This window comes from Oncorhynchus keta, chromosome 17 (genome assembly GCF_023373465.1).
Source record: "Oncorhynchus keta strain PuntledgeMale-10-30-2019 chromosome 17, Oket_V2, whole genome shotgun sequence".
NCBI classification, from domain to species: Eukaryota; Metazoa; Chordata; class Actinopteri; order Salmoniformes; family Salmonidae; genus Oncorhynchus; species Oncorhynchus keta.
Genome location: NC_068437.1, coordinates 54,979,637 through 55,049,609, shown reverse-complemented (window position 1 = coordinate 55,049,609; position 69,973 = coordinate 54,979,637). Strand labels below are relative to the sequence as shown.

Genomic DNA, 69,973 nt, shown 5'->3' with positions numbered 1-69,973 from the left:
GTGGTGCCACCTCTGAAACCATCACACAGTGTTACAAATACATATCCTATTGGTTTGATCTACATTCGACATGTGTTTTTTGGCGGGGATGGGCTTCCGTAGTTTTATGTGGCTCAGTGCAGGCCTGCAGCTACAGATACAATTTCAGAATGTAACAGGCTGTTACTGCAAATTCAGGTTAATAATTTTTTTTTTTTAAACAAGTCTCAAATATGAGGAAAGTGTCTATACATTTTCGGATGTTTAAAATAAACATTGCTCTGCTATAGCCAGAAATAGTAATGGCGTCTTTTTGTAGACGCTAGTTCCTCTATGGTTCGTTGGACAAATCCTATGGGGAAATTAAAGGGCATTTTCGTAGTGTTTTTCTGGAGAAAACGCCCGAAAATAAGGTCTGTGGTCAACACAGGCTTAGGAGATCTCATACGTTTTGTTCTATGAGATAATCTTTATCAGCTAACGTCACTTTTTTTTTGTTTAATTTTGAAGCATTTATGTAATAAAAAAACACCTGCAAATGATCTAAACTTGTTAAAATCTCCGACCTTATTTTCGGTGGTCATCCCAAAACTCCCCCATTAATTTTCCCCCATAGGGATGGCTGAACCAACCACTAACGTAACTAATTTCCGAGGATTTAGGACTGGCGAGCTCTATTACCACATATACTGTAGGAGTGTTGGCTCGACGAGACCATTCCGTTTACACTGACCTGCTTCAAGCGGTCGAGACGTAGCAAGTTCACATTCATTCAGAATAATATGTGCCGGGACAAAAAATGTCTAGTATGTGTTAAGAGGTTGCTAGGGAACCCAGTCAGTGAAATGCTAGGACTCAGACAGCATTGGGACGAGGGGAGACCTTTCCTGGCTGACAATTTGACCGTGGAGGTTGAAGGCAGACATTAAAAAAACAAAACACAGAGCAGTCTCCAAAAGTCATCCGAAAAAAACTCTTAACTCCTGAACACATTGGCCAACTTACAAGCTCAGAGACAGATGTCTTAAGAGACAGCTAGTGGGTTAAGGGGGAGAGAGAGAGAGAGACTACAAACAGAGATAGAGACAGCTAGTGGGTTAAGGGGGAGAGAGAGAGAGACTACAAACAGAGATAGAGACAGGGAGGCACCAGAGCTGAAGCCCTCCCATAGAGAGGCCGCAGTACCAGATAGGAGACAGTGAGGGAGAGGGCATCTATCGTCCTCTCTCGCCCTTCTCTCTCTCTCTCTGGCCCCTCTCTCCCTCTCTCTGGCACCTCTCTCCCTCTCTCCCTCTTTCTGGCCCCTCTCTCCCTCTCTCTGGCACCCCTCTCTCTCTCTGGCACCTCTCTCCCTCTCTCTGGCACCCCTCTCTCTCTCTCTGGCACCTCTCTCCCTCTTTCTGGCCCCTCTCTCCCTCTCTCTGGCACCCCTCTCTCTCTCTCTGGCACCTCTCTCCCTCTTTCTGGCCCCTCTCTCCCTCTCTCTGGCCCCTCTCTCCCTCTCTCTGGCACCTCTCTCTGTCTCCTCCCTGGCCCCTCTCTCCCTCTCTCTGGCCTCTCTCTCTGTGTCTCCTCTCTCCCTCTCTCTGTCTCCTCCCTGGCCCCTCTCTCTGGCCTCTCTCTCTCTGTCTCCTCTCTCCCTCTCTCTGTCTCCTCTCTCCCTCACCCTGGCCCCTCTCTCCCTCTCTCTGGCCTCTCTCTCTCTCTGTCTCCTCTCTCCCTCTCTCTGGCCCCTCTCTCTGTCAGCTCCCTGGCCCCTCTCTCCCTCTCTCTGGCCTCTCTCTCTCTGTCTCCTCTCTCCCTCTCTCTGGCCCCTCTCTCTATCAGCTCCCTGGCCCCTCTCTCCCTCTCTCTGGCCTCTCTCTCTCTCTGTCTCCTCTCTCTGGCCCCTCTCTCTGTCTCCGCCCTGGCCCCTCTCTCTGTCTCCTCCCTGGCCCCTCTCTCCCTCTCTCTGTCTCCTCTCTCCCTCTCTCTGTCTCCTCCCTGGCCCCTCTCTCCCTCTCTCTGGCCTCTCTCTCTCTGTCTCCTCTCTCCCTCTCTCTGGCCCCTCTCTCTGTCCCCTCCCTGGCCCCTCTCTCCCTGTCTCCTCCCTGGCTCCTCTCTCTGTCTCCTCCCTGGCCCCTCTCTCTGTCTCCTCCCTGGCCCCTTTCTCCCTCTCTCTGGCCTCTCTCTCTCTGTCTCCTCTCTCCCTCTCTCTGGCCCCTCTCTCTGTCAGCTCCCTGGCCCCTCTCTCCCTCTCTCTGGCCTCTCTCTCTCTGTCTCCTCTCTCCCTCTCTCTCTCTCTCTGTCTCCTCTCTCCCTCTGTCTCCTCTCTCCCTCTCTCTCTCTCTGTCTCCTCTCTCCCTATCTCTGGCCCCTCTCTCTGTCTCCTCCCTGGCCCATCTCTCCCTCTCTCTGGCCTCTCTCTCTCTCCTCTCTCCCTCTCTCCGTCTCCTCCCTGGCCCCTCTCTCCCTCTCTCTGTCTCCTCTCTCCCTCTCTCTGGCCCCTCTCTCTCTGTCTCCTCTGTCTCCTCCTAATCACTGTGTGTTGATACGTTGATGGTTCATTTGGCCACAGTAAAGGGCATCTCCATTACAACATGGGCAGAGAGGAGATTACATAGCAGTTAGCAATAATGGCCTTTAAGCACCAAGGATCAGACCCTACTGGCACCCTATTCCCTATATAGTGCACTACTTTAGACCAGAGACCTATAGAACCCTATTCCCTATATAATGCATTATTTTAGACCAGAGCCCTATAGAACCCTATTCCCTATATAGTGCACTACTTTAGACCAGAGCCCTATAGAACTCGATTCCCTATATAGTGCACTACTTTAGACCAGAGCCCTATAGAACTCGATTCCCTATATAGTGCACTACTTTAGACCAGAGCCCATAGGGTACACGATATGGGGAACAGGTTACCATTAGGAACACATCCTAATAACAACACTAGGAGTAAAAATACACATTTACCACCAAGCTGTTGTAAATATGATGCACAGCGAGATGAACTTGTTTGATTTAGATCATGTATCTCAATATCCTTTCACACACACAGTGCAGATATATGCCTCATTCAGTGTAGATATATGCCTCGTTCACAGTGCAGATATATGCCTCGTTCAGTGTAGATATATGCCTCGTTCAGTGTAGATATATGCCTCGTTCAGTGTAGATATATGCCTCGTTCAGTGTAGATATATGCCTCGTTCAGTGTAGATATATGCCTCGTTCATTGTAGATATGTGCCTCGTTCACAGTGCAGATATATGCCTCGTTCACAGTGCAGATATATGCCTCGTTCAGTGTAGATATATGCCTCGTTCAGTGTAGATATATGCCTCGTTCATTGTAGATATGTGCCTCGTTCACAGTGCAGATATATGCCTCGTTCACAGTGCAGATATATGCCTCGTTCAGTGTAGATATGCCTCGTTCACAGTGTAGATATATGCCTCATTCAGTGTAGATATATGCCTTGTTCACAGTGCAGATATATGCCTCGTTCATTGTAGATATGTGCCTCGTTCACAGTGTAGATATATGCCTCGTTCACAGTGCAGATATATGCCTCGTTCATTGTAGATATGTGCCTCGTTCACAGTGTAGATATATGCCTCATTCACAGTGCAGATATATGCCTCGTTCAGTGTAGATATGCCTCGTTCACAGTGCAGATATATGCCCCGTTCAGTGTAGATATATGCCTCGTTCACAGTGTAGATATATGCCTCGTTCACAGTGTAGATATATGCCTCGTTCAGTGTAGATATATGCCTCGTTCACAGTGTAGATATATGCCTCGTTCAGTGTAGATATATGCCTCGTTCACAGTGTAGATACATGCCTCGTTCACAGTGTAGATATATGCCTCATTCACAGTGCAGATATATGCCTCGTTCAGTGTAGATATAGCCTCATTCAGTGTAGATATATGCCTCTTTCACAGTGCAGATATATGCCTCATTCAGTGCAGATATATGCCTCGTTCACAGTGCAGATATATGCCTCGTTCACAGTGTAGATATATGCCTCATTCACAGTGCAGATATATGCCTCGTTCAGTGTAGATATGCCTCGTTCACAGTGCAGATATATGCCTCGTTCACAGTGCAGATATATGCCTCATTCAGTGCAGATATATGCCTCGTTCACAGTGTAGATATATGCCTCGTTCACAGTGCAGATATATGCCTCGTTCACAGTGCAGATATATGCCTTGTTCACAGTGCAGATATATGCCTCGTTCACAGTGCAGATATATGCCTCGTTCACAGTGCAGATATATGCCTCGTTCACAGTGCAGATATATGCCTCGTTCACAGTGCAGATATATGCCTCGTTCACAGTGTAGATATATGCCTCGTTCACAGTGCAGATATATGCCTCGTTCACAGTGTAGATATATGCCTCGTTCAGTGTAGATATGCCTCGTTCAGTGCATATATATGCCTCGTTCAGTGGATATATATGCCTCGTTCAGTGCAGATATATGCCTTGTTCAGTGCAGATATATGCCTCGTTCACAGTGTAGATATATGCCTCGTTCACAGTGCAGATATATGCCTCGTTCAGTGTAGATATATGCCTCATTGAGTGCAGATATATGCCTCGTTCACAGTGTAGCTATATGCCTCGTTCACATTGTAGATGTATTGCCTCATTCAGTGTAGATATATGCCTCGTTCACAGTGTAGATATTGCCTCATTCAGTGCAGATATATGCCTCATTCACAGTGCAGATATATATGCCTCATTCAGTGCAGATATATATGCCTCATTCAGTGCAGATATATGCCTCATTCACAGTGCAGATATATGCCTCATTCACAGTGCAGATATATGCCTCATTCACAGTGCAGATATATGCCTCGTTCACAGTGCAGATATATGCCTCGTTCACAGTGCAGATATATGCCTCGTTCACAGTGCAGATATATGCCTCGTTCACAGTGCAGATATATGCCTCGTTCAGTGCAGATATATGCCTCGTTCAGTGTAGATATATGCCTCGTTCACAGTGCAGATATATGCCTCGTTCAGTGTAGATATATGCCTCATTCACAGTGTAGATATATGCCTCGTTCACAGTGCAGATATATGCCTCGTTCACAGTGCAGATATATGCCTCGTTCACAGTGCAGATATATGCCTCGTTCACAGTGTAGATATATGCCTCGTTCACAGTGCAGATATATGCCTCGTTCACAGTGCATATATATGCCTTGTTCAGTGCAGATATATGCATCGTTCACAGTGCAGATATATGCCTCGTTCACAGTGCAGATATATGCCTCGTTCACAGTGTAGATATATGCCTCGTTCAGTGTAGATATGCCTCGTTCAGTGCATATATATGTGTTCAGTGGATATATATGCCTCGTTCAGTGCAGATATATGCCTTGTTCAGTGCAGATATATGCCTCGTTCACAGTGTAGATATATGCCTCGTTCACAGTGCAGATATATGCCTCGTTCAGTGTCCTCATTGAGTGCAGATATATGCCTCGTTCACAGTGTAGCTATATGCCTCGTTCACATTGTAGATGTATTGCCTCATTCAGTGTAGATATATGCCTCGTTCACAGTGTAGATATATTGCCTCATTCAGTGCAGATATATGCCTCATTCACAGTGCAGATATATATGCCTCATTCAGTGCAGATATATGCCTCATTCAGTGCAGATATATGCCTTGTTCAGTGCAGATATATGCCTCGTTCACAGTGCAGATATATGCCTCATTCAGTGCAGATATATGCCTCATTCAGTGCAGATATATGCCTCGTTCACAGTGCAGATATATGCCTCGTTCACAGTGCAGATATATGCCTCGTTCAGTGCAGATATATGCCTCGTTCAGTGCAGATATATGCCTCGTTCACAGTGCAGATATATGCCTCGTTCAGTGTAGATATATGCCTCGTTCACAGTGCAGATGTATGCCTCGTTCAGTGTAGATATATGCCTCATTCACAGTGTAGATATATGCCTCGTTCACAGTGCAGATATATGCCTCGTTCACAGTGCAGATATATGCCTCGTTCACAGTGCAGATATATGCCTCGTTCACAGTGTAGATATATGCCTCGTTCACAGTGCAGATATATGCCTCGTTCACAGTGCAGATATATGCCTCATTCAGTGCAGATATATGCCTCGTTCACAGTGTAGCTATATGCCTCGTTCACATTGTAGATGTATTGCCTCATTCAGTGTAGATATATGCCTCGTTCACAGTGTAGATATATTGCCTCATTCACAGTGTAGATATATGCCTCGTTCACAGTGCAGATATATGTCTCGTTCACAGTGCAGATATATGCCTCGTTCACAGTGCAGATATATGCCTCATTCAGTGCAGATATATGCCTCGTTCACAGTGTAGATATGCCTCGTTCACAGTGCAGATATATGCCTCGTTCACAGTGCAGATATATGCCTCGTTCACAGTGCAGATATATGCCTCGTTCACAGTGCAGATATATGCCTCGTTCACAGTGTAGATATATGCCTCGTTCAGTGTAGATATATGCCTCGTTCACAGTGCAGATATATGCATCGTTCACAGTGCAGATATATGCCTCGTTCACAGTGCAGATATATGCCTCGTTCACAGTGCAGATATATGCCTCGTTCACAGTGCAGATATATGCCTCGTTCACAGTGCAGATATATGCCTCGTTCACAGTGCAGATATATGCCTCGTTCACAGTGTAGATATATGCCTCGTTCAGTGTAGATATGCCTCGTTCAGTGCATATATATGCCTCGTTCAGTGGATATATATGCCTCGTTCAGTGCAGATATATGCCTTGTTCAGTGCAGATATATGCCTCGTTCACAGTGTAGATATATGCCTCGTTCACAGTGCAGATATATGCCTCGTTCAGTGTAGATATATGCCTCATTCAGTGCAGATATATGCCTCGTTCACAGTGTAGCTATATGCCTCGTTCACATTGTAGATGTATTGCCTCATTCAGTGTAGATATATGCCTCGTTCACAGTGTAGATATATTGCCTCATTCAGTGCAGATATATGCCTCATTCACAGTGCAGATATATATGCCTCATTCAGTGCAGATATATATGCCTCATTCAGTGCAGATATATGCCTCATTCAGTGCAGATATGCCTCATTCACAGTGCAGATATATGCATCGTTCACAGTGCAGATATATGCCTCGTTCACAGTGCAGATATATGCCTCGTTCACAGTGCAGATATATGCCTCGTTCAGTGCAGATATATGCCTCGTTCACAGTGCAGATATATGCCTCGTTCACAGTGCAGATATATGCCTCGTTCACAGTGCAGATATATGCCTCGTTCAGTGTAGATATATGCCTCGTTCACAGTGTAGATATATGCCTCGTTCACAGTGCAGATATATGCCTCGTTCACAGTGCAGATATATGCCTCGTTCACAGTGCAGATATATGCCTCGTTCACAGTGCAGATATATGCCTCGTTCACAGTGCAGATATATGCCTCGTTCACAGTGTAGATATATGCCTCGTTCACAGTGTAGATATATGCCTCATTCAGTGCAGATATATGCCTCGTTCACAGTGCAGATATATGCCTCGTTCACAGTGCAGATATATGCCTCGTTCACAGTGCAGATATATGCCTCGTTCACAGTGCAGATATATGCCTCGTTCACAGTGCAGATATATGCCTCGTTCAGTGTAGATATGCCTCGTTCAGTGCATATATATGCCTCGTTCAGTGCATATATATGCCTCGTTCAGTGCAGATATATGCCTCGTTCACAGTGCAGATATATGCCTCGTTCAGTGCAGATATATGCCTCGTTCACAGTGCAGATATATGCCTCGTTCACAGTGCAGATATATGCCTCGTTCACAGTGCAGATATATGCCTCGTTCACAGTGCAGATATATGCCTCGTTCACAGTGCAGATATATGCCTCGTTCACAGTGCAGATATATGCCTCGTTCACAGTGCAGATATATGCCTCGTTCACAGTGCAGATATATGCCTCGTTCACAGTGCAGATATATGCCTCGTTCACAGTGCAGATATATGCCTCATTCACAGTGCAGATATATGCCTCATTCACAGTGCAGATATATGCCTCGTTCAGTGTAGATATGCCTCGTTCAGTGCATATATATGCCTCGTTCAGTGGATATATATGCCTCGTTCAGTGCAGATATATGCATTGTTCAGTGCAGATATATGCCTCGTTCACAGTGTAGATATATGCCTCGTTCACAGTGCAGATATATGCCTCGTTCAGTGTAGATATATGCCTCATTCAGTGCAGATATATGCCTCGTTCACAGTGTAGCTATATGCCTCGTTCACATTGTAGATGTATTGCCTCATTCAGTGTAGATATATGCCTCGTTCACAGTGTAGCTATATGCCTCGTTCACATTGTAGATGTATTGCCTCATTCAGTGCAGATATATGCCTCATTCACAGTGCAGATATATGCCTCATTCACAGTGCAGATATATGCCTCGTTCAGTGTAGATATGCCTCATTCAGTGCAGATATATGCCTTGTTCAGTGCAGATATATGCCTCGTTCACAGTGCAGATATATATGCCTCATTCAGTGCAGATATATGCCTCGTTCACAGTGCAGATATATGCCTCGTTCACAGTGCAGATATATGCCTCGTTCAGTGCAGATATATGCCTCGTTCACAGTGCAGATATATGCCTCGTTCACAGTGCAGATATATGCCTCGTTCACAGTGCAGATATATGCCTCGTTCAGTGCAGATATATGCCTCGTTCACAGTGCAGATATATGCCTCGTTCACAGTGCAGATATATGCCTCGTTCACAGTGCAGATATATGCCTCATTCACAGCAGATATATGCCTCGTTCAGTGTAGATATGCCTATAGATATGCCTCGTTCAGTGCATATATATGCCTCGTTCAGTGGATATATATGCCTCATTATATGCATTGTTCAGTAGATATATGCCTCGTTCACAGTGTAGATATATGCCTCGTTCACAGTGCAGATATATGCCTCGTTCAGTGTAGATATATGCCTCATTCAGTGCAGATATATGCCTCGTTCACAGTGTAGCTATATGCCTCGTTCACATTGTAGATGTATTGCCTCATTCAGTGTAGATATATGCCTCGTTCACAGTGTAGCTATATGCCTCGTTCACATTGTAGATGTATTGCCTCATTCAGTGCAGATATATGCCTCGTTCACAGTGCAGATATATGCCTCGTTCACAGTGCAGATATATGCCTCGTTCACAGTGCAGATATATGCCTCGTTCACAGTGCAGATATATGCCTCGTTCACAGTGCAGATATATGCCTCGTTCACAGTGCAGATATATGCCTCGTTCACAGTGCAGATATATGCCTCGTTCACAGTGCAGATATATGCCTCGTTCAGTGTAGATATATGCCTCGTTCACAGTGCAGATATATGCCTCGTTCACAGTGCAGATATATGCCTCGTTCAGTGTAGATATATGCCTCGTTCAGTGTAGATATATGCCTCGTTCACAGTGCATATATATGCCTCGTTCACAGTGCATATATATGCCTCGTTCACAGTGCATATATATGCCTCGTTCACAGTGCATATATATGCCTTGTTCAGTGCAGATATATGCCTCATTAAATGAATACAGGGCTTGTCAATATATAGTCTTAACGTCAGACGGCACAATGTTTTCAGACTATCGGCCCGGGAGCAACGGTGACGTCAGTAATGCTAACGTCACCTTTAAATAAATAAATAAGATAATCAGTAATGCTAGCGTCACCTTTAAATAAATAAATAAGATAATCAGTAATGCTAGCGTCACCTTTAAATAAATAAGATAAATAATGCTATACCTTTAAATAAATAAGATAATCAGTAATGCTACCTTTAAATAAATAAATAAGATAATCAGTAATGCTAACGTCACCTTTAAATAAATAAATAAGATAATCAGTAATGCTAAACCTTTAAATAAATAAATAAGATAATCAGTAATGCTAACGTCACCTTTAAATAAATAAATAAGATAATCAGTAATGCTAACGTCACCTTTAAATAAATAAATAAGATAATCAGTAATGCTAGCGTCACCTTTAAATAAATAAGATAATCAGTAATGCTAGCGTCACCTTTAAATAAATAAATAAGATAATCAGTAATGCTAGCGTCACCTTTAAATAAATAAGATAATCAGTAATGCTAGCGTCACCTTTAAATAAATAAATAAGATAATCAGTAATGCTAGCGTCACCTTTAAATAAATAAGATAATCAGTAATGCTAACGTCACCTTTAAATAAATAAATAAGATAATCAGTAATGCTAACGTCACCTTTAAATAAATAAATAAGATAATCAGTAATGCTAACGTCACCTTTAAATAAATAAATAAGATAATCAGTAATGCTAGCGTCACCTTTAAATAAATAAGATAATCAGTAATGCTAGCGTCACCTTTAAATAAATAAATAAGATAATCAGTAATGCTAGCGTCACCTTTAAATAAATAAGATAATCAGTAATGCTAGCGTCACCTTTAAATAAATAAATAAGATAATCAGTAATGCTAGCGTCACCTTTAAATAAATAAGATAATCAGTAATGCTAGCGTCACCTTTAAATAAATAAGATAATCAGTAATGCTAGCGTCACCTTTAAATAAATAAGATAATCAGTAATGCTAGCGTCACCTTTAAATAAATAAGATAATCAGTAATGCTAGCGTCACATTTAAATAAATAAGATAATGGAGTGTTTGTGTGAAATGCCCGTGATTCAAAAGTCCACGTAAGTTTCACCTCTATTCAACAAGGTATTTCTGTTACACAATATAAAGACCTTGCTCACAGACAGGCAGAAAAATAAACAGGGGAAAGATGAAAGATTCAGTCATGAAAGTCAATAGGGCCTGCTTTGTGTGAAGGTGCACACGGAGGATTGATTTGTCTGCACGGGGAATAGAAAAGGGTAATGAATGAATAGGCAGGGGTGAGGGAATAGAGGGGTGAGAGAATAGAGGGGGGAGGGATAGAAATTCATAGGCAGAAATGATGGTAGGATGAGGGGAGAAATGAATAGGAGGGAGGGAAGGTAGGATGAGGGGAGAAATGAATAGGAGGGAGGGAAGGTAGGATGAGGGGAGAAATGAATAGGAGAGGGGAAGGTAGGATGAGGGGAGAAATGAATAGGAGGGAGGGAAGGTAGGATGAGGGGAGAAATGAATAGGAGGGGGAGGGGAGGTAGGATGAGGGGAGAAATGAATAGGAGAGAGGGGAGGTAGGATGAGGGGAGAAATGAATAGGAGAGGGAGGGAAGGTAGGATGGAGAAATGAATAGGAGGGAGGGGAGGTAGGATGGAGAAATGAATAGGAGGGAGGGGAGGTAGGATGGAGAAATGAATAGGAGAGAGGGAAGGTAGGATGAGGGGAGAAATGAATAGGAGAGAGGGAAGGTAGGATGAGGGGAGAAATGAATAGGAGAGAGGGAAGGTAGGATGAGGGGAGAAATGAATAGGAGAGAGGGAAGGTAGGATGAGGGGAGAAATGAATAGGAGGGGGAAGGTAGGATGAGGGGAGAAATGAATAGGAGGGAGGGAAGGTAGGATGAGGGGAGAAATGAATAGGAGAGACGGGAGGTAGGATGAGGGGAGAAATGAATAGGAGAGAGGGGAGGTAGGATGAGGGGAGAAATGAATAGGAGAGAGGGGAGGTAGGATGAGGGGAGAAATGAATAGGAGAGAGGGGAGGTAGGATGAGGGGAGAAATGAATAGGAGAGAGGGGAGGTAGGATGAGGGGAGAAATGAATAGGCGAGGTAGGATGAGGGGAGAAATGAATAGGCGAGAGGGGAGGTAGGATGAGGGGAGAAATGAATAGGCGTGAGGGGAGGTAGGATGGAGAAATGAATAGGAGAGAGGGGAGGTAGGATGGAGAAATGAATAGGAGAGAGGGGAGGTAGGATGGAGAAATGAATAGGAGAGAGGGGAGGTAGGATGGAGAAATGAATAGGAGAGAGGGGAGGTAGGATGGAGAAATTAATAGACGAGAGGGGAGGTAGGATGGAGAAATGAATAGGAGAGAGGGGAGGTAGGATGGAGAAATGAATAGACGAGAGGGGAGGTAGGATGGAGAAATGAATAGGAGAGAGGGGAGGTAGGATGAGGGGAGAAATGAATAGGAGAGAGGCGAGGTAGGATGGAGAAATGAATAGGCGTGTCACCCCAATAACAGTCTCATCACATCCTCATCTGATTTCTGTTGACACTGTTCCACAGGTGGCCTCGGCGTCAGAGTCGTGTCTGTGTGTGAGAGATATATAGAGAGAGAGAGATAGAGACACTGTGGCACCGGTGACCGGGTTAGTCAGATGCCAGGGACCAGAAGCTCACACGTTGCCATGCCAACAGAGGGCAGTCAGGACACACACACGCGTCAGAGCTGTGAAGGAATATCCCTCTTTTCCTAACTACGGCTACGTCCAAAATAGCACCCTGTTCTCTACCTTTGTCCAAGGCCCATAGGACTCTTAGTTAAAAGTAGTGCACTATGTAGGGCAGAGATGGTTAACTCCAGTTGTCAAAGGGCTAAAGTCACACGTTGTCCTCTATCCCTGGCTAACACACCGTAATTAATACCAATTGCATTCTAAACCGATAGATCATAATCAGATGATTATTGGAGTCAGGTGTGTTAGCTGGGGCTTGGGGTCAGGTGTGTTAGCTGGGGCTTGGAGTCAGGTGTGTTAGCTGGGGCTTGGAGTCAGGTGTGTTAGCTGGGGCTTGGAGTCAGGTGTGTTAGCTGGGGCTTGGGGTCAGGTGTGTTAGCTGGGGCTTGGGGTCAGGTGTGTTAGCTGGGGCTTGGGGTCAGGTGTGTTAGCTGGGGCTTGGGGTCAGGTGTGTTAGCTGGGGCTTGGAGTCAGGTGTGTTAGCTGGGGCTTGGAGTCAGGTGTGTTAGCTGGGGCTTGGAGTCAGGTGTGTTAGCTGGGGCTTGGAGTCAGGTGTGTTAGCTGGGGCTTGGAGTCAGGTGTGTTAGCTGGGGCTTGGAGTCAGTTGTGTTAACTGGGGCTTGGAGTCAGGTGTGTTAACTGGGGCTTGGAGTCAGGTGTGTTAGCTGGGGCTTGGAGTCAGGTGTGTTAGCTGGGGCTTGGAGTCAGGTGTGTTAGCTGGGGCTTCCCGAAGACTGGAGCCGCCCATCCCTGATGTAGGTTTTAGGGTGGCATTTGGGACGCACTCTAAGTAATGTTGTCTCGCGACGAGGGGTGTGGTGGAGAGGGACAAAGAGAGCAGCAGCAACCTTTGTCCTACCAGACAGAATACTATAATGAAGGACTTTAGCAGAGGTAGAAGAGACAAACAGGACAGAAGAGACAAACAGGACAGAAGACAAAAGAGACAAGACAGAAGACAAAAGAGACAAACAGGACAGAAGGGACAAGACAGAAGACAGAAGAGACCAGACAGAAGACAGAAGAGACCAGACAGAAGAGACCAGACAGAAGACAGAAGAGACCAGACAGAAGACAGAAGAGACCAGACAGAAGACAGAAGAGACCAGACAGAAGAGACCAGACAGAAGACAGAAGAGACCAGACAGAAGAGACCAGACAGAAGACAGAAGAGACCAGACAGAAGAGACCAGACAGAAGACACCAGACAGAAGACAGAAGAGACCAGACAGAAGAGACCAGACAGAAGAGACCAGGAAGAAGAGACCAGACAGAAGACAGAAGAGACCAGACAGAAGAGACCAGACAGAAGACAGAAGAGACCAGACAGAAGACACCAGACAGAAGAGACCAGACAGAAGACAGAAGAGACCAGACAGAAGACATAAGAGACCAGACAGAAGACATAAGAGACCAGACAGAAGACAGAAGAGACCAGACAGAAGACATAAGAGACCAGACAGAAGACAGAAGAGACCAGACAGAAGACAGAAGACACCAGACAGAAGACACCAGACAGAAGAGACCAGACAGAAGACAGAAGAGACCAGACAGAAGACATAAGAGACCAGACATAGGAGAATAAAACCTGAGAGAAAAACAAAAAGGAAGGTGATACACAGAGCAGGAAGAGGAAACAGTGGCTTCAGAGAGAATACTACAATAATGACGCATTCTACCATAGTACACTACTTCTGACCAGAGTCCCATGGATGCCATCTGGGACGAGGCCTGGCTGCAGGATGGCAGCCGACAGACAGCAGCTGTCTCAGAGACAGAGCATGGCGCGCACTGACACACACACACACAGAGCTACGTGGCATCACAGCGGCCTACTAAGCGTCTCCTGGCAGCGCGGCACTGTGGTCTGTGACCACTCCTGAAGACACCACGCAGCTAACGGACACACTGACTTTAATGAGCCACACGCAGTACAGCGCATTAGTAACGATTACGGACTCACTGTGCATCAACACACAAACTATTTACTAACGGTAGGAGTAATCATTGGATTGGCTGACGCATTGTGGAACACAATGAAGGATGAGAAAACAATTAACATGGAACTCTACGAGGATAGGACAATTAACATGGAACTCTACGAGGATAGGACAATTAACATGGAACTCTACCAGGATAGGACAATTAACATGGAACTCTACCAGGATAGGACAATTAACATGGAACTCTACCAGGATAGGACAATTAACATGGAACTCTACCAGGATAGGACAATTAACATGGAACTCTACCAGGATAGGACAATTAACATGGAACTCTACCAGGATAGGACAATTAACATGGAACTCTACCAGGATAGGACAATTAACATGGAACTCTCAAATACCCAATACAAATAAAAAACATTTTAGTCCGTTTTATAAATAATACGCATAGTAGTTTAAAAACACGTCATGTATCGTTACATAGCAGATATGTGTAAACAAATGTAGAACAAGCAGGGTGTTTACGCACGCCTCTAGGGAGAGGGAACGCAACACAGGGGTCTAGAACACAGAACCCTCCCTTGAGGTTCTTTAGAGAGCAACCAGGTCCAGTAGAGTAGCAGGACGAAAAACTGAATGTCACTGAAGAGGTACACTGAGAAAAACTTACCTGTGTGAAAGAGAGTATTTTTAAAAAAACCTTTATTTAACAAGGCAAGTCAGTTAACTGCCTTGTTCAGGGGAAGAACGACAGATTTGTACCTTGTCAGCTCGGGGATTTGAACTTGCAACCTTTCAGTTCCTAGCCCAACGCTCAAACCACTAGACGACCTGCCGCCCCTCCACTCTAATCACTAGGCTACCTGCCGCCCCTCCACTCCAACCACTAGGCTACCTGCCGCCCCTCCACTCCAACCACTAGGCTACCTGCCGCCCCTCCACTCTAACCACTAGGCTACCTGCCGCCCCTCCACTCTAACCACTAGGCTACCTGCCGCCCCTCCACTCCAACCACTAGGCTACCTGCCGCCCCTCCACTCTAACCACTAGGCTACCTGCCGCCCCTCCACTCTAACCACTAGGCTACCTGCCACCCCTCCACTCTAACCACACCCTCTAACCAGGGAGCAGAGGAACAAAGTTGTATCTGATGACACAGAGTCTGAGCATGATAAACATATCAAGAATCTCGCAGACCAGTTTCATGGTGTTGGTAGCATCAAACCCAGAGAACTTGCCTCCAAATTGGCACATCGAAACAAAAGCCCAGACAACTGGTCAGGAAATGGAAGGGTAAGTCAAATGTATTTATAAAGCCATGTTTACATCAGCAGATATCACAAAGTGCTGTACAGAAACCCAACTTAAAACCCCAAACAATGCAGATTATACTGAACAGAGACCTCTACACTGAGTATACAAAACATTAAGAACACCTTCCTAATATTGAGTTGCCACCCCCCTCTTTCCCCCTCAGAACAGCCTCAACTCGTCAGGGCATGGACTCTACAAGGTGTTGAAAGCGTTCCACAGGGATGCTGGCCCATGTTGACTCCAATGCTTCCCACAGTTGTGTCAAGTTGGCTGGATGTCCTTTAGGTGGTGGACCATTGTTGATACACACGGGAAACTGGGTGGAAAAACCCAGCAGCGTTGCAGTTCTTGACACAAACCGGTGCGCTTGGCACCTACTACCATATCCCGATTTAACAGGTGACACCAATAAGGGATCACAGCTTTCACCTTCTCAGTCTATGTCATGGAAAGGACAGGTGTTCCTAATGTTTTGTCCACTCAGTGTATTGATGCTTCTCATTACATCACATTTGAAAACAATGAAAACAAGAATATTTAAGATTATCTCTGTGTTGAGATTTCTCTTTGCAATCCTCTATTTGATTAACATTTATAAAAAGTAAAAAAAAAATGTTTTATTGCTTACAAAAAAGGTATTTATGATCTATAGAAAACTTATCTTCCCCACTGTGCACTATTGTACTGAGCCTGCCTGGAAGAATTCCCTTCTCTAGCCCCACTCATCAGCGGTTTACAGAATAAAATAGTGGCGGATTGACCACCTGTTGTTGTTTGAATCACAGATTGCCTTTAAAAAAAAATTAAAAAAGGATTTATAGAGACCCTTCTTTCAACCTGTCTCCTCCCCTTCATCTACACTGATTGAAGTGTATTTACTGAATTACCCGTGTAACTACTCTGACTTAACAGATTCTGCCCGGAACAGATCAGTGATGTTGAGCTGGGTTTTAGACACGGCTAGTGCAGGATACAATGGTTCACGGAACCTCTGTTTAAAACAATGGAGCAAGCTCAGAGCGCCCCCTTGTGACACTTTATAGAACGACAGGCTACCCTCCTCGAAATCCAGCAACACCCCAACCCTTTCCAGTCCGTCGACCTCCACAGGGACAGCCACCTTCGGAATCAGAACACACACACAAGAGAGAAAGAGAGAAAGAGAGAAAGAGAGAGAGAGAGAGAGAAATGTATTGCAATGCAGCAACAACAACAACAACAACAAAAATGTCCCAAGGAATTTCTCTTGGTTTTGTACATAGACGCTTTCATAGAGATCTGATTCAATTCTATATGTGACTTTTACAGAAGCATCCACATCAGCGATCACATCCACATACCTTGTCGTGCAGGGCTTCTATCTTCCCCTTCTCACTCAGCAGGCACCAAGAATAGGGGTTGAAGCCGATACGGCAGGTGTCTTTCTGGCCCTTACGGCCGATCTGACCCTCACAGACTCCCACCTGTAGATAAGCGCAGGGGACTATGACAACGCTGTACTAGGTAGTGACATTTGATTTAGCTAAATAGTGCCAACGAAGGGTTTCCGTACATGTAAATCAATGATGTCCTCTTGACAGGGCTCAGTTAATGCAATAGGGAATGTGAAAGTGTTGTGTTCTGTTACTAACTATATGCTATGTGATGTTTTACCTTAATAAAATTATTTAAAATGACAAATTATAATCCCCTCTTGTAACATATTAGAATAATATGCCATTTAGCAGATGCTACGAAACGAACAGTAATCTGCCTGTCTATAACCTCCTCTGACCTCTGACCCCAAACGGTACACCCTCTGACCCCTAAACGGGTACACCCTCTGACCCCTAAACGGTACACCCTCTGACCCCTAAACGGTACACCCTCTGACCCCTAAACGGTACACCCTCTGACCCCTAAACGGTACACCCTCTGACCCCTAAACGGTACACCCTCTGACCCCTAAACGGTACACCCTCTGACCCCTAAACGGTACACCCTCTGACCTCTTACCTTCCATTTGCCCTCGTCTTCCTCCACCTCCACCTCCCAGTACGCACGGCTTCCCTCCAGGGGTTTAGAGGCCAGGACCTGGGGGAAGGAGCTAAAGCGAGCCCCCTGCTCCGGGTAGGCCTGCTGGACCTCGCTGTAAGACACCTTCCTGTTCTCCTCAGAGATGAGCAGCTTGGGGTGGGCTGTGTCCGGGTCCAGACGGGGGCTGGCGCCATCTGTACAGAACACACACACACACACACACACACACACACACACGGGGCATGAGCAGAAGAGGTTTGTCAGTCAAAAAACTACCCATAGTCATTGGCATTGTGTCTACCAGAACTTGTCTGGGGTGCTGTGATTGATATAGACAGGCAGATTTTGAACGTTTCAGATGGCTGATCACTAACCTCCATGCCTTCACCTAAACCCTAATGTTAATCCTAACCGTAACCTATTTTAATACCCTCGGTTGAATATCCACTTCCTTTTGAGTAGGGAGCTGGTATGGTGTAAGGTAGCGTTTCCCAAACTTAGGGAAAGGGCCTGATTTTTAAAACGGGATCGCGAGAGAAAACTATGAAATTAAAATGGTGCTCGTTTCATAGAACGTCAGTCACCTCAGACAGCCGAGGCTTTCTGTTTTCTTCCTCAATCTTTTTGAACGGTTTAAGAGCTACAACATATTATGACCCCCTGTCACTGACAGATAAGACTCGGCAGGGTAGCCTAGTGGTTAGAGTGTAGACTCGGCAGGGTAGCCCAGTGGTTAGAGTGTAGAGGCGGCAGGGTTAGAGTGTAGAGGCGGCAGGGTAGCCTAGTGGTTAGAGTGTAGAGGCGGCAGGGTAGCCCTGTGGTTAGAGTGTAGAGGCGGCAGGGTAGCCCTGTGGTTAGAGTGTAGACGCGGCAGGGTAGCCCTGTGGTTAGAGTGTAGAGGCGGCAGGGTAGCCTAGTGGTTAGAGTGTAGAGGCGGCAGGGCAGCCCTGTGGTTAGAGTGTAGAGGCGGCAGGGCAGCCTAGTGGTTAGAGTGTAGAGGCGGCAGGGCAGCCCTGTGGTTAGAGTGTAGAGGCGGCAGGGCAGCCCTGTGGTTAGAGTGTAGAGGCGGCAGGGTAGCCTAGTGGTTAGAGTGTAGAGGCGGCAGGGTAGCCTAGTGGTTAGAGTGTAGAGGCGGCAGGTAGCCTAGTGGTTAGAGTGTAGAGGCGGCAGGGCAGCCTAGTGGTTAGAGTGTAGAGGGGGCAGGGTAGCCCAGTGGTTAGAGTGTAGAGGGGGCAGGGTAGCCTAGTGGTTAGAGTGTAGAGGCGGCAGGGTAGCCTAGTGGTTAGAGTGGAGGGGCGGCAGGGTAGCCTAGTGGTTAGAGTGTAGAGGCGGCAGGGCAGCCTAGTGGTTAGAGTGTAGAGGGGGCAGGGTAGCCCAGTGGTTAGAGTGTAGAGGGGGCAGGGTAGCCTAGTGGTTAGAGTGTAGAGGCGGCAGGGTAGCCTAGTGGTTAGAGTGGAGGGGCGGCAGGGTAGCCCAGTGGTTAGAGTGTAGAGGTGGCAGGGTAGCCTAGTGGTTAGAGTGTAGACTCGGCAGGGTAGCCTAGTGGTTAGAGTGTAGAGGCGGCAGGGTAGCCCTGTGGTTAGAGTGTAGAGGCGGCAGGGTAGCCCTGTGGTTAGAGTGTAGAGGCGGCAGGGTAGCCCTGTGGTTAGAGTGTAGAGGCGTCAGGGTAGCCCAGTGGTTAGAGCGTTGGACTAGTAACCGGAAGGTTGCAAGTTCAAACCCCGAGCTGACAAGGTACAAATCTGTCGTTCTGCCCCTGAACAGGCAGTTAACCCACTGTTCCCAGGCCGTCATTGAAAATAAGAATGTGTTCTTAACTGACTTGCCTGGTTAAATAAAGGTAAATAAAAATAAAAAAATAAAATAAAAAAGTGGACAAGACCAGGCACTAAATCAGACTAGGGGTTTAAAGGTCATGAACAACGTTAATTTCTCCACAGAAAATCAGGCAACAATTATTTGCCTTGTCTTCTGAACTTGCCAATACCTTTTCTGATGCATTTCAGTCACTTCCTTCCAATTTAATACTGTCAAGTTCTGTCAGACTGATTTGTAACAGATGGTCAGAGCCCAATTAAAACATTTTTTTTTAAAGTAAACATTTGCCGTTGATTACGTCATTTTTTTCACAAGCTGGGGTCGCATATTTTATGAGCCGCAGGACAAAAAAGTTTGGGAACCCTTGGTGTATGTACTGTATGAGATGGAGGGAGGGGGGGGGTGTCCCTTACAGAGCAGTCTGAAGGGGTCCCGGTCAGGCAGGGAGATGACCACTGAGACCAGCCGCCTCTCAGTCCACTGCTGTAGGCATCTCAGCCTGGCCCTGTCCACCTCCTGTGGAACCTCCAGCTCCTCCACAGAACAGCTCTCAGACACACTGGAGGGAGAGGAGACAGGATATGAGGTTTACTCTCAATACCGTTTGTACTACTATTACTAAGAAACCGTTATGCAACTATTTTCATTCTGTAAATATACCGGAAACTAGCTACAGCATCCACACACGTCACAATGCTAGCTACAGCATCCGTCCACGGCACAATGCTAGCTACAGCATCCGTACACGCCACAATGCTAGCTACAGCATCACAATGCTAGCTACAGCATCCGTACACATCACAATGCTAACTACAGCATCCGTACACGCCACAATGCTAGCTACAGCATCACAATGCTAGCTACAGCATCCGTACACATCACAATGCTAACTACAGCATCCGCACACGCCACAATGCTAGCTACAGCATCCGTACACGCCACAATGCTAGCTACAGCATCCGTACACATCACAATGCTAGCTACAGCATCCGTACACGCCACAATGCTAGCTACAGCATCCGTACACGCCACAATGCTCGCTACAGCATCCGTACACGCCACAATGCTAGCTACAGCATCCGTACACGCCACAATGCTAGCTATAGCATCCGTACACATCACAATGCTAACTACAGCATCCTAACACGCCACAATGCTAGCTACAGCATCACAATGCTAGCTACAGCATCCGTACACATCACAATGCTAACTACAGCATCCGTACACGCCACAATGCTAGCTACAGCATCCGTACACACCACAATGCTAGCTACAGCATCCGTACACGCCACAATGCTAACTACAGCATCCGTACACGCCACAATGCTAACTACAGCATCCGTACACGCCACAATGCTAGCTACAGCATCCGCACACGCCACAATGCTAACTACAGCATCCTAACACGTCACAATGCTAGCTACAGCATCCGTACACGCCACAATGCTAGCTATAGCATCCGTACACGTCACAATGCTAGCTACAGCATCCGTACACGCCACAATGCTAGCTATAGCATCCGTACACATCACAATGCTAACTACAGCATCCGTACACGCCACAATGCAAGCTACAGCATCCGTACACGCCACAATGCTAGCTACAGCATCCGTACACGCCACAATGCTAGCTACAGCATCCGTACACGCCACAATGCTAGCTACAGCATCCGTACACGCCACAATGCTAGCTACAGCATCCGTACACGCCACAATGCTAGCTACAGCATCCGTACACGCCACAATGCTAGCTATAGCATCCGTACACATCACAATGCTAACTACAGCATCCGTACACGCCACAATGCTAGCTACAGCATCCGTACACGCCACAATGCTAGCTACAGCATCCGTACACGCCACAATGCTAGCTACAGCATCCGTACACGCCACAATGCTACGACAGGAAATGCGGGCTGATCTACAGAAACATTTTCACCAAGGTAATAAATCTGTTGGGGAATAGTGGTCTAAGTAATTTATAAAATTATTCTATACTTATATAAAAGAGCTTAGACAAGGTTTTCTACTTAACTCAGTTCTGACTTGTAGGACTTAACTTTTCTAGCCATTTCACTTTTCTAAACTTTCTGTTTCTTTCTTAGAAACTATATGAGAATTAGCCTATCGTCATGTATAATAGTTGCTTACCTTTTGGTTATCTTACTGTACTCCTGTGAAGAACAAAACAAAAAGATAAGAAAACATGGGTTTCCCGGTGACCATCGTCACGACAACAAGAGCCAAGCCACTGTTCCATGTGTATTTAGGTCAGGGCAAGGTGCGGTATGCACACAAACACTTTCCTTGCAGTAGTACCCTTTAGTACGTGCCCTATGTTCCTAAAGGAAGTAAGAGGATTGAGGAAGTACCGTGATGAAGGACTGTTCCTGTACGCGTGCGGCGCCCCGGGTGTCAGCCAGCTCTTCCAGAGTGTGAAGACCACGTTGGAGGGAGGAGAGGGTTTCCTGTAGCTGTGTCAGCTGTTCTTCCAGTCCCCCCACCGTCCTGCTCTCCTCCTGGGTACACACACGCACACACACATAATAAAATCACTCACTAATGCACCTTTTTTTTAAACTAATAATAATAATATAATAATATATGCCATTTAGCAGACGCTTTTATCCAAAGCGACTTACAGTCATGTGTGCATACATTCTACGTATGGGTGGTCCCGGGAATCGAACCCACTACCCTGGCGTTACAAGCGCCATGCTGAGCTACAGAAGGACCACGTTTTAAGTGAGAAGTAGGCATTGGTCTGAGGTTGAAAAATAAAAGGAAATTCACATGAGCACCACAATACAGTTTGAGAAGGTTTTGAATCCTAAGCAACCTGCATACACATTGTTTAAATTACAATAGAGCAACATAGCTACTGTAGCAGGTCAAAGCTGTGCTGGAAATCCTTAGTAGAGCATGGGTGGACTAGGCATCGTGGTGCTGTAAAACCTTGGTAGAGCATGGGTGGACTAGGCATCGTGGTGCTGTAAAACCTTGGTAGAGCATGGGTGGACTAGGCATCGTGGTGCTGTAAAACCTTGGTAGAGCATGGGTGGAGGAGGCATTGTGGTGCTGTAAAACCTTGGTAGAGCATGGGTGGACTAGGCATTGTGGTGCTGTAAAACCTTGGTAGAGCATGGGTGGACTAGGCATTGTGGTGCTGTAAAACCTTGGTAGAGCATGGGTGGACTAGGCATCGTGGTGCTGTAAAACCTTTCTAGAGCATGGGTGGACTAGGCATCTTGGTGCTGTAAAACCTTCTTAGAGCATGGGTGGACTAGGCATCGTGGTGCTGTAAAACCTTGGTAGAGCATGGGTGGACTAGGCATCGTGGTGCTGTAAAACCTTGGTAGAGCATGGGTGGACTAGGCATCGTGGTGCTGTAAAACCTTGGTAGAGCATGGGTGGACTAGGCATCGTGGTGCTGTAAAACCTTGGTAGAGCATGGGTGGACTAGGCATCGTGGTGCTGTAAAACCTTGGTAAAGCATGGGTGGACTAGGCATCGTGGTGCTGTAAAACCTTGGTAAAGCATGGGTGGAGGAGGCATTGTGGTGCTGTAAAACCTTGGTAGAGCATGGGTGGACTAGGCATCGTGGTGCTGTAAAACCTTGGTAGAGCATGGGTGGAGTAGGCATTGTGGTGCTGTAAAACCTTGGTAGAGCGTGGGTGGAGGAGGCATCGTGGTGCTGTAAAACCTTGGTAGAGCATGGGTGGACTAGGCATCGTGGTGCTGTAAAACCTTGGTAGAGCATGGGTGGACTAGGCATCGTGGTGCTGTAAAACCTTGGTAGAGCATGGGTGGACTAGGCATCGTGGTGCTGTAAAACCTTGGTAGAGCATGGGTGGAGGAGGCATTGTGGTGCTGTAAAACCTTGGTAGAGCATGGGTGGACTAGGCATTGTGGTGCTGTAAAACCTTGGTAGAGCATGGGTGGACTAGGCATTGTGGTGCTGTAAAACCTTGGTAGAGCATGGGTGGACTAGGCATCGTGGTGCTGTAAAACCTTGGTAGAGCATGGGTGGACTAGGCATCGTGGTGCTGTAAAACCTTGGTAGAGCATGGGTGGACTAGGCATCGTGGTGCTGTAAAACCTTGGTAGAGCATGGGTGGACTAGGCATCGTGGTGCTGTAAAACCTTGGTAGAACATGGGTGGACTAGGCATCGTGGTGCTGTAAAACCTTGGTAGAGCATGGGTGGACTAGGCATCGTGGTGCTGTAAAACCTTGGTAGAGCATGGGTGGACTAGGCATCGTGGTGCTGTAAAACCTTGGTAGAGCATGGGTGGACTAGGCATCGTGGTGCTGTAAAACCTTGGTAGAGCATGGGTGGAGGAGGCTTCGTGGTGCTCATGGGAATTTCCTTTCTTCAGACCAATGCTTACTTCTAAATGTTTTAAATTGATTTATTATTATTTATTTTTGAATTGTCATGGTTTTTACACTGGAAGTAGATTCTCTGTTAAATGTGCATTATACAAGATTTCCACATGAAAAGCCTGAGCCGTGCCACTGGAATGGCCTTGCGTAGCAGAGTTGTTGACAAATATCCAACGCCTGGCAGAGTTGTTTCGTTTGGCACGGTTAAAATCAGCACACATTCGGATTAAAATGTCAAGAAAACAGGAGAAGCAGCGTACTGGAATGTATTATGGATGTTAGAAACTGTTTATTTTTTCTGATGCTACCAAGCATGCAGTCAGTGTGTACCACTGAGGCTGTGTTTGTCTGTTGACATGTCATGTTAGATAGCCATTTGAAGTTTGCCCTCTCCTGTTCCATCATGACAAGTCCATATAAAAGTGGTTTGTCGAGTTCGGCGTGGAAGAACTTGACTGGCCTGCACAAAGGTCTGACCTCAACCTCATCAAACAACTTTGGGATGAATTGGAACGCCAGCTGTGAGTCAGGCCTAATCGCCCAACATCAGTGCCCGACCTCACTAATGCTCTTGTGGCTGAATGGAAGCAAGTCCCCGCAGCAATGTTCCAACATCTAGTGGAAAGCCTTCCCAGAAGAGTGGAGGCTGTTATAGCAGCAATGTTCCAACATCTAGTGGAAAGCCTTCCCAGAAGAGTGGAGGCTGTTATAGCAGCAATGTTCCAACATCTAGTGGAAAACCTTCCCAGAAGAGTGGAGGCTGTTATAGCAGCAATGTTCCAACATCTAGTGGAAAGCCTTCCCAGAAGAGTAGAGGCTGTTATAGCAGCAATGTTCCAACATCTAGTGGAAAGCCTTCCCAGAAGACTGGAGGCTGTTATAGCAGGAATGTTCCAACATCTAGTGGAAAGCCTTCCCAGAAGAGTGGAGGCTGTTATAGCAGCAATGTTCAAACATCTAGTGGAACGCCTTCCCAGAAGAGTGGAGGCTGTTATAGCAGCAATGTTCCAACATCTAGTGGAAAGCCTTCCCAGAAGACTGGAGGCTGTTATAGCAGTAATGTTCCAACATCTAGTGGAAAGCCTTCCCAGAAGAGTGGAGGCTGTTATAGCAGTAATGTTCCAACATCTAGTGGAAAGCCTTCCCAGAAGACTGGAGGCTGTTATAGCAGCAATGAGGGGGAACAACTCTATATTAATGCCCATGATTGTGGAATGAGATGTTCGACGAGCAGGCTTTTGTCATTTAGTATTAACTGTGTTGTTGCCAAGCAACTGAGTTGAGATCCAGTGTCAGAACTGAGCTTTGGATGTAAAATAAATAAACATATTAGCAATGTCAGAAATGCTACAAATAGGAAGCACATCTTCGGTTCTTCATGGACAGAAATGAGCATGTGAGAGCGATAAATTACATATTTAATCAAACTGTTTGCCCCCTACAAACTTATTCAGTAGGTGGCAAGTCGATGGTCACTTCATGGAAACCTAGATATTGAGCCTCATGCTAACGACCTTGTTAAAAATCCAGTATGTGGTTCTAGGTAACACCCGGACTGTCACGTCCACCTCATGACGAGAGGCAGGGAGTGTGTTGTGTACCTCCAATCAGGACGAATTCCAGTTGTCACGGACATTGGTGTCGTATTGGCTGTGATGTGATGGTAGGGAGATTTGAATGTAACGCTGAGGCTGCAATCAAAGCCTACTTATGTTGAGCCAGTCTGCGCGACAACTGTGTTTGGGAAAGTACTTAAAGTACAGCCCACGTTTTTGTTCCAGCCTTGAACCGACGCACATGATCCCCCCCACGTATTTAATGCAGTCGCAATTAAGGCTTTGTTTCTCTTATTTTCAGCTTTAATCCACCATTATCCTACTAGAATAGTAAACATTTGCAGGTTTACAGCCCACCTCAGTTGACTTCCAAGCCCAGATTCATTGTTTGTTTTTTAGGCTAGAGTTGAGCCTGGGTTGTCTTCCTTATTTACCCGAGTCACACACAGCAGGGCCGTGTCCTCCTCCTGCTGCAGGGCCTCACGCATGGTCTCGTACTGCTGCTGCACACCCGCACGCGCGTCACCTAGCAACACCTGGGGAGAGGAGGAGTCAGGGTTGACATAGTGACAGTATGTAGACATAGTTGTATCCAAACGCCTAACGTACAGACACATCCAGAGTAGTAGTGTGTCTAATGCATGGAGCATCATGGACCCTGGTCATGGAGCATCATGGACCCTGGTCATGGAGCATCATGGACCCTGGTCACCGTAACACCCTGTATATAATCTCCACATTGACTCTGTACCGGTACCCCCTGTATATAGCCTCCACATTGACTCTGTACCGTAACACCCTGTATATAGCCTCCACATTGACTCTGTACCGGTACCCCCTGTATATAATCTCCACATTGACTCTGTACCGGTACCCCCTGTATATAGCCTCCACATTGACTCTGTACCAGTACCCCCTGTATATAGTCTCCACATTGACTCTGTACCGGTACCCCCTGTATATAATCTCCACATTGACTCTGTACCGGTACCCCCTGTATATAGCCTCCACATTGACTCTGTACCGGTACCCCCTGTATATAGTCTCCACATTGACTCTGTACCGGTACCCCCTGTATCAACATTTCACTGTAAGGTCTACTTCACCTGTTGTATTCAGCATTTCACTGTAAGGTCTACTACACCTGTTGTATTCAGCATTTCACTGTGAGGTCTACTACACCTGTTGTATTCAGCATTTCACTGTGAGGTCTACTACACCTGTTGTATTCAGCATTTCACTGTAAGGTCTACTACACCTGTTGTATTCAGCATTTCACTGTAAGGTCTACTACACCTGTTGTATTCAGCATTTCACTGTAAGGTCTAATACACCTGTTGTATTCAGCATTTCACTGTAAGGTCTACTACACCTGTTGTATTCAGCATTTCACTGTAAGGTCTACTACACCTGTTGTATTCAGCATTTCACTGTAAGGTCTACTTCACCTGTTGTATTCAGCATTTCACTGTAAGGTCTACTACACCTGTTGTATTCAGCATTTCACTGTAAGGTCTACTACACCTGTTGTATTCAGCATTTCACTGTAAGGTCTACTACACCTGTTGTATTCAGCATTTCACTGTGAGGTCTACTACACCTGTTGTATTCAGCATTTCACTGTGAGGTCTACTACACCTGTTGTATTCAGCATTTCACTGTAAGGTCTACTACACCTGTTGTATTCAGCATTTCACTGTGAGGTCTACTACACCTGTTGTATTCAGCATTTCACTGTGAGGTCTACTACACCTGTTGTATTCAGCATTTCACTGTAAGGTCTACTACACCTGTTGTATTCAGCATTTCACTGTAAGGTCTACTACACCTGTTGTATTCAGCATTTCACTGTAAGGTCTACTACACCTGTTGTATTCAGCATTTCACTGTAAGGTCTACTACACCTGTTGTATTCAGCATTTCACTGTAAGGTGTAATACACCTGTTGTATTCAGCATTTCACTGTGAGGTCTACTACACCTGTTGTATTCAGCATTTCACTGTGAGGTCTACTACACCTGTTGTATTCAGCATTTCACTGTAAGGTCTACTACACCTGTTGTATTCAGCATTTCACTGTAAGGTCTACTACACCTGTTGTATTCAGCATTTCACTGTAAGGTCTACTACACCTGTTGTATTCAGCATTTCACTGTGAGGTCTACTACACCTGTTGTATTCAGCATTTCACTGTAAGGTCTACTACACCTGTTGTATTCAACATTTCACTGTAAGGTCTACTACACCGGTTGTATTCAGCATTTCACTGTAAGGTCTACTACACCTGTTGTATTCAGCATTTCACTGTAAGGTCTACTACACCTGTTGTATTCAGCATTTCACTGTAAGGTTTACTACACCTGTTGTATTCAGCATTTCACTGTGAGGTCTACTACACCTGTTGTATTCAGCATTTCACTGTGAGGTCTACTACACCTGTTGTATTGAGCATTTCACTGTGAGGTCTACTACACCTGTTGTATTCAGCAATTCACTGTAAGGTCTACTACACCTGTTGTATTCAGCATTTCACTGCAAGGTGAACTGTAACATGTGATTTAGAGGGATACAGGGTGTCTACATTATTAGGCTTTTGCGTCAGGTCAGACCTAAAAAAAAAATAAAAAAAATCCCTGGTCCAACTGAGGTCCTGTCCTTCTTACCTGGAATCTCTGTTTCCTGTCTGTCATCTCAGTCACTCTGCTAATTAAAGACTGTTCTGTTCCCTGCATCTTCTTCATCTCCTGTTTCAGGTTCCCCTGCAAAGACAAAAACACAGTGACGTCATCCTGCCGTTAATAGAAAACATGCTTTAGCTCTCTGAAACACGTATTTATACTGTAGCACGTGTGATATGGTTAGTCACCACTAACGATACTTAGACAACATTAACACTACGGCTCATACAACTGGGATGTGATCAGGTATTTTTTTTGGTATGCGTGTTTGGTAACTACTCCTCTGTTCCTCACCCTCAGCTCCCTCTCGGCCTCTCTGATGCCGACGCAAGCGTGGTCCCGGTGCGACCCGATCACGGTACACACGGTACAGACACACACACTACACTGACGGCAGTAGATTCGGTTCATCTCCTGGTGTTCCGGGCACCTGATGACAATGGAAGTTATACTTCAACTTGCTGCTTTGCTGACAGTCGTTTAATGATTTGTCAGATAATAAATTAAATAAAACAATCGTTAACTTTAAATTAAAATGTTGAAACACAAAAGTATTTACAAGAATTCAAGACTTTACTGCAAAGTTGTTAGGAATTTCACTTTGTGCAGCTCAGAAAAGGAAATTCGATTGAGATTCTCCTCAAATAAGAGTGAAACCTTACCTCCAGGGTGAGGTGTCCTCCACAGGGGGTACCAGGGTGTGGCTCTGGAAGACAGGGGACTCCAGGTGAGGCCGGAGGTGTTCGGAGCACATGGAGGCTCCACACACTAGGCAGGTCTTCACCGCAGGGAGAGAGCCCTGGCTGGGGCAATAGTGGCAGGGTAGGAAGGTCTCCCCGGAGGTTTGACGAGCCAGGCCGGGGACAGGTTGGTACGTCCAGGGGACAGGTTGTTGGCAGCACGGGCAGGAGAGGTGGAGGTGCCGATTGGACCAGATCTGTTGGAGATCTCTGGAAGAGGCTCCCGCTCAGCTTCAACAGGCTTCTCCTTCGTAGGGGTGACTAAACGTAAATGAGTTGTTTGGGTGGTTTCAGCAGGATTCTCCTTCGTAGGGGTGACTAAACGTAAATGAGTTGTTTGGGTGGTTTCAGCAGGATTCTCCTTCGTAGGGGTGACTAAACGTAAATGAGTTGTTTGGGTGGTTTCAGCAGGATTCTTGGCCGGTGTGTTGGTCATGTGACCTGCTGCTGCTTCAGGTGATTTTCTAGGGTCATTCAGGGGTTCTCTTGTAAGAGGTTCTGTTGCAGCAGGGGGTTCATCCAGCTCAATGGGTGTGTCTCTCCTAGGGGACCTAGACCTATCACGTGTCAGGTCCGGACCTCTGACGGCGACGGACGCAGTACTAGACGGTTTGGTTGCTAAGGAGAATGGTGCTGCTGGCACCTCCTCCTCACTGGACAACTCGACGTCAGACGACGTGTTCTGATTGGCTGAAGAGGAGGAAGAGGAAGTGGCGGGTCTCTTACGGTCACCAGACTGTCCCCTGGAGTGGGAGGAAGAGGAGCTGCCAGTGGCTTGTCTCTTGTTGTCGTGAAGATGGCCTCCTGGGACAGGAGAACTGGCTGGTCTCTTCCCTAACAGACACTTGGATTGAGAGATGGAGGCTCTCTTCCCAAGGTTCCAGCCCGCCGAATTTATCTCAATGACATCCTCTTCATTGGCTCTGCCTTGTATACCCAACACAACATACATAACACAAATAAATTAGTGATGAGGCCTACTTAGGTTACATCAAAAGGACACAAACCGAGCTAAATCAAATCAAATTGTATTTGTCACAGCACAGAATACAACAGGTGTAGACTTTAAGCGAAATGCTTGCTTTACAAGCCCTTCCCAATGATGCAGAGTTACAAAATGATGGGAAATATCATATTATTTTAAGATAGAATAAAGTAGATTGCTTTTAAGGCAAGTCAATGGACTTCAGTAGACTTTGACCTGTGTCGTTACTCGTGTGCGTCAGTCAATATAGCGTAATATTGTTGTTAATGTTTCTATCATAGCCAAGTCATCATCACCATATTAACACAATGTGTTAACGATGTGTTATTGTTTTAAACTGTAGGCCAAGTACATCTTCCCCACCAGTAGCCTAACCATGACTAGTCAGCCAGCCAACCTGGGATGTATTTATTACGTCTTGGAACGGGAAACCGTTCACCGTTTATGAACCAAACAGAGCAAACGGAACGAAGCGTGGAGGGACCTATCAGAATTGGTCCAATATTAAATTCTCGTTGCAAAGGGTTTTTCCGTTTGAAATAAACGGTTTGTGTTGTAAAACGTTTTGTAACAGACGGAACGTTTTGCAACAGAAGTGGAGTAATGAATAAACCCCTGAATCGTTGTCCCCAGCCTAATTGCGCATGGGCAGAAGTGTCTGGTGAATTCGGGAAGTTACCTGTGGCTGCGGTGGTGCGTGTATGTGCAGGCGCGTCATGTCGCCACGGACTTGCGGTAGTGTCTCTCTTGAACCCCACCGGTAATGTCTTGTACTCCTCCTTGCACTCGGGGCAGTAGTATGGACCGGTGGGCGAACCACTCCATAACTCCTGTATACAGCAGTAGCAGAAAATATGTTTGCATCTCAGCGCGGTCGGATTCCGACATATACCGTGGCACAAAGGACACACCGAGGGCTCGCAGTCCGGGGTCGGCAACGACTGACCCATTTTGCCCAGTAAAAAACGATATTTGTTACGTTTTTTTGTCAACAACACGACAGGCTCGACCTCCAGGAAACGAAACCGTAGAATTAGGAGGAGCCAAGTGTTTGAATTACGTACCCAGTGTAGTCCTGCACACTGCGCCCCACTCTTAAAGGTACAGGAAAACAATGTCTTCTCTGACCCAAATACATGTAGCTCGTTAGGTCGACAGATCAAACTACGCAGAGATCTGCACTAGTGTCATCATTTGAAGAAAACATACACGAGGAAAAAGCATGCGTACCTGTTGCCCTACCCGGCAGTTTCAAGATTGCTGTGATTGTAAGGTACCCAAGGGGTTAAAAGCATACTGGCCTCTCACCATTTTAACGTCACATGAAATACATTTAGAATGGCTTGAAAACATAGATTGTGGAAGTTAATCTCTGAACATAGGTCTACTCTAACCTATTTTTTAATATGGTTTACTAAACAATTCCGATACGCGTTCTGTGTTTCATTCACAGTTTTAAATTCTCCAAAGTGGTGCGTTTAGAAACAGATAGGTCGCGTTTTGAAGTGTCTGTCCTATAGCAGGTCGTGTTTTGAAGTGTCTGTCCTATAGCAGGCCACGGTTTGAAGTGTCTGTCCTATAGCAGGCCACGTTTTGAAGTGTCTGTCCTATAGCAGGCCACGGTTTTTTGAAGTGTCTGTCCTATAGCAGGCCACGTTTTGAAGTGTCTGTCCTATAGCAGGCCACGTTTTGAAGTGTCTGTCCTATAGCAGGCCACGTGTTTGAAGTGTCTGTCCTATAGCAGGCCACGTTTTGAAGTGTCTGTCCTATAGCAGGCCACGTTTTGAAGTGTCTGTCCTATAGCAGGCCATGGTTTGAAGTGTCTGTCCTATAGCAGGCCACGGTTTGAAGTGTCTGTCCTATAGCAGGCCACGGTTTGAAGTGTCTGTCCTATAGCAGGCCACGGTTTGAAGTGTCTGTCCTATAGCAGGCCACGTTTTGCCATAGCAGGCCACGTTTTGAAGTGTCTGTCCTATAGCAGGCCACGGTTTGAAGTGTCTGTCCTATAGCAGGCCACGTTTTGAGTGTCTGTCCAAAAGGCCCATTTTTTTGCCCCCATACACAGCAAGTAATCAATCATCATCAAGCTCTTATTATTTGAATCAGCTGTGGTTTGTGTGGTTCTAGGGGGGAAAAAAACTAAATGTTAATCTCCTCCCCAGTCCCACTCGCTTAGGTGTTTCTGAGTGTACTGATTATAAAAGTAGGACACATGACATCAGAGTCTTTTTTTTAAAACAGTTTATATGAGAGTGTCTGTCCTATTGCTTGCCTCCTCCCGACGGTTTGTTATTTTAGTGTTACTGTCCTGGTCTGGAGCAGGCCACGGTTTGAAGTGTTATTTTAGTTGTAAGAGCAGAGCCACGGTTTGAAGTGTCTGTCCAACAAATGGGGTTTTGACAAAAGCATTTGCGGCCTTTTTTCCAAACTGGGTCCTGAGGATCCCAAGGGGTGAACATTTATTTTTTGTGCCCACCCCAGCTGCAGGCAGCACAGCTGACTTAAAATAATCAATTTTCATCATGGCACATTGCTCTTATTAAACAACAGGACTTTGAATCAACTGTGGTTTGTACTGGCACGTCTAGGGGGAAAAAAGTAAAATGTATAATGGCAGAGGGTCTCAACCCCACCACACTCTTACAAATCGTTTCTGAGTGTAACTGATTTATAAAAGTAGGACACATGACATCACAGACATTGCTTTTTTTGGACTAAAACAGGTCAAGGGTTTATAGACCTGCAGCCTGTTTCATTACAATGTGAATGTTGCCCCCTTAAAGCAAGGCTAAGAATGGACCCACATGCTGAAATGTCTTTCCCAGGCAGTCAGCCGGCCCGTACTAAACTTCCATGTTTTAAGACATGTTATTTTCAGGCTGTTAGCAAAGCTGGACACACTGGTCTGGCACAGGAGGCCTTTTGTAAAAAAACTTTCAAAGGCAGCATTTGGCTCAGAAATGGAGCTGGCAAGCAAAGGAGGTGGGCGGTTTCAGGTTCTCTCAACAAAAAGCAACAGGACTTTGTGTTCGCCAGACTAACTCAGGCTAGGTGAGTCCCATACTGGCACGTTAAGCAAGCATTAGTAAAGCGGGGCGGTTTCAGGCTAATGGCAGCAAAGGAGGTGGGCGGTTTCAACCACAAAGGAGGTCCCCTCTTAAGCAAAGGAGGTCGGGCGGTTTCAGGCTACATGGCCCTAAGCAAAAGGTCGGGCCCTGGGTTTAGGCTAGCATGGCCCTAAGCAAAGGAGGTCGACTCTGCCGGCCCGAGCATTGCAAAGGAGGTTTTCAGGCTAGCATGGCCCTAAGCAGCGAAGCATGGCCCTAGCTGGGCGGTTTCAGGCTCGGGCGGTTTCAGGCTAATGGTCAAGGGTTCGAGACCTGCTCCCATGCCTGTTTCATTACAATGTGAATGTTCTAAATGGCCCTAAAGCAAGGAAAGAGGTCGGGCGGTTTCAGGCTAGCATGGCCCTAAGCAAAGGAGGTCGGGCAGAATGGCCTGGTATTCCCAGGCTAGCATGGCCCTAAGCAAAGGAGGTCGGGCGGTTTCAGGCAATGGCCCTAAGCAAAGGAGGTAAACAAGCCCAGGCTAGCATGGCCCTAAGCAAAGGAGGTCGGGCGGTTTCAGGCTAGGTCGGGCGGTTTCAGGCTAGCATGGCCCTAAGCAAAGGAGGTCGGGCGGTTTCAGGCTAGCATGGCCCTAAGCAAAGGAGGTCGGGCGGTTTCAGGCTAGCATGGCCCTAAGCAAATGGAGGTCGGGCGGTTTCAGGCTAGCATGGCCCTAGCAGCAAAGGAGGTCGGGCGGTTTCAGCAAAGGAGGTCGGGCGGTTTCAGGCTAGCATGGCCCTAAGCAAAGGAGGTCGGGCGGTTTCAGGCTAGCATGGCCCTAAGCAAAGGAGGTCGGGCGGTTTCAGGCTAGCATGGCCCTAAGCAAAGGAGGTCGGGCGGTTTCAGGCTAGCATGGCCCTAAGCAAAGGAGGTCGGGCGGTTTCAGGCTAGCATGGCCCTAAGCAAAGGAGGTCGGGCGGTTTCAGGCTAGCATGGCCCTAAGCAAAGGAGGTCGGGCGGTTTCAGGCTAGCATGGCCCTAAGCAAAGGAGGTCGGGCGGTTTCAGGCTAGCATGGCCCTAAGCAAAGGAGGTCGGGCGGTTTCAGGCTAGCATTCAAAGGAGTAACTCTTTCTACACGATAAAAAGTTGATGAGCCTCTGGAATGGACCTCTTCCTGTTCCTCTCTGTTTAACCTTTATGTAACTTGGCAAGTCAGTTAAGAACAAGTTCTTATTTACAATGACGGCCTACCAAAAGGTTAAAAGGCCTCCTGCGGAGACGGGGGCTGGGATAGATATAAATCTAGGACAAAACACACATGACAAGAGAGACAACACAACACTACATAAAGAAAGACCTAAGACAACAACACAGCATGGTAGCAGCACAACATGGCAGAAACACATGACAACACAACATGGAAGAAACACATGACAACACAACATGGAAGAAACACATGACAACACAACATGGTAGCAGCACAACATGGCAGCACAACATGGTAGCAACACATGACAACACAACATGGCAGCAGCACAACATGGTAGCAACACAACATGGTAGCACAACATGGCAGCAGCACAACATGGTAGCAACACAACATGGTAGCAACACAACATGGTAGCAGCACAAAACAGGGTGCCAACATTGGGCAAATGACAACAGCACAAAGGACAAGAAGGTAGAGACAACAAAACATCACGCAAATTGAATTGTCCTTCAATATTGGCTTTACAGAAATATTTAAATAGAGATTGACAGCTTCTAGTGTAAAAAAAAAAAAAGCATGTAGAGGTCTAATTTTTATCATAAGTCCACTTCAACTGTGAGAAACAGAATCTAAAACAAAAATCCAGAAAACATTGTATGATTTTTAAGTAATTCATTTGCAAAAGCACTCACAAACTTCTACAGATGCACAATCGAGAGCATCCTGGCGGGCTGTATCACCGCCTGGTACGGCAACTGCTCCACCCACAACCGTAAGGCTCTCCAGAGGGTAGTGAGGTCTGCACAACGCATCACCAGGGGCAAACTACCTGCCCTCCAGGACACTTACACCACCCGATGTTACAGGAAGGCCATAAAGATCATCAAGGACAACAACCACCCGAGCCACTGCCTGTTCACCTCGCTATCATCCAGAAGGCGAGGTCAGTACAGGTGCATCAAATCTGAGACCGAGAGACTGAAAAACAGCTTCTATCTCAAGGCCATCAGACTGTTAAACAGCCACCACTAACATTGAGTGGCTGCTGCCAACACACTGACACTGACACTGACTCAACTCCAGCCACTTTAATAATGGGAATTGATGGGAAATGATGTAAAATATATCACTTGCCACTTTAAACAATGCTACCTTATATAATGTTACATACCCTACATTATTCATCTCATATGCATACGTATATACTGTACTCTATATCATCTACTGCATCCTTATGTAATACATGTATCACTAGCCACTTTAACTATGCCACTTTGTTTACATACTCATCTTATATGTATATACTGTACTCGATACCATCTACTGTATCTTGCCTATGCTGCTCTGTACCATCACTCATTCATATATCTTTACGTACATATTCTTTATCCCCTTACACTGTGTATAAGACAGTAGTTTTGGAATTGTTAGTTAGATTACTTGTTGGTTATTACTGCATTGTCGGAACTAGAAGCACAAGCATTTCGCTACACTCGCATTAACATCTGCTAACCATGTGTATGTGACAAATAAAATTTGATTTGATGTTCTTGGGGTTGTACTCATCCTCATATTTTTGTCTCATCAGACCACATGACCTTCTCCCATTCCTGCTCTGGATCATCCAGATGGTCATTGGCAAACTTAAGACGGGCCTGGACATGCGCTGGCTTGAGCAGGGGGACCTTGCGTGCGCTGCAGGATTTTAATCCATGACTGCATAGTGTGTTACTAATGGATTTCTTTGAGACTGTGGTCCCAGCTCTCTTCAGGTCATTGACCAGGTCCTGCTGTGTAGTTCTGGGCTGATCCCTCACTTTCCTCATGGTCATTGATGCCCCACTAGGTGAGATCTTGCATGGAGCCCCAGACCGAGGGTGATTGACCGTCATCTTGAACTTCTTCCATTTTTCTAATAATTGCGCCAACAGTTGTTGCCTTCTCACCAAGCTGCTTGCCTATTGTCCTGAAGCCCATCCCAGCCTTGTGCAGGTCTACAATTCAACCCTGATGTCCTTACACAGCTCTGGTCTTGGCCATTGTGGAGAGGTTAGAGTCTGTTTGATTGAGTGTGTGGACGGGTGTCTTTTATACAGGTAACGAGTTCAAACAGGTGCAGTTAATACAGGTAATGAGTGGAGAACAGGAGGGCTTCTTAAAGGAAAACTAACAGGTCTGTGAGAGCCGGAATTCTTACTGGTTGGTAGGTGATCAAATACTTATGTCATGCAATAAAATGCAAATGAATTACTTAAAAATCATACAAGGTGATTTTCTGGATTTTTGTTTTAGATTCCGTCTTTCACAGTTGAAGTGTACTTATGATTAAAAAAAATACAGGCCTCTACATGCTTTGTAAGTTGGAAAACCTGCAAAATCGTCAGTGTATCAAATACTTGTTCTCCCCACTGTACATCAGATAACATGGACTGCCACTCATACAGGTAAAGACACCAGTACATAACTTACACACATTTCAGAGTTCATACTGTATATTGTTATTGTGTATATATTTCCAATCAACCATTTTATTTTTTTTAACAACTTTATTACTTAGCTATTTGTGGATATTTTTGTTTAGGAGAGCTTGCAAGTAATCATTTCACTGTACCGTTTACACCCTGTATCCTGCGCACGCGACAAATAAACTTTGATTTGATGATCAACTCACCCTTCATATCAGCTGTCATAGTCAATAGAATAGGTGACTGACTTGACCAACACTATCTAGTCATTGACTATTTTCATTTTTGGAAAAATAACGTTCCCGTAATAAACAGGATATTTTGTCAGGACAAGATGCTAGAATATGCATATAATTGACAGCTTGGGATAGAAAATAGAAAGAAAAAAGTTTCCAAAACTGTAAAAATATTGTCTGTGAGTAAAACAGAACTGATGTTGCAGGCGAAAGCCTGAGAAAAAATCCAATCTGGAAGTGCCTCATGTTTTGAAAGCGCTGCGTTCCAATGCGTCCCTATTGAGCAGTGAAATGGGCGATCGACCAGATGACTTTTTCTCCTATTCCCCAAGGAGTCTACGGCATTGTGACGTAGTTTTACGCATTTAGCGGCTACATTGCGCAAAGGGTCACCTGATGCTGCCGGAGTGACTCTCGGGTAAAATACACAGGTGGCCGTTACTCCAATCTGTCCAACTGAAAAACCAATTGTCCCGGTGGATATGTTATCGAATAGATATTTGAAAAACACCTTGAGGGTTGATTATAAACAACGTTTGCCATGTTTATATCGATATTCATGGAGTTCATTTGTAATATTTTTCGGCGTTTTCAGTGACCGCAATTGGTGATTTCTCAGCCAAACATGAAGAAAAAACGGAGCTATTTCGCATACAAAAATTATATTTTTTGGAAAAAAGGAACATTTGCTGTCTAACTGGGAGTCTCCTTAGTGAAAACATCCGAAGCTTATCAAAGGTAAACGATTTAATTTGATTGCTTTTCTGATTTCCGTGACCAAGTTACCTGCTGCTAGCTGGACAAAATGCTATGCTAGGCTAGGCTATCAAACTTACACAAATGCTTGTCTATCTTTGGCTGTAAAGCATATTTTGAAAATCTGAGATGACCGGGTGATGAACAAAAGGCAAAGCTGTGTCTCAATATATTTCACTTGTGATTTTCATTAATATGAATATTTTCTAGGGATATTCATGTCCGTTGCGTTATGCTAATTAGTGTCAGTTGATAATTACTCTCCCTCATGAGGGATGGGGAGTCACTAGTTAACGACCTCAAATGTAATATCCATCATGATTCTAATAAAAGAAACCACCCGGTTAACTTGGTCTACTTTTCCTTTACAACGGCAGTGGTGCACCGTTCCTGGAGGTACTGCAATACCAGGTCGATGCGTGAATTTAATATATGGTCTACATTTTGAAAATCCATTTACTGTTTTGCAACAGCTCTGTCTTATGGACTCTGTTCTAAAAAGTATTTAGTCAGCCACCAATTGTGCAAGTTCTCCCACTTAAAAAATATGAGAGGCCTGTAATTTATCACAGGTACACTTCAACTATGACAAAATTAGAGAAAATAATCCAGAAAATCACGTTGTAGGATTTTTAATGAATTTAATTGCAAATTATGATGGAAAATAAGTGGGTGAACTTTCACAATTGGTGGCTGACTAAATACTTTTTTGCCTCACTGTATATGGACTATGATAGCTGATATGAATGGTGAGTTGATCATCACATCAACGTTTATTCGTCACGTGCACAGGATACAGTTTTCGGGTTTGGTTTGTTTCAAGTGTATTAGTCTATAAATAAATCTCTTTGCCAAAATTCATCATCTCTCCCATGTCTTATTCAACTGGTAGTAGTTCTGAAATGTTTACTGTTTGCCAACATTTTACTCCCTCGTCTATGTTTAATGTAACACACATACATTAATTATTCCTTTCGGGTTGCCTATCCTGACGTGAAGTTTGTTCTATAGAAACTATTTGACTCTGTGTGCCGCAGAAACTATTTGACTCCAGCCACAAAATGAAGTAAATTAGAAGTGGGGGGAGAATTTCTGCCAACATCAATGGAAACTCTCATTTTGCAAATGTTGGACTAATGATTACACTCTAGATCAACTAGATTAAGGCAAGATTGAACAAGGCTGTATTGAATGTGTGAATAATGTCTGTCACCTTGATTACTCAAAAGTCTCTCAACCTGTGTTCACCTACGTTGTAAACTTTCCTTCATAGGAAATATATGTATATAGCCTCGCTATTGTTATTTTACTGCTGCTGTTTAATTAGGCTAGGTTGTAGGAACCTCATGATGGGTCCAGGGACAGTATCATGTAGTAGCCTAAACCTAACTTTCAGGATGAATTAAACCAGTGTAGTTTTTATTCATCAATATAAAGTATTTTCTGCGTAATGGCAATTTATGTGCATGATATGAAGTTTATTGGAGTGACTGACTAAGCTTAATTGTAAAAGTATGCCTCAACAGAGCCATGTTTGCAAAAGTCTATTATGCTGAGCACACATTTAGTTCGGCAGCCAGGACCATAGGCTGGGACCACTCCGTAGGACGCACTGTCGGTCTCGCTCTCACTGCAGTCCAGTGCCATGGACATCTTTGAAGTTTGGCCTCTAGTAATTCAGGAGGGCAACTTTATAAAGGCCTCCTCACAATGACCTTAGACAAGGCAGTTAATCCACTGTTCCTAGGCCATCATTGAAAATAAGAATTTGTTCTGAATTGACTTGCCTAGTTAAATATATTTTTTAAAGTGGTTCAACATTCAAATGCGTTTTGATTGACCACATAGGAGAGGCGACGGTCGGTGGAAGTCTGGCGCCACCAAGTGGACAATTATTTTAGTTCCCTTGTGGCACAACGCTTCCTGAGATATTATATAAAAGATAACATGTTATGTCAATATTCATTATTTCTCCAACCCCTTTTTGCTAGATTATTATTCCAATGTAGCTGTAAATCTGGTTTTAACTCAATAAGGATTTGTCTCGTTTCCGATTGGAGGGCGGATGTACACGTCACTTTGGAACCTACCACTGTGTTACTTTGTAACAGTGAAAAGTGTCTTTTCCCGACGTTGATCAACTCCCAGTCTATGTCACCATTTCTATTAAATAGCATCATCTTTGATATTTGTTGTAAAGTGTACAGAGCTCATTTAGGTGTAACCGTTACCGGATTTGACGTGTCTGAGAACGGCACCTTCCTCCCGAAAGCATTGCGGTATCGCTTCTCGGCCTTTTGGCTAAGATCAAGTGTAGTATCTGTTCTTATCAGTTTAATATCTGATACGTCCCCTATCTGGGGACCATATATTAAATTGATTTTTGGAATAGGGAGATGGAATAGGGGCTTGCTCCGTCCACTCCACGCATCGACCTGGTATTGCAGTACCTCCAGGAACGGTGCACCCCCTTCCGTTGTAAATATAAATGAGACGAAGTTAACCGGATGTTACTTTTATTAGAATCATTACGTTTGAGCAAGTCTGTCAATGATGCCTAGAAAGTGGTGAAGCCACTCGGCCTTGACGCTTTTATGCCGTTTGTATGTGTATAAAATGATGTACAAAAATACAGATGAGCTGTTTTCAAAGGAAATGCAACAAAACTTCCAGAAGAAAACACTTGTTCTCACTTGCACCACATCATTGACAGACTTGCTCTAACGTAATGATTCTAATAAAACCAGATTTACAGCTAATCTGGAATAATAATCTATCAAATAGGGGTGTGGGAAACAATTTGCAGATAACAATATTGACACACAACATTTGATCTTTTTACAAAATGGCCCAGGTAAAATAATTGTCCACTTGGTGGCGCCAGACTTCCACCGACCGTCGCCTTGTTCAAGCTGAACTGTGTGTTCAATCAAAATGCATTTTAATGTTGAACCACTCGACTTCATTACATAGTACATCATCAACACAAATAATGTAGGAAATAAAAATAGCCTATATCTTTTTTGAATATGTCTGTAGAGCCTTGCATGATAAGGCCCTCCTGAATTACTAGAGGCCAAACTTCAAAGATGTCCATGGCACTGGACTGCAGTGAGAGCGAGACCGACAGTGCGTCCTATGGTCCTGGCTGCCTAACTAAATGTGTGCTCAGCATAATAGACTTTAGCAAACATGGCTCTGAGGCATACTTTTACAATTAAGCTTTGTCAGTCACTACAATAAACTTTATATCATGCACATAAAATACCAATAGGCCTATTGGGTTGGAGAGCATCTATCTACTCACGAAATACTGTATATCGATGAATAAAACATGCACTGTTTTGTTTCATACTGAAAGTTGTCATAATTCAAGTTCCATCCATGAAATATTGGAATGTGGAGAAAAAGTGTCCAATAGTGGTTGAACTATAATCCTACAAATCTACTTTCATTCTCACTAATCGTGGAACTGTATGACAACAGTCCAGTCGCCGTGAACCGTGCGCCAGGCTCCAGGTTTAACCTGCTACATAGTTCCATAATGATTACAATAGGCTACATGTCCAAAATGATCGCTAAAATAAATGTATGTGTGTATTACTGACAGATGGCTCCAGATCGTTGCTGATACTAATTGTAAAATAAAAGCCTGGGCGTATAATCGAACCCTTCTAAATTGCATGTTTTCAGCTCGGCAGGTTTAGCCCTACAGAAGCCTGTAGCTTGAGGCTCCAAATTTCATACAAGCGAATCATGACGGCACACAATCAGAATTCTGAATAATGGAAAAATCCATTTAATATATTGTCCCCAGATAAGGGGACATATCAGATATTAAACTGATAAGAATAGATGTATTTTATTTAGCAAAAATGGTTATTGCAATAGCTCATACTTTTAACATAATCATTTGTACACTTTAAAATGACATAATATGCATAAAAAAAACTGCATTGAAACATTTATATGTTAAAAGTACATGTTAATGAAACACCCTAAGAAAGAAGTACTTTTAAACATATCCAATCTGTAAAAGCCATTTCAAATGTGCACATTTTTATTCAAACAAGACTATACCTTTTAAAGACATGATTCAAACAAGACTATACCTTTTAAAGACATTATGATTCAAACAAGACTATACCTTTTAAAGACATGTAAACGGTCTAAAAGTCCCTTTATTAAAAAAGAGGTCTTCTCTCCTTTGTGCAGGAACGAGGTGAGTCCTTATCACATTTGCCTCCTCCTGCTCTTCCGAATCAACTCCGCCCCCATCCTTCAGGGCCCAGAAGAGATCCCTCCCCTCGCTGCTGCAGCATTGTCAGGCCGGGACCTGAGATGGTGTTGGTGATGCTTTGTCTGGGGTCGAGGCTCTATTTTGTCCGTACCACCTCAGGGGTTCCGTAGCTATCAAGGTCACTGTCTGATGGGTGGTCTCCATGTGTTTCCCTACCAACATGTTGTCAGAGGACCACAGTGCGTCCTTCAGACACGTGAGGGTGAGCCAGAGCTTGGTGGAATCGGCCTTTGGTCCACCCGTTACAGCAGGAGCTGAGGTGTTGTGTCCTGAGCTGAGGTGTTGTGTCCTGAGCTGAGGTGTTGTGTCCTGAGCTGAGGTGTTGTGTCCTGAGCTGAGGTGTTGTGTCCTGAGCTGAGGTGTTGTGTCCTGAGCTGAGGTGTTGTGTCCTGAGCTGAGGTGTTGTGTCGTGTCCTGAGCTGAGGTGTCGTGTCGTGTCCTGAGCTGAGGTGTCGTGTGGTGTCCTGAGCTGAGGTGTCGTGTCGTGTCCTGAGCTGAGGTGTCGTGTCCTGAGCTGAGGTGTCGTGTCGTGTCCTGAGCTGAGGTGTCGTGTCCTGTCCTGAGCTGAGGTGTCGTGTCGTGTCCTGAGCTGAGGTGTCGCTGAGGTGTCGTGTCCTGAGCTGAGGTGTCTGAGCCTGAGCTGAGGTGTCGTGTCCTGTCCTGAGCTGAGGTGTCGTGTCTGTGTCCTGAGCTGAGGTGTCGTGTCGTGAGGTGTCCTGAGCTGAGGTGAGTGTCGTGTCCTGAGCTGAGGTGTCGTGTCCTGAGCTGAGGTGTCGTGTCGTGTCGTGTCCTGAGCTGAGGTGTCGTGTCGTGTCCTGAGCTGAGGTGTGTCGTGTGTCCTGAGCTGAGGTGTCGTGTCGTGTCTGAGCTGAGCTGAGGTGTCGTGTCGTGTCCTGAGCTGAGGTGTCGTGAGCTGAGGTGTCGTGTCCTGAGCTGAGGTGTCGTGTGTCCTGAGCTGAGGTGTCGTGTCCTGAGCTGAGGTGTCGTGTCGTGAGCTGAGCTGAGTGTCGTGTCGTGTCGTGTGTGAGCTGAGGTGTGTCGTGTCGAGTGTCGTGTCGTGAGCTGAGTGTGTCGCTGAGGTCGTGTCCTGAGCTGAGGTGTCGTGTCGTGAGCTGAGTGTGTGTCGTGAGCTGAGCTGTCGTGTCGTGTGTGTCGTGTCCTGAGCTGAGGTGTCGTGTCGTGTCGCTGAGGTGTCGTGTCGTGTCCTGTGAGTGTCTGTCGTGTCGTGTCCTGAGCTGAGGTGTGTCGTGTCGTGTCCTGAGCTGAGTGTCGTGTCGTGTCGTGTCCTGAGCTGAGGTGTCGTGTCGTGTCGTGAGCTGAGGTGTCGTGTCGTGTCGTGAGCTGAGGTGTCGTGTCCTGAGCTGAGGTGTCGTGTCCTGAGCTGAGGTGTCGTGTCGTGTCGTGTCCTGAGCTGAGGTGTCGTGTCGTGAGCTGTGTCGTGTCTGAGCTGAGGTGTCGTGTCGTGTCGTGTCCTGAGCTGAAGTGTCGTGTCGTGAGCTGAGGTGTCGTGTCGTGAGCTGAGGTGTCGTGTCGTGTGAGGTGTCGTGTCGTGAGCTGAGGTGTCGTGTCGTGTCGTGAGCTGAGTGTGTGTGTCGTGAGCTGAGGTGTGTGTCGTGTCCTGAGCTGAGGTGTCGTGTCGTGTCGTGAGCTGAGTGTCGTGTCGTGTCCTGCTGAGTGTCGTGTCCTGAGCTGAAGTGTCGTGTCGTGTCCTGAGCTGAAGTGTCGTGTCGTGTCGTGTGAGCTGAGGTGTCGTGTCGTGTCCTGAGCTGAGGTGTCGTGTCGTGTCGTGAGCTGAAGTGTGTCGTGTCGTGTCCTGAGCTGAGGTGTCGTGTCGTGTCGTGTCCTGAGCTGAGGTGTCGTGTCGTGTCCTGAGCTGAGGTGTCGTGTCGTGTCCTGAGCTGAGGTGTCGTGTCGTGTCCTGAGCTGAGGTGTCGTGAGCTGAGGTGTCGTGTCCTGAGCTGAGTGTGTGTCGTGAGCTGAGGTGTCGTGTCGTGTCCTGAGCTGAGGTGTCGTGTCCTGAGCTGAGGTGTCGTGTCGTGTCCTGAGCTGAGGTGTCGTGTCGTGTCCTGAGCTGAGGTGTCGTGTGTCGTGAGCTGAGGTGTCGTGTCTGAGCTGAGGTGTCGTGTCGTGTCCTGAGCTGAGGTGTCGTGTCGTGCTGAGGTGTCGTGTGTGTCGTGTCGTGAGCTGAGCTGTCGTGTCGTCCTGAGCTGAGGTGTCGTGTCGTGTCCTGAGGTGTCGTGTCGTGTCCTGAGGTGTCGTGTCCTGAGCTGAGGTGTCGTGTCGTGCTGAGGTGTCGTGTCGTGTCCTGAGCTGAGGTGTCGTGTCGTGTCCTGAGCTGAGGTGTCGTGTCGTGTCCTGAGGTGTCGTGTCGTGTCCTGAGCTGTGTCGTGTCGTGAGCTGAGGTGTCGTGTCGTGTCCTGCTGAGGTGTCGTGTCGTGAGCTGAGGTGTCGTGTCGTGTCCTGAGCTGAGTGTCGTGAGCTGAGGTGTCGTGTCGTGTCCTGAGCTGAGGTGTCGTGTCGTGTCCCTGAGCTGAGGTGTCGTGTCGTGTCCTGAGCTGAGGTGTCGTGTCGTGTCGTGTCCTGAGCTGAGCTGTCGTGTCGTGTCCTGAGCTGAGGTGTCGTGTCGTGTCCTGAGCTGAGGTGTCGTGTCGTGAGGTGTCGTCCTGAGCTGAGTGTGTGTCGTGTCCTGAGCTGAGGTGTCGTGTCGTGTCGTGTCCTGAGCTGAGTGTCGTGTCGTGTCCTGAGCTGAGGTGTCGTGTCGTGTCCTGAGCTGAGCTGTCGTGTCGTGTCCTGTGAGGTGTCGTGTCGTGTCCTGAGCTGAGGTGTCGTGTCGTGTCGTGTCCTGAGCTGAGGTGTCGTGTCGTGTCCCTGAGCTGAGGTGTCGTGTCGTGTCGTGTCCTGAGCTGAGGTGTGTCGTGTCGTGTCGTGTCCTGAGCTGAGTGTGTCGTGTCCTGAGCTGTGTCGTGTCGTGTCCTGAGCTGAGGTGTCGTGTCGTGTCCTGAGCTGTCGTGTCGTGTCGTGTCCTGAGCTGAGGTGTCGTCGTGTCGTGCTGAGTGTCCTGTCGCTGAGCTGAGCTGTCGTGTCGTGTCGTGTCCTGAGCTGAGGTGTCGTGTCGTGTCCTGAGCTGAGGTGTCGTGTCGTGAGCTGAGCTGTCGTGTCGTGTCGTGTCGTGTCCTGAGCTGAGGTGTCGTGTCGTGTCCTGAGCTGAGTCGTGTCGTGTCCTGAGCTGAGGTGTCGTGTCGTGTCGTGTCCTGAGCTGAGCTGAGTGTCGTGTCGTGTCGTGAGCTGAGGTGTCGTGTCCTGAGCTGAGCTGTCGTGTCGTGTCGTGTCCTGAGCTGAGGTGTCGTGTCGTGTCCTGAGCTGAGGTGTCGTGTCGTGTCGTGTCCTGAGCTGAGCTGTGTGTCCTGAGGTGTCGTGTCGTGTCCTGAGCTGAGGTGTCGTGTCGTGTCCTGAGCTGAGGTGTCGTGTCCTGAGCTGAGTGTCGTGTCCTGAGCTGAGCTGTCGTGTGTCGTGTCCTGAGCTGAGGTGTCGTGTCCTGAGCTGAGCTGTCGTGTGTCGTGTCGTGTCCTGAGCTGAGTGTCGTGCTGTGTCGTGTCGAGCTGAGGTGTCGTGTCCTGAGCTGAGGTGTCGTGTCGTGTCGTGTCCTGAGCTGAGGTGTCGTGTCCTGAGCTGAGGTGTCGTGTGTGTCGTGTCTGAGCTGAGGTGTCGTGTGTCGTGTCCTGAGCTGAGGTGTCGTGTCGTGTCCTGAGCTGAGGTGTCGTGTCCTGAGCTGAGCTGAGGTGTCGTGTGTGTCCTGAGCTGAGGTGTCGTGGTGTCGTGTCCTGAGCTGAGTGTGTGTGTGTCCTGAGCTGAGGTGTCGTGTCGTGTCCTGAGCTGAGGTGTCGTGGTGTTCCTGAGCTGTCGTGGTGTCGTGTCGTGTGTCCTGAGCTGAGTGTCGTGTCGTGTCGTGTCCTGAGCTGAGTCCTGTGTCGTGTGTGTCCTGAGCTGAGGTGTCGTGTCCTGTGTCCTGAGCTGAGGTGTGTGTCGTGTCCTGAGCTGAGGTGTCCTGAGCTGTGTGTCGTGTCCTTAGCTGAAGTGTCTGAGCTGAGTGTCGTGTCGTGTCCTGAGCTGAGGTGTCGTGTGTGTCCTGAGCTGAGTGTCGTGTCGTGTCCTGAGCTGAGGTGTCGTGTCGTGTCTGAGCTGAGGTGTCGTGTCGTGTCCTGAGCTGAGGTGTCGTGTCGTGTCGTCTGAGCTGAGGTGTCGTGTCGTGTCCTGAGCTGAGGTGTCGTGTCGTGTCCTGAGCTGAGGTGTCGTGTCGTGTCCTGAGCTGAGGTGTCGTGTCGTGTCCTGAGCTGAGGTGTCGTGTCGTGTCCTGAGCTGAGGTGTCGTGTCGTGTCCTGAGCTGAGGTGTCTGTGTCCTGAGCTGAGGTGTCGTGTCGTGTGTCCTGAGCTGAGGTGTCGTGTCGTGTCCTGAGCTGAGGTGTGTCGTGTCCTGAGCTGAGGTGTCGTGTCGTGTCGTGAGCTGAGGTGTTGTCGTGTCGTGAGCTGAGGTGTGTCGTGTCCTGAGCTGAGGTGTGTGAGGTCCTGAGCTGAGGTGTTGTCCTGAGCTGAGGTGTCGTGTCGTGTCCTGAGCTGAGGTGTCGTGTCGTGTCCTGAGCTGAGGTGTCGTGTCGTGTCCTGAGCTGAGGTGTGTCCTGATCCGCTGAGGTGTCGTGTCCTGAGCTGAGCTGAGGTGTCGTGTCCTGAGCTGAGGTGTGTCGTGTCGTGTCCTGAGCTGAGGTGTCGTGTCGTGTCCTGTCTGAGGTGTCCCTGAGCTGAGGTGTCGTGTCGTGTCCTGAGCTGAGGTGTCGTGTCCTGAGCTGAGGTGTCGTGTGTCCTGAGCTGAGGTGTGTCGTGTCCTGAGCTGAGGTGTCGTGTCCTGAGCTGAGGTGAGGTGTCGTGTCCTGAGCTGAGGTGTCGTGTCCTGAGCTGAGCTGTGTCGTGTCCTGCTGAGCTGTGTCGTGTCGTGTCCTGAGCTGAGGTCGTGTCGTGTCCTGAGCTGAGGTGTCGTGTCGTGTCCTGAGCTGAGGTGTCGTGTCGTGTCCTGAGCTGAGGTGTCGTGTCCTGTGAGGTGTCGTGTCGTGTCCTGAGCTGAAGTGTGTCGTGTCCTGAGCTGAGGTGTCGTGTGTCGTGTCCTGAGCTGAGGTGTGTGTCGTGTCGTGAGCTGAGGTGTCGTGGTGAGTGTCCTGAGCTGAGGTGTCGTGTCCTGCTGAGTGTCTGAGTGTCGTGTCCTGAGCTGAGGTGTCTGTGTCGTGTCCTGAGCTGAGGTGTCGTGTCCTGTCTGAGCTGAGGTGTCGTGTCGTGTCCTGAGCTGAGGTGTCGTGTCGTGTCCTGAGCTGAGGTGTCGTGTCGTGTCGTGAGCTGAGGTGAGTGTCGTGTCTGAGCTGAGTCCTCGTGTCGTGAGCTGAGCTGAGTGTGTCGTGTCCTGAGCTGAGGTGTCGTGGTGTCGTGTCCTGAGCTGAGGTGTCGTGTCGCTGTCGTGGAGCTGAGGTGTCGTGTGTGTCGTGAGCTGAGGTCGTGTGTCGTGTCTGAGCTGAAATGTCGTGTCGTGTCCTGAGCTGAGGTGTCGTGTCGTGTCGTGAGCTGAGGTGTCGTGTCGTGTCCTGAGCTGAGGTGTCGTGGTCGTGTCCTGAGCTGAGGTGTCGTGTCTGTCCTGAGCTGAGGTGTCGTGTCGTGTCCTGAGCTGAGGTGTCGTGTCGTGTCGTGAGCTGAGGTGTCGTGTCGTGTCGTGAGCTGAGGTGTCGGTCGTGTCCTGAGCTGAGTGTCGTGTCGAGCTGTCCTGTCTGAAATGTGTCCTGAGCTGAGGTCGTGTGTCCTGAGGTGTCGTGTCGTGAGGAGGTGTCGTGGTGTCCTGAGCTGAGGTGTGTGTCGTGCCCTGAGCTGAGGTGTCGTGTCGTGTCGTTTGAGCTGAGGTGTCGTGTCCTGTCCTGAGCTGAGGTGTCGTGTCGTGTCCTGAGCTGAGTGTCGTGTCCTGAGTGTCCTGAGCTGAGGTGTCGTGTCGTGTCCTGAGCTTCCGCTGAGTGTGTCCTGAGCTGTCGTCGTGTGAGCTGAGGTGTCGTGTCGTGTCCTGAGCTGAGTGTCGAGTGTCGTGTCCTGAGCTGAGGTGTCGTGGGTGTCCTGAGCTGAGTGTGTCGTGTCGTGTCCTGAGCTGAGGTGTCGTGTCGTGTCCTGAGCTGAGGTGTCGTGTGTGTCCTGAGCTGAGGTGTCGTGTCGTGTCCTGAGCTGAGGGTGTCCTGATGTGTCGTGTCCTGAGCTGAGGTGTCGTGTCGTGTCCTGAGCTGAGGTGTGTGTCGTGTCCTGAGCTGAGGTGTCGTGTCGTGTCCTGAGCTGAGGTGTCGTGTCGTGAGCTGAAGTGTCCTGGCTGAGCTGTCGTGTGTCCTGAGCTGAGGTGTCGTGTCGTGTCCTGAGCTGAGGTGTCGTGTCGTGTCCTGAGCTGAGTGTGAAGTCGTGTCCTGAGCTGAGGTGTCGTCGTGTCCTGAGCTGAGGTGTGTGTCGTGAGCTGAGGTGTCGTGTCGTGTCCTGAGCTGAGGTGTCGTGTCGTGTCCTGAGCTGAGTGTCGTGTCGTGTCCTGAGCTGAGGTGTCGTGGAGCTGAGGTGTGTCGTGTCCTGAGCTGTCGAGTGTCGTGTCGTCCTGAGCTGAAAGGTGTGTCTTGTCCTGGCTGAAGTGTCGTGTCCTGAGGTGTCTGTCCTGAGCTGAGGTGTCGTGTCGTGTCGTGTCCTGAGCTGAGGTGTCGTGTCGTGTCGTGATGCTGAGGTGTCGTGTCCTGAGCTGAGTGTCGTGTCGTGTCCTGAGCTGAGGTGTCGTGTCGTGTCCTGAGCTGAGGTGTCGTGTCCTGAGAGCTGAGTGTGAGCTGTGTCGTGTCCTGAGCTGAGAGTGCGAGCTGAGGTGTCGTGTGACGAGGTCCTTGTGTCGTGTCCTGAGCTGGTGTGTCGTGTTATGTGTGTGTCGTGTCCTGAGCTGAGGTGTCGTGTCGTGTCCTGAGCTGAGGTGTCGTGTCGTGTCCTGAGCTGAGGTGTCGTGTCGTGTCCTGAGCTGAGGTGTGTCCTGAGGTGAGTGTCCTGAGCTGAGGTGTCGTGTCCTGAGCTGTCGTGTCGTGTCCTGAGCTGAGGTGTCGTGTGTCCTGAGCTGAGCGTGTCGTGTGTCCTGAGCTGAGGTGTCGTGTGTCCTGAGCTGACAGTGTCGTGTCGTGTCCTGAGCTGAGGTGTCGTGTCGTGTGCTGAGGTGTCGTGTCCTGAGCTGAGGTGTCGTGTCGTGTCCTGAGCTGAGGTGTCGTGTCGTGTCCTGAGCTGAGGTGTCGTGTCTTATGTGAGCTGAAGTGTGTGTCGTGTCCTGAGTGAGGTGTCCTGTCGTGGTTTGAGCTGAGTGTGTCGTGTCGTGTCCTGAGCTGAGGTGTCGTGTCGTGAGCTGAGGTGTCGTGTCCTGAGCTGAGGTGTCGTGTGTCGTGTCTGAGCTGAATGTGGGGTCGTGGCGTGTCCTGAGCTGAAGTGTGTCGTGTGTAGTGTGTCCTGAGCTGACGTGTCTGGTCGTGTGTCCTGAGCTGAAATGTCGTGTCGTGTCCTGAGCTGAATGTCGTGTCGTGTCCTGAGCTGAGGTGTGTAGCTGAGTGTCCAAAGCTGAGTGTGTCGTGTCGTGAAATGAGCTGAAAATGTCGTGTCGTGTCCTGAGCTGAGCGTGGAGTGTCCTGAGCGTGAGCTGTCGTGTCGTGTTGGCTGAGCTGTGTCGCTGTTGTGTGGCTGAGTGTCTCCTGAGCTGAGTCGTGTCGTGTCCTGAGCTGAGGTGTGTGTCGTGTCCTGAGCTGAATCGTGTCGTGTCGTGAGGTGTCGTGTCGTGTGTCCTGAGCTGAGTGTGTCACAATGTCTTGTCGTGTCCTGAGCTGAGGTGTCGTGTCGTGTCACTGTCTGAGCTGAAGTGTCGTGTCGTGTCCTGAGCTGAATGTCACTGACAGTGATGCTGAGCTGTCGTGTCGTGTCCTGAGCTGAGGTGTCGTGGTGTCCTGTAGCTGAGTGTGCTGAGGTGTCGTGTAGCTGTCCTGAGCTGACGTGAGCTGAGTGTCGTGTCGTGTCCGATGTCCTGAGCTGAGGTCTCTGTGGACGTGTCCTGAGCTGAGTGTGTCGTGTCGTGTCCTGAGCTGAAATGTCGTGTCGTGTCCCTGAGCTGAAGTGTCGTGTGTGTCCTGAGCTGAGGTGTGTCGTGTCGTGTCCTGAGCTGAGGTGTCGTGTCGTGTCGTGTCCTGAGCTGAGGTGTCGTGTCGTGTCCTGAGCTGAGGTGTGTCGAGCTGAGGTGTCGTGTCCTGAGCTGAGGTGTCGTGTCGTGTCGTGTCCTGAGCTGAGGTGTGTGTCGTGTCCTGAGCTGAGGTGTCGTCGTGTCCTGAGCTGAGGTGTCGAGCTGAGGTGTCGTGTCCTGAGCTGAGGTGTCGTGTGTCCTGAGCCTGAGGTGTCGTGTGTCGCTGTCCTGTGTCTGAGCTGAGGTGTCGTGTCGTGTCCTGAGAGTGTCGTGTGAGCTGTGTCGTGTCCTGAGCTGAGGTGTGTCGTGTCGAGCTGAGGTGTCGTGTCCTGAGCTGGGCTGAGTGTCGTGTCGTGTCGTGTCCTGAGCTGAGGTGTCGTGTGTCCTGAGCTGAGTGTCGTCGTGTCCTGAGCTGAAGTGTCGTGTCCTGAGCTGAGGTGTCGTGTCGTGTCCTGAGCTGAAGTGTCGTGTGTGTCGTGTCCTGAGCTGAGGTGTCGTGTCGTGTCGTGTCCTGAGCTGAAGTGTCGTGTCGTGTCGTGTCCTGAGCTGAGTGTCGTGTCGTGTCGTGTCCTGAGCTGAAGTGTCGTGTCGTGTCGTGTCCTGAGCTGAGGTGTCGTGTCGAGCTGAGTGTCGTGTCGTGTCCTGAGCTGAAGTGTCGTGTCGTGTCGTGTCTGAGCTGAGGTGTCGTGTCGTGTCCTGAGCTGAGCTGAAGTGTCGTGTCCTGAGCTGAGGTGTCGTGTCCCTGAGCTGAAGTGTCGTGTCCTGAGCTGTGTCGTGTGTCCTGAGCTGAGGTGTCGTGTCGTGTCGTGTCTGAGCTGAGGTGTCGTGTCGTGTCCTGAGCTGAGGTGTCGTGTCGTGTCCTGAGCTGAGGTGTCGTGTCGTGTCGTGTCCTGAGCTGAGGTGTCGTGTCGTGTCCTGTGCTGAGGTGTCGTGTCGTGTCCTGAGCTGAGTGTGTGTCCTGAGCTGAGTGTCGTGTCCTGAGCTGAGGTGTCGTGTCGCTGAGTGTCGTGTCCTGAGCTGAGCTGTGTGTGTCGTGTCGTGTCCTGAGCTGAGGTGTCGTGTCGTGTCCTGAGCTGAGTGTCGTGTCCCTGAGCTGAAGTGTCGTGTGTCGTGTCGTGTCCTGAGCTGAGGTGTCGTGTCGTCGTGTCCTGAGCTGAGGTGTGTGTGTCGTGTCGTGTCCTGAGCTGAGGTGTCGTGTGTCCTGAGCTGAGGTGTCGTGTCTGTCCTGAGCTGAGGTGTCGTGTCCTGAGCTGAGGTGTGTCGTGTCGTGTCCTGAGCTGAGGTGTCGTGTCGTGTCGTGTCCTGAGCTGAGGTGTGTCGTGTCGTGTCCTGAGCTGAGGTGTCGTGTCCTGAGCTGAGGTGTCGTGTCGTGTCCTGAGCTGAGGTGTCGTGTCGTGTCCTGAGCTGAGGTGTCGTGTCGTGTCCTGAGCTGAGGTGTCGTGTCGTGTCCTGAGCTGAGGTGTCGTGTCGTGTCGTGAGCTGAGGTGTCGTGTGTCGTGTCCTGAGCTGAGGTGTCGTGTCGTGTCGTGTCCTGAGCTGAGGTGTCGTGTCGTGTCGTGTCCTGAGCTGAGGTGTCGTGTCGTGTCGTGTCCTGAGCTGAGGTGTCGTGTCGTGTCCTGAGCTGAGGTGTCGTGTCGTGTCCTGAGCTGAGGTGTCGTGTCGTGTCCTGAGCTGAGGTGTGTCGTGTCGTGTCCTGAGCTGAGGTGTCGTGTCGTGTCCTGTGCTGAGGTGTCGTGTCGTGTCGTGTCCTGAGCTGAGGTGTCGTGTCGTGTCCTGAGCTGAGGTGTCGTGTCGTGTCGTGTCTGAGCTGAGGTGTCGTGTGTCGTGTCCTGAGCTGAGGTGTCGTGTCGTGTCCTGAGCTGAGGTGTCGTGTCGTGTCCTGAGCTGAGGTGTCGTGTGTCCTGAGCTGAGGTGTCGTGTCCTGAGCTGAGGTGTCGTGTCGTGTCGTGAGCTGAGCTGTCGGTGTGTCCTGAGCTGAGGTGTCGTGTCCTGAGCTGAGGTGTCGTGTCGTGTCGTGAGCTGAGGTGTCGCTGAGCTGAGGTGTCGTGTCGTGTCCTGAGCTGAGGTGTCGTGTCGTGTCCTGAGCTGAGGTGTCGTGTCGTGTCCTGAGCTGAGGTGTCGTGTCGTGTCCTGAGCTGAGGTGTCGTGTCGTGTCCTGAGCTGAGGTGTCGTGTCGTGTCCTGAGCTGAGGTGTCGTGTCGTGTCCTGAGCTGAGGTGTCGTGTCGTGTCCTGAGCTGAGGTGTCGTGTCGTGTCCTGAGCTGAGGTGTGTCGTGTCGTGTCCTGAGCTGAGGTGTCGTGTCGTGTCCTGAGCTGAGGTGTCGTGAGCTCGTGTCCCTGAGCTGAGGTGTCGTGTCGTGTCCTGAGCTGAGGTGTCGTGTCGTGTCCTGAGCTGAGGTGTCGTGTCGTGTCCTGAGCTGAGGTGTCGTGTCGTGTCCTGAGCTGAGGTGTCGTGTCGTGTCCTGAGCTGAGGTGTCGTGTGTGTCCTGAGCTGAGGTGTCGTGTCCTGAGCTGAGGTGTCGTGTCGTGTCCTGAGCTGAGGTGTGTCGTGTCCTGAGCTGAGGTGTCGTGTCGTGTCCTGAGCTGAGGTGTCGTGTCGTGTCCTGAGCTGAGGTGTCGTGTCGTGTCCTGAGCTGAGGTGTCGTGTGTCCTGAGCTGAGGTGTCCTGTGTGTCGTGTCCTGAGCTGAGGTGTCGTGTCCTGAGTCCTGAGCTGAGGTGTTGTGTCCTGAGCTGAGGTGTTGTGTCCTGAGCTGAGGTGTTGTGTCCTGAGCTGAGGTGTCGTGTCCTGAGCTGAGGTGTCGTGTCCTGAGCTGAGCTGAGGTGTCGTGTCCTGAGCTGAGGTGTCGTGTCCTGAGCTGAGGTGTCGTGTCCTGAGCTGAGGTGTCGTGTCCTGAGCTGAGGTGTCGTGTCGTGTCCTGAGCTGAGGTGTCGTGTCGTGTCCTGAGCTGAGGTGTCGTGTCGTGTCCTGAGCTGAGGTGTTGTGTCCTGAGCTGAGGTGTTGTGTCCTGAGCTGAGGTGTTGTGTCCTGAGCTGAGGTGTCGTGTGTCCTGAGCTGAGGTGTTGTGTCGTGAGCTGAGGTGTTGTGTCCTGAGCTGAGGTGTTGTGTCCTGAGCTGAGGTGTTGTGTCCTGAGCTGAGGTGTTGTGTGGTGTTGTGTCCTGAGCTGTTGTGTTGTGTCCTGAGCTGTGTCCTGAGCTGTTGTGTTGTGTCCTGAGCTGAGGTGTTGTGTCCTGAGCTGAGGTGTTGTGTCCTGAGCTGAGGTGTTGTGTCCTGAGCTGAGGTGTTGTGTCCTGAGCTGAGGTGTTGTGTCCTGAGCTGAGGTGTTGTGTCCTGAGCTGAGGTGTTGTGTTGTGTCCTGAGCTGAGGTGTTGTGTTGTGTCCTGAGCTGAGGTGTTGTGTTGTGTCCTGAGCTGAGGTGTTGTGTTGTGTCCTGAGGTGTTGTGTTGTGTCCTGAGCTGAGGTGTTGTGTTGTGTCCTGAGCTGAGGTGTTGTGTTGTGTCCTGAGCTGAGGTGTTGTGTCCTCCCCTGCTGGTGGACACGAGGAGATCAGGGGGCTTCTTTCCACAGGTCTCTGGTTTATTTCATTGCAGTTACTCTTCTCTTCCTTATAGTTTCTTAATGTTTGGTATCTGTTTTGATATTTACATTTACATTAGTGGTACATATAGAGGAGACTGGGACAGGCCTTTCTCCAGTATTAACACTAAAGCTCACCACACCTCCTCCTCCTCCTAACTCACGATGGAGGTATAGGACTAGAATAACGTCATCAGGCCTTATCAATCAATCAACCAATCAATTCATCAATCAATAGATTATTATATATGACCCTCTACACACTTCGTACCCTGTATGTCCCCATAATATGAACGAGAGAAGGAGAGGAGATTGAGAGTCAGCACAAAAAACAGTCCAGCTCAACAACAACCCCTCAACCAGACCCGGAGAGCTGAAGGTGGAGAGAAACATGTCTGCAACTGTAGACAAGCAGTAGAGGAGAGGAACAGACTGCTGGAGGAGGGGAACAGACTGCTGGAGGAGGGGAACAGACTGCTGGAGGAGAGGAACAGACTGCTGGAGGAGAGGAACAGACTGCTGGAGGAGAGGAACAGACTGCTGGAGGAGAGGAACAGACTGCTGGAGGAGAGGAACAGACTGCTGGAGGAGAGGAACAGACTGCTGGAGGAGAGGAACAGACTGCTGGAGGAGAGGAACAGACTGCTGGAGGAGAGGAACAGACTGCTGGAGGAGAGGAACAGACTGCTGGAGGAGAGGAACAGACTGTCTTGTGACAGAGAACAGCCCATTACAGAGGTGGCCACCCCCGCAGAGAAGCCAGCAGAACAGCCCATTAGAGGTGGCCATGTGATCCTGCTGTTGTCACATGCTATACATGCACATGTGTGTTTACATGCACATGTGTGTTTACATGCACATGTGTGTTTACATGCATCTGTCTATCCAATATTATCATGATTTGTTATCAGGGATATTATACTTTAGTAACCCACAATGACCTGGTTTTGTTAAAGTCGAACAATGACATTATGTTCCATATTCCTACAGATACCTTATAACTGGAGATGACTTCAAAACGGTTGCCTACAGTTACCGTGTAGGACACTGCAAGGTCGGGTGACCAGGACACTGCAAGGTCGGGTGACCAGGGCACTGCAAGGTCGGGTGACCAGGGCACTGCACGGTCGGGTGACCAGGGCACTGCACGGTCGGGTGACCAGGGCACTGCACGGTCGGGTGACCAGGGCACTGCACGGTCGGGTGACCAGGGCACTGCACGGTCGGGTGACCAGGGCACTGCACGGTCGGGTGACCAGGGCACTGCACGGTCGGGTGACCAGGGCACTGCACGGTCGGGTGACCAGGGCACTGCACGGTCGGGTGACCAGGGCACTGCACGGTCGGGTGACCAGGGCACTGCACGGTCGGGTGACCAGGGCACTGCACGGTCGGGTGACCAGGGCACTGCAAGGTTGGGTGACCAGGGCCATCTGGGACTGTCTCCTGGGGAAATTCAGGTGTGTGCAGGCTACCTGTGTCCTGCGTAACTTCATGAGGATGGACACGAGGACCAGGAGAGGATCTGCAGCTCGCCGCCGTGTCCCAGAGGGGAAGTCTGCTGCTCTGCAGGATGTTTCATGGATGGGATCCAACAACACAGGAAGAGGCAATCCGGGTGCAGGAGATCTTCACCTCCTACTTCTTTGAAGAGGGTGCTGTTTCCTGGCAACACCATAGACTACACTATGCACAACCAAAGGCTCTTTGAAGAGCCATTCACATTGCAATAAGACTATTCTTTCATTTACTTGACTATGTCAACTGCAGTTATTCAATTCCCAGTTTCTTTCAATTTCTCAGGTAAGGGTGCTGTTTAGGTAAGGGTAAAGTGCTGTTTAGGTAAGGGTGCTGTTTAGGTAAGGGTGCTGTTTAGGTAAGGGTGCTGTTTAGGTAAGGTTTAGGTAAGGGTGCTGTTTAGGTAAAGGTGCTGTTTAGGTAAAGGTGCTGTTTAGGTAAAGGGTGCTGTTTAGGTAAAGTGGTAAAGGTGTGTTTAGGTAGACACAAAACAGAACAGGTTATTTTAAGTCCCTTTGATGTTAGACACCCATAACCCACACCTACCCACTCATATATCAATCTGATTGATGGATTGTGTTGTGCAGTAAGCAGGCTCAGGTGTATAACTGTGGCTTCTTCCACCTTCAAAGGAGAATAGGCAAGAGGGCCAACCATGGAGAATAGGCAAGAGGGCCAACCATGGAGAATAGGCAAGAGGGCCAACCATGGAGAATAGGCAAGAGGGCCAACCATGGAGAATAGGCAAGAGGGCCAACCATGGAGAATAGGCAAGAGGGCCAACCATGGAGAATAGGCAAGAGGGCCAACCATGGAGAATAGGCAAGAGGGCCAACCATGGAGAATAGGCAAGAGGGCCAACCATGGAGAATAGGCAAGAGGGCCAACCATGGAGAATAGGCAAGAGGGCCAACCATGGAGAATAGGCAAGAGGGCCAACCATGGAGAATAGGCAGAGGGCAACCATGGAGAATAGGCAAGAGGGCCAACCATGGAGAATAGGCAAGAGGGCCAACCATGGAGAATAGGCAAGAAACCATGGAGAATAGGCAAGAGGGCCAACCATGGAGAATAGGCAAGAACCATGGGAATAGTTTGTATCAAGGGGGCCAACCATGGAGAATAGGCAAGGAGATACGGCCAACCATGGAGAATAGGCAAGGGGCCAACCATGGAGAATAGGCAAGAGGGCAACCATGGAGAATAGGGAAGAGCACCATTTGGAGAATTAGGATTGCCAACAAATTGGAGAATTTGGAAAAACTGGGGTTTGGAACAAACCATGGAGAATAGGCAAGAAGAATAGGCAAGGGGGCCAACCATGGAGAATAATATCTTCCTAGGCAAATGGGGCCAACCATGGATATCTTCCCTAGGACCCACATAAATGACTATAGGGCCAACCATGGAGAATAGGCAAGGGGCCAACCATGGAGTTATCAGGCAAGGGGCCAACCATAGGACAATAATGTTAAGGGGGCCAACCATGGATAATGTTATCTGGGCCAATGTTTTTTCATGGAGAATAGGCAAGGGGGCTGAATATCTTCATGGAGAATAGGTATAGGCCAACCATAGGAAATAATGTTAAGGGGAATATCCAACCATCTGGAGAATAGGCAAGGGGGCCAACCATGGAGAATAGGCAATATCTTCAACCATGGAGAATAGGCAAGATCTTCCAACCATGGAGTTATCAGGCAAGCTGAATATCTTCCAACCAATGGAGAATAGGCAAGAGGGCCAACCATGGAGGTATAGGCAAGAATATCCAACCATGGAGGTAATAGGCAAGAGGGCCACACCATGTTAGAATAGGCAATATCTTCCCTAGGACCCAACCATGGAGAATAGGCAAGAGGGCCAACCAATGGAGAATATGCTGAATATCTTCCCTAGGACCAACATAATGTTAGAATAGGCAAGAGGGCCAACCATGGAGAACAGTAAGACACTTCATTATTTCTATAGGACCCACATAATGTTATCTATATGTTGTATTGTTTGTCCTCGTGTGTCTGTGCATGTTTTCAGCCTAAAGTCCGCAGCCACTTCGTGTGGACACCAGGTGAATATCTTCACCACACAGATTCAGGTTGACTGTCTATTTAACTACCTTATTTTCTCAATAAGGGGTGGCAGGGTAGCCTAGTGGTTAGAGCTGGACTAGTAACCGGAAGGTTGCAAGTTCAAATCCCAGAGCTGACAAAGTTACAAATCTGTCGTCTGCCCCTGAACAAGGCAGTTAACCCACTGTTCCCAGGCCGTCATTGAAAATAAGAATTTGTTCTTAACTGACTGTTAGTTAAATGAATGCAGGGTTGGCCCACACATTTGTAGTTTGTTTGTTCACATAGTGTGGAGCTAATCAAACCCCCTTGTTGTATGATGAAGCTGTAAAGTATCAAAGTCACATTTATATGCTTGTATGCCGTTTAAATGACCCCAAACATTGGGATACGGGACACAAGCAGGGATGATGGGTGCAATCTAGAGATGAGATACTCGATGTGTCAGCAGTGGGCACAGAAAATGACTGTTTCAATCGGACAGGAATTGCATTTTGTTAGAGATTGCTTGACTGACAACAAATTGTCGCGACATTTGTGAAAAACTGAATCGATTTTGTTTGGAACAAAACGTAGATTGCTTAGGGCTGACAAGATAAAGGGGAAGGATCAACACATTGTCTCCGTGTCCCGAGATCAATCCCTTTCTGAAGACCTGATTGCTGCTTAAAATTCTTTCTAAAATGGCAAACAAATTAACATTTCTATCGTAACACTAGATATTTTAACATCAAAGTTAAGAAACCGCTTGTCTCAACCTTGATTCAGTGTAATTTTGCATATGCCTGCGCTGCTTGGTATAGTGGGCTATCAAAAAAGCTGAACAAGAGAATGCAGGTCATGCAAAATAATGTTATCAGGTATATGCTGAATATCTTCCCTAGGACCCACATAATGTTATCGGGTATATGCTGAATATTCCCCTTCTCTAGGACCCACATAATGTTATCGGGTATATGCTGAATATCTTCCCTAGGACCCACATAATGTTATCGGGTATATGCTGAATATCTTCCCTAGGACCCACATAATGTTATCTGGTATATGCTGAATATCTTCCCTAGGACCCACATAATGTTATCTGGTATATGCTGAATATCTTCCCCCACATAATGTTATCTGGTAGGACCCACATAATGTTATCTGGTATATGCTGAATGTCTTCCCTAGGACCTACATAATGTTATCTGGTATATGCTGAATATCTTCCCTAGGACCTACATAATGTTATCTGGTATATGCTGAATATCTTCCCTAGGACCCACATAATGTTATCTGGTATATGCTGAATGTCTTCCCTAGGACCCACATAATGTTATCTGGTATATGCTGAATATCTTCCCCCTAGGACCTACATAATGTTATCGGGTATATGCTGAATATCTTCCCTAGGACCCACATAATGTTATCTGGTATATGCTGAATGTCCCCCCCCACCTACATAATGTTATCTGGTACCCCCTAGGACCTACATAATGTTATCTGGTATATGCTGAATGTTCCCCCTCCCTAGGACCTACATAATGTTATCGGGTATATGCTGAATATCTTCCCTAGGACCCACGTAATGTTATCGGGTATATGCTGAATATCTTCCCCAGGACCCACATAATGTTATCGGGTATATGCTGAATGTCCCCCCTAGGACCTACATAATGTTATCAGGTATATGCTGAATATCTTCCCTAGGACCCACATAATGTTATCAGGTATATGCTGAATATCTTCCCTAGGACCCACATAATGTTATCAGGTATATGCTGAATATCTTCCCTAGGACCCACATAATGTTATCTGGTATATGCTGAATATCTTCCCTAGGACCCACATAATGTTATCTGGTATATGCTGAATATCTTCCCTAGGACCCACATAATGTTATCTGGTATATGCTGAATGTCCCCCCTAGGACCTACATAATGTTATCTGGTATATGCTGAATGTCTTCCCTAGGACCCACATAATGTTATCAGGTATATGCTGAATGTCCCCCCCCCCCCCACATAATGTTATCTGGTATATGCTGAATATCTTCCCTAGGACCCACATAATGTTATCAGGTATATGCTGAATATCTTCCCTAGGACCCACAATGTTATCAGGTATATGCTGAATATCTTCCCTAGGACCTACATAATGTTATCAGGTATATGCTGAATGCTCCCCCTAGGACCCACATAATGTTATCTGGTATATGCTGAATGTCTCCCCCTAGGACCTACATAATGTTATCTGGTATATGCTGAATGTTCCCCCTAGGACCCACATAATGTTATCAGGTATATGCTGAATGTCCCCCCTAGGACCTACATAATGTTATCTGGTATATGCTGAATGTCTTCCCCCATAATGTTATCAGGTACCCCCTAGGACCCACATAATGTTATCAGGTATATGCTGAATGTTCCCCCTAGGACCCACATAATGTTATCTGGTATATGCTGAATATCTTCCCTAGGACCCACATAATGTTATCAGGTATATGCTGAATATCTTCCCTAGGACCTACATAATGTTATCTGGTATATGCTGAATGTTCCCCCTAGGACCCACATAATGTTATCTGGTATATGCTGAATATCTTCCCTAGGACCTACATAATGTTATCAGGTATATGCTGAATATCTTCCCTAGGACCCACATAATGTTATCAGGTATATGCTGAATGTCCCCCTAGGACCTACATAATGTTATCAGGTATATGCTGAATATCTTCCCTAGGACCCACATAATGTTATCTGGTATATGCTGAATGTCTTCCCTAGGACCCACATAATGTTATCTGGTATATGCTGAATGTCTTCCCTAGGACCTACATAATGTTATCAGGTATATGCTGAATGCTGAATAATGTTATCCCCCATAATGTTATCTGGTATATGCTGAATATCTTCCCTAGGACCCACATAATGTTATCAGGTATATGCTGAATATCTTCCCTAGGACCCACATAATGTTATCAGGTATATGCTGAATATCTTCCCTAGGACCCACATAATGTTATCTGGTATATGCTGAATGTCCCCCTATCTGGTACTGAATATCCCCCCAGGACCCAATGTTATCTGGTATATGCTGAATGTTCCCCCTAGGACCCACATAATGTTATCAGGTATATGCTGAATATCTTCCCTAGGACCTACATAATGTTATCTGGTATATGCTGAATGTTCCCCCTAGGACCTACATAATGTTATCAGGTATATGCTGAATATCTTCCCTAGGACCTACATAATGTTATCTGGTATATGCTGAATATCTTCCCTAGGACCCACATAATGTTATCTGGTATATGCTGAATATCTTCCCTAGGACCCACATAATGTTATCAGGTATATGCTGAATGTCTTCCCTAGGACCTACATAATGTTATCTGGTATATGCTGAATGTCCCCCCTAGGACCTACATAATGTTATCAGGTATATGCTGAATATCTTCCCTAGGACCTACATAATGTTATCTGGTATATGGTATATGCTGAATGTCTTCCCCCCTAGGACCCCTAGGATAATAATGTTATCAGGTATATGCTGAATATCTTCCTAGGACCCACATAATGTTATCTGGTATATGCTGAATATCTTCCCTAGGACCCCCCCCCCTAGGACCTACATAATGTTATCATGTATATGCTGAATAATGTTATCTTCCCTAGGACCCACATAATGTTATCTGGTATATGCTGAATATCCTCCCTAGGACCCACATAATGTTATCTGGTATATGCTGAATATCTTCCCTAGGACCCACATAATGTTATCTGGTATATGCTGAATGTCCCCCCTAGGACCTACATAATGTTATCTGGTATATGCTGAATGTCCCCCCTAGGACCCACATAATGTTATCTGGTATATGCTGAATATCTTCCCTAGGACCCACATAATGTTATCTGGTATATGCTGAATATCTTCCCTAGGACCCACATAATGTTATCAGGTATATGCTGAATATCTTCCCTAGGACCTACATAATGTTATCTGGTATATGCTGAATGTCTTCCCTAGGACCTACATAATGTTATCTGGTATATGCTGAATGTCCCCCCTAGGACCCACATAATGTTATCAGGTATATGCTGAATGTCCCCCCCCCAACATAATGTTATCTGGTATATGCTGAATATCTTCCCTAGGACCTACATAATGTTATCTGGTATATGCTGAATATCTTCCCTAGGACCCACATAATGTTATCTGGTATATGCTGAATGTCCCCCCTAGGACCTACATAATGTTATCTGGTATATGCTGAATGTTCCCCCTAGGACCCACATAATGTTATCTGGTATATGCTGAATGTTCCCCCTAGGACCTACATAATGTTATCTGGTATATGCTGAATGTTCCCCCTAGGACCCACATAATGTTATCTGGTATATGCTGAATGTCCCCCCCCCCCCACATAATGTTATCTGGTATATGCTGAATGTCTTCCCCCACATAATGTTAGGTACTGAATGTCTTCCCTAGGACCCACATAATGTTATCAGGTATATGCTGAATATCTTCCCCCCCCTAGGACCTACATAATGTTATCGGGTATATGCTGAATATCTTCCCTAGGACCCACGTAATGTTATCTGGTATATGCTGAATATCTTCCCTAGGACCCACAATGTTATCTGGTATATGCTGAATGTTCCCCCCCACATAATGTTATCATAATGTGAATATCTTCCCTAGGACCACATAATGTTATCTGGTATATGCTGAATAACCCACATAATGTTATCAGGTATATGTTATCAGGTATATGCTGAATGTCTTCCCCCTAGGACCTACATAATGTTATCTGGTATATGCTGAATGTCCCCCTTCATAATGTTATCTAGGTAATGTTATCTGGTATATGCTGAATATCTTCCCTAGGACCCACATAATGTTATCTGGTATATGCTGAATATCTTCCCTAGGACCCACATAATGTTATCTGGTATATGCTGAATGTCTTCCCTAGGACCCACATAATGTTATCTGGTATATGCTGAATGTCTTCCCCCTACATAATGTTATCTGGTATATGACCTTCCCTAGGACCCACATAATGTTATCAGGTATATGCTGAATATCCCCCCCATAATGTTATCTGGTATATGGACCCCTACATAATGTTATCAGGTATATGCTGAATATCTTCCCTAGGACCCCAGGTATATGCTGAATATCTTCCCCACATAATGTTATCTGGTATATGCTGAATATCTAATGTTATCCCTAATGGACCCAGGACCCATAATGTTATCTGGTATATGCTGAATGTCCCCCCCCCTACATAATGTTATCTGGTATATGCTGAATATCTTCCCTAGGACCTACATAATGTTATCTGGTATATGCTGAATATCTTCCCTAGGACCCACATAATGTTATCTGGTATATGCTGAATATCTTCCCTAGGACCCACATAATGTTATCTGGTATATGCTGAATATCTTCCTACATAATGTTATCTATATGCTGAATATCCCCCCCAGGACATAATGTTATCTGGTATATGCTGAATGTCTTCCCCCTAGGACCTACATAATGTTATCTGGTATATGCTGAATGTCCCCCCACATAATGTTATCTGGTATATGCTGAATGTCTGGTATATGCCCCATAGGACCTACATAATGTTATCTGGTATATGCTGAATGTCTTCCCTAGGACCCACATAATGTTATCTGGTATATGCTGAATGCTGAATGTCTTCCCTAGGACCCACATAATGTTATCTGGTATATATGCTGAATGTCTTCCCTAGGACCTACATAATGTTATCTGGTATATGCTGAATGTTCCCCTAGGACCCAGTTATCCCACATAATGTTATGTTATCTGGTATATGCTGAATATCCCCCCATAATGTTATCTGGTATATGCTGAATCTTCATAATGTTATCTGGTATATGCTGAATGCTGAATCCCCCACATAATGTTATCTGGTATATGCTGAATGTCCCCCCTAGGACCTACATAATGTTATCTGGTATATGCTGAATGTCCCCCCTAGGACCCACATAATGTTATCTGGTATATGCTGAATATCTTCCCTAGGACCCACATAATGTTATCTGGTATATGCTGAATGTCCTCCCTAGGACCCACATAATGTTATCTGGTATATGCTGAATGTCCCCCCTAGGACCTACATAATGTTATCTGGTATATGCTGAATGTCTTCCCTGGTATATGCTGAATGTCTTCCCCCCACATAATGTTATCTGGTATATGCTGAATGTCTTCCCATAGGACCTACATAATGTTATCAGGTATATGCTGAATATCTTCCCTAGGACCTACATAATGTTATCTGGTATATGCTGAATGTATAATGTTATCAGGTATATGCTGAATGTCCCCCCTAGGACCTAATGTTATCTGGGTATATGCTGAATGTCTTCCCCCCACATAGGGTACCCCCCCACATAATGTTATCTGGTATATGCTGAATATCTTCCCTAGGACCCACATAATGTTATCTGGTATATGCTGAATGTCTTCCCTAGGACCCACATAATGTTATCAGGTATATGCTGAATATCTTCCCTAGGACCTACATAATGTTATCTGGTATATGCTGAATGTTCCCCCTAGGACCTACATAATGTTATCAGGTATATGCTGAATATCTTCCCTAGGACCCACATAATGTTATCAGGTATATGCTGAATATCTTCCCTAGGACCTACATAATGTTATCTGGTATATGCTGAATGTCTTCCCCCCACATAATGTTATCTGGTAGGACCCCCCAACATAATGTTATCAGGTATATGCTGAATATCTTCCCTAGGACCTACATAATGTTATCTGGTATATGCTGAATGTCCCCCCCTAGGACCTACATAATGTTATCAGGTATATGCTAATGTTAATATCTGAATATCCCTAGGACCCACATAATGTTATCTGGTATATGCTGAATATCTTCCCCATAATGTTATCTGGTATATGCTGAATGTCCCCCCTAGGACCTATAATGTTATCAGGTATATGCTGAATGTCCCCCCTAGGACCCACATAATGTTATCAGGTATATGCTGAATGTCCCCCTATATGCTGAATGTCCCTACATAATGTTATCAGGTATATGCTGAATGTCTTCCCTAGGACCCCCCCCACATAATGTTATCAGGTATATGCTGAATATCCCCCTAGGACCCACATAATGTTATCAGGTATATGCTGAATGTTATCCTGAATATCCCCCCAGGACCCACATAATGTTATCTGGTATATGCTGAATGTCTTCCCTAGGACCTACATAATGTTATCAGGTATATGCTGAATATCTTCCCTAGGACCCACATAATGTTATCAGGTATATGCTGAATGTCTTCCCTAGGACCTACATAATGTTATCAGGTATATGCTGAATGTCCCCCCTAGGACCTACATAATGTTATCAGGTATATGCTGAATAATGTTCCCCTAGGACCCCCTAGGACCCACATAATGTTATCAGGTATATGCTGAATGTCTTCCCCCTAGGACCTACATAATGTTATCAGGTATATGCTGAATGTCTTCCCCCCACATAATGTTATCTGGTATATGCTGAATGTCTTCCCCCAGGACCCACATAATGTTATCTGGTATATGCTGAATGTTCCCTAGGACCCACATAATGTTATCTGGTACCTGACATAATGTTATTATCTGGTATATGCTGAATGTCTTCCCTAGGACCCACATAATGTTATCAGGTATATGCTGAATGTCCCCCCCACATAATGTTATCAGGTATATGCTGAATGTCCCCCTAGGACCTACATAATGTTATCAGGTATATGCTGAATATCTTCCCCACATAATGTTATCAGATATGCTGAATGTCTTCCCCTATAATGTTATCAGGTATATGCTGAATATCTTCCCTAGGACCCACATAATGTTATCAGGTATATGCTGAATGTTCCCCCCCTCTAGGACCTACATAATGTTATCAGGTATATGCTGAATGTTCCCCCCCCCTAGGACCCACATAATGTTATCAGGTATATGCTGAATGTTCCCCCCCCTAGGACCTACATAATGTTATCTGGTATATGCTGAATGTTCCCCCTAGGACCCACATAATGTTATCAGGTATATGCTGAATGTTCCCCCTAGGACCTACATAATGTTATCAGGTATATGCTGAATGTCCCCCTAGGACCTACATAATGTTATCAGGTATATGCTGAATGTCCCCCCCTAGGACCTACATAATGTTATCTGGTATATGCTGAATGTCTTCCCCCCTACATAATGTTATCTGGTATATGCTGAATGTCCCCCCCCCTAGGACCTACATAATGTTATCAGGTATATGCTGAATATCTTCCCTAGGACCCACATAATGTTATCAGGTATATGCTGAATATCTTCCCTAGGACCCACATAATGTTATCAGGTATATGCTGAATATCTTCCCTAGGTATATGCTGAATATCTTCCCTAGGGACCCACATAATGTTATAGAGAGTAAATAGTACTGCGAGGAGCACGTTTTTCCATACAGGCATTTGTCTATGGAATAAGCCTTCCCTTGGAGATCAAGCAAATAATAGTTTTAAAAAGCAAGCAACGGTTTTCATTTGTACAAGGTTGTCTAAGTCAGAGAAACCACCACCCCCACTGTCCCTTGTGGCCCCTACTGCTTGTCAGGTGTATTTATTTGAAGGATCGGTATGATGTGCAATTAATAAATGGTTTTTAATGTGAAATGAATATGGTTGATTTTTAAGGTTAGGGAGAATTGCAGCGAATTGGGCCACTTTTTAGGACGTCAATATAAATGAATGTATTGATGGTTGTTTGTAATTTTGTCTTTTAATCATGTTATTGTTATTACCATCGAGAACCACCATGGAAACAAAACGTTTTAATGAATACTTTCAAGTGATATCCTCTACGTCCACATTGTACATTTTCTTGTATATGTCTGTTACCTAAAATAAATTCAATTCAACCCCTCCCGCATCTGAACTGGCTACATAGAGGGCAAGGCGTGATCAGAGGTGAGAGGTCATTTGGTCGGGTCAACAGAAAATATTATTAAAGAGATGCTTTACATTGAAATACAGATAGAAATGCAGTAATCCCAGAGTTAATGATCCCAGGTCAGTTTATATATATTATACAGGAAGTATTATTAAATATATGCTTTACATTGAAATACAGATAGAAATGCAGTAGTCCCAGAGTTAATGATCCAAGGTCAGTTTTGCATTTCACCTTCTGATTATTATGATGACTAACAATGTTAGAATAAAAAATAAAAACAAGGCTTAAACATGCTCCCTCTCTCTTTCTCCCTCCATCTGTCTCGTCTGCAGGTATGTTTTGATGTGAGAGAGGATGCCAAACCCCAGTCCCATCATCGCCACCTCACCCACTCTTAAGATAACAATCAAATGAAAATGTATTTGTCACATTGTGACGTAGAAGTCCGTCACTGGCCGCGGGCAGCATTTGGTTCTTTAACGCACACACATATTCATCACTCCTCCCTGCGCCATTATAAGATAAGTTAACAATGTGGGTCGACACACAAATTAACTTCTGTCTTGGTGCATGCATTTCACACTTGTCAGTGTTCATATTTGAGAGATACAATAATTATTATACTTATCAAAGTTGTGGATGGCGCATTGTTTGTTTGTTCTGTTCCTCTCTCTCCATCTCTGTAGCTTCCGGGTATGCTGGAAAAGGACCCGAGCTAAGGGAATTGGGTTGGCTTTATAGTGCCTGTCCCAAATGGCTCATTAATGCATATGGGCATATTGAAAGATATTGTCAGTAGTGATGTAATAAAATGTTATGTTGTGATATTGTTTAAAACCGTGTTGCAATGTATATCCTTTAGTATGTTTAGTTCATGGAAAATGTAGGTTTGTATTGTTAATTGATTAATTAACCAGGGTTAATTGTTCTGAGGGGAGGGGCTAGCCCTACAAAAGGAGCCTCTCTTTCAGTCATGGTGGAGGTTATTTTGGATTGAGCTGTGGATGGGGCAGCATTGTTTTTAAGCTGTCCCATAAGGTAGACGTTGATGGCAGTACTGTTGTTTTTTGTTCCGGAATTCACTTGTAAATAAACACCTTTGCACAGAAGAACTTTTGCGGTTCCGCCATCTTTTTACTTTGATAGAGGTTAGGTTATCCAGTTTTATTCAGTTTTATCCAGTTATCCACACATGGTTAGCAGATGTTAATGCGAGTGTAGCGAAATGCTTGTGCTTCTAGTTCCTACAATGCAGTAATAACCAACAAGTAATCAAACTAACGTCTTATACACAGTGTATATGAATGAGTGATGGTACAGAGCAGCATAGGCAAGATACAGAGTACAGTATATACATATGAGATGAGTATGTAAACAAAGTGGCATAGTTAAAGTGGCTAGTGATACATGTATTACATAAAGATGCAGTAGATGATATAGAGTACAGTATATAAGTATGCATATGAGATGAATAATGTAGGGTATGTAACATTATATTAGGTAGCATTGTTTAAAGTGGCTAGTGATACATAATTTCCCATCAATTCCCATTATTAAAGTGGCTGGAGTTGAGTCAGTGTCAGTGTGTTGGCAGCAGCCACTCAATGTTAGTGGTGGCTGTTTAACAGTCTGATGGCCTTGAGATAGAAGCTGTTTTTCAGTCTCTCGGTCCCAGCTTTGATGCACATGTACTGACCTCGCCTTCTGGATGATAGCGGGGTGAACAGGCAGTGGCTCGGGTGGTTGTTGTCCTTGATGATCTTTATGGCCTTCCTGTAACATCGGGTGGTGTAGGTGTCCTGGAGGGCAGGTAGTTTGCCCCCGGTGATGCGTTGTGCAGACCTCACTACCCTCTGGAGAGCCTTACGCTTGTGGGTCGGAGCAGTTGCCGTACCAGGCGGTGATACAGCCCGCCAGGATGCTCTCGATTGTGCATCTGTAGAAGTTTGAGTGCTTTTGGTGACAAGCTGAATTTCTTCAGCCTCCTGAGGTTGAAGAGGCGCTGCTGCGCCTTCTTCACGATGCTGTCTGTGTGAGTGGATCAATTCAGTTTGTCTGTGATGTGTGTGCCGAGGAACTTAAAACTTGCTACCCTCTCCACTACTGTTCCATCGATGTGGATAGGGGGGTGTTCCCTCTGCTGTTTCCTGAAGTCCACAATCATCTTAGTTTTGTTGACGTTGAGTGTGAGGTTATTTTCCTGACACCACACTCCGAGGGCCCTCACCTCCTCCCTGTAGGCCGTCTCGTCGTTGTTGGTAATCAAGCCTACCACTGTTGTGTCGTCCGCAAACTTGATGATTGAGTTGGAGGCGTGCGTGGCCACGCAGAACAGGGAGTACAGGAGAGGGCTCAGAACGCACCCTTGTGGGGCCCCAGTGTTGAGGATCAGCGGGGTGGAGATGTTAATGCCTACCCTCACCACCTGGGGGTGGCCCGTCAGGAAGTCCAGTACCCAGTTGCACAGGGCGGGGTCGAGACCCAGGGTCTCGAGCTTGGAGGGTACTATGGTGTTGAATGCCGAGCTGTAGTCGAACAGCATTCTCACATAGGTATTCCTCTTGTCCAGATGGGTTAGGGCAGTGTGGTTGAGATTGCATCGTCTGTGGACCTATTTGGGCGGTAAGCAAACTGGAGTGGGTCTAGGGTGTCAGGTAGGGTGGAGGTGATATGGTCCTTGACTAGTCTCTCAAAGCACTTCATGATGACGGAAGTGAGTGCTACGGGGCGGTAGTCGTTTAGCTCAGTTACCTTAGCTTTCTTGGGAACAGGAACAATGGTGGCCCTCTTGAAGCATGTGGGAACAGCAGACTGGTATAGGGATTGATTGATTATGTCCGTAAACACACCGGCCAGCTGGTCTGCGCCTGCTCTGAGGGCGCGGCTGGGGATGCCGTCTGGGCCTGCAGCCTTGCGAGGGTTAACACGTTTAAATGTCTTACTCACCTCGGCTGCAGTGAAGGAGAGTCCGCATGTTTTCGTTGCAGGCCGTGTCAGTGGCACTGTATTGTCCTCAAAGCGGGCAAAAAAGTTATTTAGTCTGCCTGGGAGCAAGACATCCTGGTCCGTGACTGGGCTGGTTTTCTTCTTGTAGTCCGTGATTGACTGTAGACCCTGCCACATACCTCTTGTGTCTGAGCCGTTGAATTGAGATTCTACTTTGTCTCTATACTGACGCTTAGCTTGTTTGATAGCCTTGCGGAGGGAATAGCTGCACTGTTTGTATTCGGTCATGTTACCAGTCACCTTGCCCTGATTAAAAGCAGTGGTTTGCGCTTTCAGTTTCACGTGAATGCTGCCATCAATCCACGGTTTCTGGTTAGGGAATGTTTTAATCGTTGCTATGGGAACGACATCTTCAATGCACGTTCGCACGTTCTAATGAACTCTTGCACACCGAATCAGTGTATTCGTCAATGTTGTTATCTGACGCCTTGTCTGAAACATATCCCAGTCACGTGATGGAAGCAGTCTTGGAGTGTGGAGTCAGCTTGGTCGGACCAGCGTTGGACAGACCTCAGCGTGGGAGCTTCTTTTTTAGTTTCTGTCTGTAGGCAGGGATCAACAAAATGGAGTCGTGGTCAGCTTTTCCGAAAGGAGGGCGGGGCAGGGCTTTATATGCGTTGCGGAAGTTAGAGTAACAATGATCCAAGGTTTTTGGGCCAACTGGGAGCCCAAGGCTGGTTAGGAGACACCACTAGAGACATTATTATGTAATTGTTGGGAACTA

General features: G+C 47.0%; 1 protein-coding gene, 6 long non-coding RNA genes, 1 other non-coding gene and 1 pseudogene across 16 annotated transcripts; 3 read left to right on the top strand and 6 right to left on the bottom strand.

Moving 5' to 3' along the window:
• Nucleotides 1–15,643: 15,643 nt before the first annotated feature.
• On the bottom strand, nucleotides 15,644–31,329 carry si:dkey-29p10.4 (E3 ubiquitin/ISG15 ligase TRIM25). The gene is made up of 11 exons (XM_052466576.1): nucleotides 30,528–31,329; nucleotides 28,786–29,790; nucleotides 28,418–28,553; nucleotides 28,109–28,204; nucleotides 25,880–25,981; nucleotides 21,877–22,023; nucleotides 21,656–21,678; nucleotides 19,919–20,064; nucleotides 17,667–17,881; nucleotides 17,012–17,134; nucleotides 15,644–16,791 (listed from the first exon to the last, which is right to left on the bottom strand). The coding sequence occupies exons 2-11, from the start codon at nucleotides 28,875–28,877 to the stop codon at nucleotides 16,567–16,569; spliced, it is 1,305 nt and encodes a 434-aa protein (XP_052322536.1). The 5' UTR covers nucleotides 28,878–29,790; nucleotides 30,528–31,329; the 3' UTR covers nucleotides 15,644–16,566.
• LOC127908371 (uncharacterized) lies at nucleotides 22,056–25,692 on the bottom strand. Of its 7 annotated transcripts, none has more exons than XR_008067039.1 (6): nucleotides 23,692–25,692; nucleotides 23,472–23,647; nucleotides 23,208–23,339; nucleotides 23,076–23,119; nucleotides 22,812–22,987; nucleotides 22,056–22,547 (listed from the first exon to the last, which is right to left on the bottom strand). It is a non-coding gene; the product is annotated as an uncharacterized LOC127908371 (long non-coding RNA). The 7 variants fall into 7 exon arrangements; XR_008067041.1 differs by lacking the exon at nucleotides 23,076–23,119 and adding an exon at nucleotides 22,592–22,723 and having other exon boundaries at nucleotides 22,056–22,503; XR_008067037.1 differs by lacking the exon at nucleotides 23,076–23,119.
• Nucleotides 25,991–28,102, bottom strand: LOC127908370 (uncharacterized). Of its 2 annotated transcripts, none has more exons than XR_008067036.1 (3): nucleotides 27,958–28,102; nucleotides 26,818–27,349; nucleotides 25,991–26,589 (listed from the first exon to the last, which is right to left on the bottom strand). It is a non-coding gene; the product is annotated as an uncharacterized LOC127908370 (long non-coding RNA). The 2 variants fall into 2 exon arrangements; XR_008067035.1 differs by having other exon boundaries at nucleotides 25,991–26,665; nucleotides 27,008–27,349.
• Nucleotides 31,330–39,844: 8,515 nt separating the features above from the next.
• On the top strand, nucleotides 39,845–40,035 carry LOC118377494 (U2 spliceosomal RNA). The gene has a single exon (XR_004824257.2). It is a non-coding gene; the product is annotated as a U2 spliceosomal RNA (small nuclear RNA).
• A 1,252-nt stretch (nucleotides 40,036–41,287) lies between these two features.
• Nucleotides 41,288–41,452, bottom strand: LOC127908539 (uncharacterized; annotated as a pseudogene).
• Nucleotides 41,453–50,920: 9,468 nt separating this feature from the next.
• LOC127908369 (uncharacterized) lies at nucleotides 50,921–51,898 on the top strand. The gene is made up of 3 exons (XR_008067034.1): nucleotides 50,921–51,005; nucleotides 51,617–51,706; nucleotides 51,834–51,898. It is a non-coding gene; the product is annotated as an uncharacterized LOC127908369 (long non-coding RNA).
• Nucleotides 51,899–59,014: 7,116 nt separating this feature from the next.
• On the top strand, nucleotides 59,015–65,268 carry LOC127908367 (uncharacterized). 2 transcript variants are annotated; one of them, XR_008067032.1, is made up of 5 exons: nucleotides 59,015–59,108; nucleotides 59,328–59,369; nucleotides 59,658–59,701; nucleotides 63,782–63,869; nucleotides 64,025–64,087. It is a non-coding gene; the product is annotated as an uncharacterized LOC127908367 (long non-coding RNA). The 2 variants fall into 2 exon arrangements; XR_008067031.1 differs by lacking the exons at nucleotides 63,782–63,869; nucleotides 64,025–64,087 and adding an exon at nucleotides 65,157–65,268 and having other exon boundaries at nucleotides 59,658–59,745.
• Nucleotides 59,726–61,614, bottom strand: LOC127908366 (uncharacterized). The gene is made up of 4 exons (XR_008067030.1): nucleotides 61,407–61,614; nucleotides 61,191–61,234; nucleotides 60,363–60,494; nucleotides 59,726–59,860 (listed from the first exon to the last, which is right to left on the bottom strand). It is a non-coding gene; the product is annotated as an uncharacterized LOC127908366 (long non-coding RNA).
• Nucleotides 63,599–64,573, bottom strand: LOC127908368 (uncharacterized). The gene is made up of 3 exons (XR_008067033.1): nucleotides 64,516–64,573; nucleotides 63,853–63,940; nucleotides 63,599–63,623 (listed from the first exon to the last, which is right to left on the bottom strand). It is a non-coding gene; the product is annotated as an uncharacterized LOC127908368 (long non-coding RNA).
• Nucleotides 65,269–69,973: the final 4,705 nt, after the last annotated feature.

What these genes read in the sequence shown, in the direction of transcription:
- si:dkey-29p10.4 (XM_052466576.1), bottom strand. Translation starts at nt 28,877, where the DNA reads ATGTGCTCCGAACACCTCCGGCCTCACCTGGAGTCCCCTGTCTTCCAG. An exon ending in GAGGACACCTCACCCTGGAG is followed by an intron (nt 28,554 to 28,785) that starts GTAAGGTTTCAC and finishes CATTGTCATCAG; the next exon opens with GTGCCCGGAACACCAGGAGA. An exon ending in GGACCCCTTCAGACTGCTCT is followed by an intron (nt 17,882 to 19,918) that starts GTAAGGGACACC and finishes TGTTCTGTACAG; the next exon opens with ATGGCGCCAGCCCCCGTCTG.